The 62,005-nt window shown below is 44.1% G+C and overlaps 6 non-coding genes across 6 annotated transcripts; all 6 read left to right on the forward strand.

The window, feature by feature from the left end:
• Positions 1–22,871: 22,871 nt before the first annotated feature.
• Positions 22,872–22,954, forward strand: LOC119313256. Its single transcript, XR_005151623.1, has one exon. It is a non-coding gene; the product is annotated as a small nucleolar RNA Z195/SNORD33/SNORD32 family (small nucleolar RNA).
• Positions 22,955–23,178: 224 nt separating this feature from the next.
• Positions 23,179–23,264, forward strand: LOC119313258. Its single transcript, XR_005151625.1, has one exon. It is a non-coding gene; the product is annotated as a small nucleolar RNA Z196/R39/R59 family (small nucleolar RNA).
• Positions 23,265–23,354: 90 nt separating this feature from the next.
• LOC119313437 lies at positions 23,355–23,500 on the forward strand. Its single transcript, XR_005151722.1, has one exon. It is a non-coding gene; the product is annotated as a small nucleolar RNA F1/F2/snoR5a (small nucleolar RNA).
• Positions 23,501–23,530: 30 nt separating this feature from the next.
• On the forward strand, positions 23,531–23,617 carry LOC119313508. The gene has a single exon (XR_005151788.1). It is a non-coding gene; the product is annotated as a small nucleolar RNA SNOR75 (small nucleolar RNA).
• Positions 23,618–23,691: 74 nt separating this feature from the next.
• On the forward strand, positions 23,692–23,778 carry LOC119313501. The gene has a single exon (XR_005151781.1). It is a non-coding gene; the product is annotated as a small nucleolar RNA SNOR75 (small nucleolar RNA).
• A 58-nt stretch (positions 23,779–23,836) lies between these two features.
• LOC119313274 lies at positions 23,837–23,901 on the forward strand. The gene has a single exon (XR_005151640.1). It is a non-coding gene; the product is annotated as a small nucleolar RNA Z105 (small nucleolar RNA).
• The last annotated feature ends 38,104 nt before the right edge of the window (positions 23,902–62,005 follow it).

Below are 62,005 nucleotides of genomic sequence, written 5' to 3' on the forward strand. Positions count from 1 at the left end.
ATGGTGTCTTGCATTGCCATGCCATCTGCTTAGATTAGACATGCTTTGTGTGAATGCCTCCTGTTTGCTTTCTATATCAGATATGTGAATTATGCAATGCCATGTTTTTCAGCCAGTTATCATATATGTGAATTATGCACCGCCATGGAGCCAGGCATCATATATGTGAATTATCTCATGCCATTTTTTTTCATTACGTATTCCATTTGTCGACAATCTGTGTATATTGAACTACTCTTCATGTGTATCAGCCATTTGAGCCGGTTATGGAAAAATCTGGAGTGAAAACAAGGTCTTCAGAGCAGGCAATGGTACCTGTTGAAGCATATATCTCGATGGTTACAGGGAGCTCCTCAGAGGAGGATTCAGAGACAGATGACTAGTCCTATATCCCACCTGAGGTGTATGCTCTAAGTTGCAATGTTTATATTTCTCATATGATGCATATGGTGTCTTGCATTGCTTAGTTTAGACATCATATGCACAATATTGAATTTTATATGCTTAGTTTAGAGATCATACATGCGAGTGCCAGCTTCTTAGTATATGAATCAATTATGTCAATTATATCATGCCATCCTGTATACTTAGACAACATGTATGTGAATTATTTCATCCCAACCTATTTTAGAAAGACATCATATAGTTTTGTCATGTCATCATGTTTAGGTACTCATCATATGTTGAATTATGCCATTATATCCTGTTAAGTTGTCCATCATATATCTGAAACTGTGTCATGCTATCTTGTTTAGTTAGGCATCATATATGTGAAATTGTGTCATGTTGTCCTGTTTGGTTAGACAACATATATGTGAATTACCACATCTGTCTATCATACAATGTATGTACATTCAATTTCTTTTCTTGTTTATCAGCCACTTGAATTGGAGGGGGTGATGGCAGTATCTAAGGGAGCAAAAACACGTTCTTCACAAAAGACAGTGCTACTCGTCGATGCAGATAGAACCATGGTTGTACTGGCCCACAAACTAGCCCCACCGCACATAATCGAGACTCTTCCAGATTGCACACTTACACCGTTGGGCAGAGAACCAGCTACAACCCATCTAACCGCAACCCCAGCGGATAGTAACCCACTTATAGTTGACAAAGCACCATGTCCACCATAGAGTAAACCCACACGAGCAGTTTGTAAAGCTACTGCAGCGCCCAAAGCACGAAGACCACCACAGCTAACCCAAACTCCACGTTTAAAGCAGAAGAGCAACTGCTCTCAGGTCAGATTCCGTAGCTATGGTCCATACTCCTTTGCTGTTGCATCACTATATTTACTCATACTAATTACTTTTGAATTTGAAGGATCCAATTGAAACTCCAATGGCGCAACAGGTATGTTTTAAACCTATTTCTTTAACTGGATTGTTGTTCTAACTTCTTGCTCTATGTTGATTTCAGTTTAAGTTGTATAAACAGTTATGTTCTCATGTGATGCACATTACAAGTGCTGCCAATGCTGTGTAGTTTCTCACACTTATATTCTGTCTATGCTGCTATGTCTTAAAAATATATGAGTTGAACTGTGTCTCTATCTTTATTAGGGAACATAAACTAGAATGATATGGACAATACAGTGACCATAGTACATAGATATATGTTTGTTTCATGTTGTTATCCTGTCCACCTTACTACTGAACCGGTTTACCAAAATGAGTTTCATATACTACAAGCTAAACTTGTGATGTGTCTGCTTGTTTCTCTTGTAGTATGCAAACAGAATTTTGGAGAAGAGCACCCCACTATGCAATGGTAGAGAAAGTAATGCAGATAAGGTTCAAGATAGTGAGACAACTCTGTTGGTCTCCAAGAAAGGTGATAAAAACGATCTTGTGGATAGTGAGAAAACCCCACAGTCCTGCGTTGATGTAGTGTTCGAGTTACTGGCCAGTACCGCGGGCACAAGCTCTTCGAACTCGCTGCCTGAATCACTTCGGCTTCTTCAGTCTCAGCTACAAGCTGAAAGGCATCAGTCAGCTGTGCTGCGGCAAGAAGCCAAAGGACTGAGGAAGTCCCTACAGAATTCAGATGCGTACTTTCTTGTGCAATAGCAAGCATTGGAGGATTTAAGCGCCAAACAAGAGAAAGTTAATAAGCTTGCTAAGCATCTTGCCAGCATTATGGGTACCCAGGATATTGATTCTTGAACTCTTCTGAAGTGGTTTTAGTTCTGGACTTGTTTTGCTGCGACGTTTATATGCTGCTTTGTTCCCTATATTTGCACTGGTGGCAAACTTTGATGCCCAGTGGATGTAATATGTGTAATAGCCGTGATAGCCTAGCATAAGTTGCTTGCTTATTTATTTCCTTATTGTCTTGTTTATTTGTTTGCTTGTAGTCAGTGCAGTTCTTTTTCCGCGGTTTGCTAGTGGCTGCAATAACCTATTTTTTAAAACTAGGCCACAATAACCATGGGCTAATATTTACTGTAGTGACACCGGGCCTCCTACGGGTCGTAGAAACAGTGGGCCTTCTGTTGGGGAACGTAGCAGAAATTCAAAATTTTCTACGCGTCACCAAGATCAATCTATGGAGAGACTAGCAACGAGAGAGAGAGGGAGTGCATCTTCATACCCTTGAAGACCGCTAAGCGGAAGCGTTCAAGAGAACGGGGTTGAGGGAGTCGCACTCGTCGTGATCCAAATCACCGAAGATCCTAGTGCCGAACGGACGGCACCTCCGCGTTCAACACACGTGCAGCCCGGTGACGTCACCCATGCCTTGATCCAGCAAGGGGATAGGGAGAGGTTGGGGAAGACTCCGTCCAGCAGCAGCACAACGGCGTGGTGGTGGTGGAGGAGCATGGCACTCCAGCAGGGCTTCGCCAAGCACTGCGAAAGACGAGGAGGGAGAGGGGTAGGGCTGCGCCAGGGAGGGGAAAATCATGTCCTTGGCAGCCCCAAAAACCCCACTATATATAGGGGAAGGGGAGATGGGGCCGGCCCCTCCAGATCCCATCTAGAGGGGAGGGGCGGCGGCCAGTAGGGGGAGACTTGCCCCCCCCCCAAGCAAGGTGGAGGCGCCCCCTCCCCTAGGGTTTTCAACCCTAGGCGCCTTGGGCCCTGGTGGGGGGGCGCACCAGCCCACCTGGGGCTGGTCCCCTCCCACACTTGGCCCACACAGCCCTCTGGGGCCAGTGGCCCCACCTGGTGGACCCCCGGGACCCTCCCGGTGGTCCCGGTACGTTGCCGATAGCACCCGAAACCTTTCTGGTGACCAAAACATGACTTCCCATATATAAATCTTTACCTCCGGACCATTCCGGAACTCCTCATGACGTCCAGGATCTCATCCGGGACTCCTAACAACATTTGGTAACCACATATATCTATTCCCTATAACCCTAGCGTCATCGAACCTTAAGTCGGTAGACCCTACGGGTTTGGGAACCATGCAGACATGACCGAGACAACTCTCCGGACAATAACCAACAGCGGGATCTGGATACCCATGTTGGCTCCTGCATGTTCCACGATGATCTCATCGGATGAACCACGATGTCAAGGATTCAATCAATCCCGTATACAATTCCCTTTGTCTAGCGGTATAGTACTTACCCGAGATTCGATCATCGGTATCCCGATACCTTGTTCAATCTCGTTACTGGCAAGTCTCTTTACTCGTTCCATAACACATCATCCCGTGATCAACTCCTTGATCACATTGTGCACATTATGGTGATGTCCTACCGAGTGGGCCCAGAGATACCTCTCAGTCATACGGAGTGACAAATCCCAGTCTCGATTCATGCCAACTCAACAGACACTTTCAGAGATACCTGTAGTGTACCTTATAGCCACCCAGTTACGTTGTGACGTTTGGTACACCCAAAGCACTCCTATGGTATCCGGGAGTTACACGATCTCATGGTCTAAGGAAATGATACTTAACATTAGAAAAGCTTTAGCAAACGAACTACACGATCTTGTGCTATGCTTAGGATTGGGTCTTGTCCATCACATCATTCTCCTAGTGATGTGATCCCGTTATCAATGACATCCAATGTCCATGGTCAGGAAACCATGACCATCTGTTGATAACGAGCTAGTCAACTAGAGGCTCACTAGGGACATGTTGTGGTCTATGTATTCACACATGTATTGCGGTTTCCGGTCAATACAATTATAGCATGAATAATAGAAAATTATCATGAACAAGGAAATACAATAATAACCATTTTATTATTGCCTCTAGGGGCATATTACCAACAGTCTCCCACTTGCACTAGAGTCAATAATCTAGTTCACATCACTATGTGATTGTAATGAATCGACACCCATGGGGTTTGATCATATCTCACTTGTGAGAGAGGTTATTAGTCAACGGATCTGAACCTTTCAGATCCGTGTGTGCTTTTGCAAATCTCTATGTCGTCTCCTAGATGCAGCTACCACGCTCTATTTGGAGCTATTCCAAATAACTGTTCTACTATACGAATCCGGTTTACTACTCAGAATAATCCGGATTAGTGTCAAAGTTTGCATCGGCGTAACCCTTTACGACGAACTCTTTTACCACCTCCATAATCAAGAAAATTCCTTAGTCCACTAGTTACTAAGGATAAGTTTGACCGCTGTCCTGTGATCCATTCTTGGATCGCTCTTGTACCCCTTGACTGACTCATGGCAAGGCACACTTCCGGTGTGGTACATAGCATAGCATACTATAGAGCCTACGTCTGAAGCATAGGGGACGACCTTCGTCCTTTCTCTCTCTTCTGTCGTGGTCATGTCTTGAGTCTTACTCAATACTCACACCATATAACACAGCCAAGAACTCCTTCTTTGCTGATCTATTTTGAACTCCTTCAAAATCTTATCACGGTATGTATTCATTTGAAAGTACTATTAAGCGTTTTGATCTATCCTTATAGATCTTGATGCTCAATGTTCAAGTAGCTTAATCCAGATTTTCCATTGAAAAACGCTTTTCAAATAACCCTATATGCTTTCCAGAAATTCTACATCATTTCCGATCAACAATATGTCAACAACATATACTCATCAGAAATAATATAGTGCTCCCACTCACTTCTTTGGAAATACAAGTTTCTCATAAACTTTGTATAAACCCAAAATCTTTGATCCAGGGCCGGGCCGGCAAAATCCGGGGCCCTGTGCGAAACCAAAAAATGGGCCCTATCTAACTAAAAAAAGAACTAACGAGCAATTATAATGCATATGATATAATGTCTTACATAACAATTGGTTATATAAAAAATCATACCTATTCAACTCCTGGTTGTATAATATTTATTTGAACATCATTCTTTTAGTATTCCTTGAAGTGAAATCTTTAATGATATTCTTGTAATCAATCTTCTCCCCATGATGACTCAAATCTCCTTTGTTGAAAAAACAAGATACAAAAGATGAATACATTATGCGTCAATGTTTATCAATTAGACGAACCATCTAACTCACCTAGTCTCTTGTCCTGTCCGAATGAACTGCTATACTATGATCTTTAATCAAGGGGGCAAGAACTGATCTCCAACAAAGTAACCGTCCCTGCCAAAAGTTAATTAGGATCCAAAGTTAATCAGGAGGGCGAGCTAGATGCAGCCGGCAGGAGTAGTTAAACAACTTAAACTAGGGCCTGTACCATGCAAGTATTGATGAATTCTCTAACTCTTGTCGATATCAAATCAAGACGGGGAACCCTCCACGACCGATCCTACACATGCTGACACAAGCGAGAGTAGAGGAACATGTTTTGTTGATCTAGCTGTTTTGGCGATGGCGAGAGGAACATCTTCATCAGAGTTCAGACGAAGTTAATGAAACTCGGAAGGCTCGTTGGCTCGCCTGTCGTCGTGTCACCCACCGCCTCCTCTGGATGCGATGCGATCAATTTTGATTTGGTCTAGATGCACCCTCTCGTCTGCCAATTTCCTCTGGATGGGATCGATCCCCTTCTGTTTTTTCTTTTGAGGGGGATCCTGTTCTGTTTCTGATCTTTTTTTTCTTTTTGAAGGAACCGCTGTTTCTGATCGAGGAATCGCATCGAGCAGCATGGAAGCGCCAGGCGCTAGCGGCCCAGTGCCAAGAGCGGCCCAGCACCCAGGAGAAAATATACATAGGCCTATATAAATTTTTTGGGGGCCCTAACAATTATGGGCCCTGTGCGGGCCGCACACTCTGTACACCTATGGGCCCAGCCCTGCTTTGATCATCTCATCAAAGCATATATTCCAACTCCGAGATGCTTACTCCAGTCCCTAGAAGGATCGCTAGAGCTTTGCACACTTGTTAGCATCTTTCAGGATTGACAAAAACCTTCTGGTTGTATCACATACAACCTTTCCTCAAGAATATCATCGAGGAAACAATGTTTTTGACATCCTATCTGCAAGATTTCATAAATCATGTAGTAATTGCTAATATAATTCCAACAGACTCTTAGCATCGCTACGAATGAGAAAGTCTCGTCGCAGTCAACTCCTTGAACTTGTCGGAAAACATCTTGACGACAAGTCGAGCTTTCTTAATGGTGATACTTACCATCATTGTCCGTCTTTCTTTGAAAATCCATCTGTACCCAATAGCCTTACGACCATCAAGTAGTTCTTCCAAAGTCTACACTTTGTTTTCATACATGGATCCTCTCTCGGATTTTATGGCCTCGAGCCATTCATCGGAATCCGGGCCCACCACCGTTTCTCCATAGCTCGTAGGTTCATTGTTGTCTAGCAACATGACCTCCAAGACAGGATTACGTACCACTCTGAAGTAGTATGCATCCTTGTCGACCTACGAGGTTTGGTAGTGACTTGATCTGAAGTTCCATGATCACTATCATAAGCTTCTACTTCAATTGGTGTAGGTGCCACAGGAACAACTTCCTATGCCCTACTACACACTAGTTGAAGTGATGGTTCAACAACCTCATCAAGTCTCCACCATCCTCCCACTCAATTCTTTTGAGAGAAACTTTTCCTCGAGAAAGGACCCGCTTCTAGAAACAATCACTTTTGCTTCCGGGTCTGAATTAGGAGGTATACCCAACTATTTTGGGTGTCCTATGAAGATGCATTTATCCGCTTGGGGATCAAGCTTATCAGCATGAAACTTTTTCACATAAGCATTGTAGCCCCAAACTTTTAAGAAACGACAACTTAGGTTTCTCTAAACCATAGTTCATACGCTGTCATCTTAATGGAATTACGTGGTGCCCTATTTAAAGTGAATGCGGTTGTCTCTAATGCCTAACCCATGAACGATAGTGGTAATTTGATGAGAGACATCATGGTATGCCCCATATCCAATAGGGTGCATCTATGATGTTCGGACACACCATCACACTATGGTGTTCCAGGCGGTGTTAGTTGTGAAACAATTTCCACAATGTCTTAATTGTGTACCAAACTCGCAACTCAGATATTCATTTCTATGATCATATCATAGACATTTTATCCTCTTGTCACGAAGATCTTCAACTTCACTCTGACTTGAACCTTTCAATAATTCAGACTTGTGTTTCATCAAGTAAATATCCTCAGCATCTACTCAAATTATCTGTGAAGTAAGAACACAACGATATCCACTGCGTGCCTCGACACTCATTGGACAACACACATCAAAATGTATTACTTCCAACAAGTTTCTCTCTTGTTCCATCTTACTGAAAACGAGGCTTTTCAGTCATCTTGCCCATGTGGTATGATTTGCATGTCTCAAGTGATTCAAAATCAAGTGAGTCCAAACGATCCATCTGCATGGAGTTTCTTCATGCGTACATACCAATAGACATGGTTCGCATGTCTCAAACTTTTCAAAAAACGAGTGAGTCCAAAGATCCATCAACATGGAGCTTCTTCATGCGTTTTATACCAATATGACTTACATGGCAGTGCCACAAGTAGGTGGTACTATCATTACTATCTTATATCTTTTGGCATGAAAATGTGTATCACTACGATTGAGATTCAATAAACCATTCATTTTAGGTGCAAGACCATTGAAGGTATTATTCAAATAAACAGAGTAACCATTATTCTCCTTAAATGAATAACCGTATTGCGATAGACATAATCCACTCATGTCTATGCTCAACACAAACACCAAATGACAATTATTTAGGTTTAACACCGATCCCGATGGTAGAGGGAGCGTGCGATGTTTTATCACATCAACCTTGGAAATACTTCCAACACATATCGTCACCTCGCCTTTAGCTAGTCTCCGTTTATTCCGTAGCCTTTTATTTCGAGTTACTAACACTTAGCAACCGAACTGGTATCTATTACCATGGTGCTACTAGGAGTACTAGTAGAGTACACATTAATAGAATGTATATCCAATATACTTCTATCGACCTTGCCTGCCTTCTTATCTACCAAGTATCTAGGGTAATTCTGCTCCAGTGACTATTCCCTTTATTACAGAAGCACTTAGTCTCGGGTTTGGGTTCAACCTTTGGGTTTCTTCACTAGAGCAGCAACTGATTTGTCATTTCATGAAGTATCCCTTCTTGCCCTTGCCCTCTTTGAAACTAGTGGTTTCCCTAACCATCAACAATTGATGCTCCTTCTTGATTTCTACTTTCGCAGTGTCAAACATCGCGAATAGCTCAAGGATCATCATATCTATCCCTGATATGTTATAGTTCATCACGAAGCTCTAGTAGCTTGGTGGCAATGACTTTGGAGAAACATCACTATCTCATCTGGAAGATTAACTCCCACTCGATTCAAGTAATTGTAGTACCCAGGCAATCTGAGCACATGCTCAACGATTGAGCTTTTCTCCCTTAGTTTGTAGGCTAAGAAACTTGTCGGAGGTCTCATACCTCTTAACGTGGGCACGAGCCTGAAATCCCAATTTCAGCCACTGGAACATCTCATATGTTCCGCGACATTTCAAAAACGTCTTCCGCGCCACAATGCTAAACCGTTTAACATTACTGAACTATCATGTAGTCATCAAAATGTGTGTGTCAGATGTTCGCAACATCCACAGACGACGTTCGAGGTTAAGCACACCGAGCGGTGCATTAAGGACATAAGGCTTCTACGCAGTAATGAGGACAATCCTCAGATTACGGACCCACTCCGCATAATTGCTACTATCAACTTTCAACTAAATTTTCTCTAGGAACATAAGTAAAATAGTAGAACTAAAGCGCGAGCTACGACATAATTTGCAAAAACCTTTTTGACTATGTTCAAGATAATTAAGTTCATCTAATGAACTCCCACTCAGATAGATATCCCTCTAGTCATCTTAAGTGATACATGATCTGAGTCAACTAGGCCGTGTCTGATCATCACATGAGACGGACTAGTCATCATCAGTGAACATCTTCATGTTGATCGTATCTACTATACGACTCATGTTCGACCTTTCGGTCTCTCGTGTTCCGAGGCCATGTCTGTACATGCTAGGCTCGTCAAGTCAACCTAAGTGTTTTGCATGTGTAAATCTGTCTTACACCCGTTGTATGTGAATGTTAGAATCTATCACACCCGATCATCACGTGGTGCTTCGAAACAACGAACTTTCGCAATGGTGCACAGTTAGGGGGAACACTTTCTTGAAATTATTATTAGGGATCATCTTATTTACTACCGTCGTTCTAAGCAAATAAGATGCATAAACATGATAAACATCACATGCAATTATATAGTAGTGACATGATATGGCCAATATCATATAGCTCCATTGATCTCCATCTTCGGGGCTCCATGATCATCATCGTCACCGGCATGACACCATGATCTCCATCATCATGATCTCCATCATCGTGTCTCCATGAAGTTGTCTCGCCAACTTATTACTTCTACTACTATGGCTAACGGTTTAGCAATGAAGTAAAGTAATTATATGGCGTTATTCAGTGACACGCAGGTCATACAATAAATAAAGACAACTCCTATGGCTCCTGCCGGTTGTCATACTCATCGACATGCAAGTCGTGATTCCTATTACAAGAATATGATCAATCTCATACATCACATATATTTCATTCATCACATCCTTCTTGGCCATATCACATCACATAGCATACCCTGCAAAAACAAGTTAGACGTCCTCTATTGTTGTTTGCATGTTTTACGTGGCTGCTATGGGTTTCTAGCAAGAACTTTTCTTACCTACGCAAAAGCCACAACATGATATGCCAATTGATATTTACCCTTCATAAGGACCCTTTTCATCGAATCCAATCCGACTAATGTGGGAGAGACTGGCACCCGCTAGCCACCTTATGCAACAAGTGCATGTCAGTCGGTGGAACCTGTCTCATGTAAGTGTACGTGTAAGGTCGGTCCAGGCTGCTTCATCCCACAATACCGTCGAAACAAGATAGGACTAGTAACGGTAAGCATATTGAACGAAATCAACGCCCACAACAACTTGTGTTCTACTCGTGCATAGAATCTACGCAATAGACCTAGCTCATGATGCCACTGTTGGGGAACGTAGCAAAAATTCAAAATTTTCTACGCATCACCAAGATCAATCTATGGAGAGATTAGCAACGAGAGAGAGAGGGAGTGCATCTTCATACCCTTGAAGATCGCTAAGCGGAAGCGTTCAAGAGAACGGGGTTGAGGGCGTCGCACTCATCGTGATCCGAATCACCAAAGATCCTAGTGCCGAACGGACGGCACCTCCGCGTTCAACACACGTGCAGCCCGATGAAGTCTCCCACGCCTTGATCCAGCAAGGGGATAGGGAGAGGTTGGGGAAGACTCCGTCCATGTTTCATCAAGTAAATATCCTCAGCATCTACTCAAATTATCTGTGAAGTAAGAACACAACGATATCCACTGCGTGCCTCGACACTCATTGGACAACACACATCAAAATGTATTACTTCCAACAAGTTTCTCTCTTGTTCCATCTTACTGAAAACGAGGCTTTTCAGTCATCTTGCCCATGTGGTATGATTTGCATGTCTCAAGTGATTCAAAATCAAGTGAGTCCAAACGATCCATCTGCATGGAGTTTCTTCATGCGTACATACCAATAGACATGGTTCGCATGTCTCAAACTTTTCAAAAAACGAGTGAGTCCAAAGATCCATCAACATGGAGCTTCTTCATGCGTTTTATACCAATATGACTTACATGGCAGTGCCACAAGTAGGTGGTACTATCATTACTATCTTATATCTTTTGGCATGAAAATGTGTATCACTACGATTGAGATTCAATAAACCATTCATTTTAGGTGCAAGACCATTGAAGGTATTATTCAAATAAACAGAGTAACCATTATTCTCCTTAAATGAATAACCGTATTGCGATAGACATAATCCACTCATGTCTATGCTCAACACAAACACCAAATGACAATTATTTAGGTTTAACACCGATCCCGATGGTAGAGGGAGCGTGCGATGTTTTATCACATCAACCTTGGAAATACTTCCAACACATATCGTCACCTCGCCTTTAGCTAGTCTCCGTTTATTCCGTAGCCTTTTATTTCGAGTTACTAACACTTAGCAACCGAACTGGTATCTATTACCATGGTGCTACTAGGAGTACTAGTAGAGTACACATTAATAGAATGTATATCCAATATACTTCTATCGACCTTGCCTGCCTTCTTATCTACCAAGTATCTAGGGTAATTCTGCTCCAGTGACTATTCCCTTTATTACAGAAGCACTTAGTCTCGGGTTTGGGTTCAACCTTTGGGTTTCTTCACTAGAGCAGCAACTGATTTGTCATTTCATGAAGTATCCCTTCTTGCCCTTGCCCTCTTTGAAACTAGTGGTTTCCCTAACCATCAACAATTGATGCTCCTTCTTGATTTCTACTTTCGCAGTGTCAAACATCGCGAATAGCTCAAGGATCATCATATCTATCCCTGATATGTTATAGTTCATCACGAAGCTCTAGTAGCTTGGTGGCAATGACTTTGGAGAAACATCACTATCTCATCTGGAAGATTAACTCCCACTCGATTCAAGTAATTGTAGTACCCAGGCAATCTGAGCACATGCTCAACGATTGAGCTTTTCTCCCTTAGTTTGTAGGCTAAGAAACTTGTCGGAGGTCTCATACCTCTTAACGTGGGCACGAGCCTGAAATCCCAATTTCAGCCACTGGAACATCTCATATGTTCCGCGACATTTCAAAAACGTCTTCCGCGCCACAATGCTAAACCGTTTAACATTACTGAACTATCATGTAGTCATCAAAATGTGTGTGTCAGATGTTCGCAACATCCACAGACGACGTTCGAGGTTAAGCACACCGAGCGGTGCATTAAGGACATAAGGCTTCTACGCAGTAATGAGGACAATCCTCAGATTACGGACCCACTCCGCATAATTGCTACTATCAACTTTCAACTAAATTTTCTCTAGGAACATAAGTAAAATAGTAGAACTAAAGCGCGAGCTACGACATAATTTGCAAAAACCTTTTTGACTATGTTCAAGATAATTAAGTTCATCTAATGAACTCCCACTCAGATAGATATCCCTCTAGTCATCTTAAGTGATACATGATCTGAGTCAACTAGGCCGTGTCTGATCATCACATGAGACGGACTAGTCATCATCAGTGAACATCTTCATGTTGATCGTATCTACTATACGACTCATGTTCGACCTTTCGGTCTCTCGTGTTCCGAGGCCATGTCTGTACATGCTAGGCTCGTCAAGTCAACCTAAGTGTTTTGCATGTGTAAATCTGTCTTACACCCGTTGTATGTGAATGTTAGAATCTATCACACCCGATCATCACGTGGTGCTTCGAAACAACGAACTTTCGCAATGGTGCACAGTTAGGGGGAACACTTTCTTGAAATTATTATTAGGGATCATCTTATTTACTACCGTCGTTCTAAGCAAATAAGATGCATAAACATGATAAACATCACATGCAATTATATAGTAGTGACATGATATGGCCAATATCATATAGCTCCATTGATCTCCATCTTCGGGGCTCCATGATCATCATCGTCACCGGCATGACACCATGATCTCCATCATCATGATCTCCATCATCGTGTCTCCATGAAGTTGTCTCGCCAACTTATTACTTCTACTACTATGGCTAACGGTTTAGCAATGAAGTAAAGTAATTATATGGCGTTATTCAGTGACACGCAGGTCATACAATAAATAAAGACAACTCCTATGGCTCCTGCCGGTTGTCATACTCATCGACATGCAAGTCGTGATTCCTATTACAAGAATATGATCAATCTCATACATCACATATATTTCATTCATCACATCCTTCTTGGCCATATCACATCACATAGCATACCCTGCAAAAACAAGTTAGACGTCCTCTATTGTTGTTTGCATGTTTTACGTGGCTGCTATGGGTTTCTAGCAAGAACTTTTCTTACCTACGCAAAAGCCACAACATGATATGCCAATTGATATTTACCCTTCATAAGGACCCTTTTCATCGAATCCAATCCGACTAATGTGGGAGAGACTGGCACCCGCTAGCCACCTTATGCAACAAGTGCATGTCAGTCGGTGGAACCTGTCTCATGTAAGTGTACGTGTAAGGTCGGTCCAGGCTGCTTCATCCCACAATACCGTCGAAACAAGATAGGACTAGTAACGGTAAGCATATTGAACGAAATCAACGCCCACAACAACTTGTGTTCTACTCGTGCATAGAATCTACGCAATAGACCTAGCTCATGATGCCACTGTTGGGGAACGTAGCAAAAATTCAAAATTTTCTACGCATCACCAAGATCAATCTATGGAGAGATTAGCAACGAGAGAGAGAGGGAGTGCATCTTCATACCCTTGAAGATCGCTAAGCGGAAGCGTTCAAGAGAACGGGGTTGAGGGCGTCGCACTCATCGTGATCCGAATCACCGAAGATCCTAGTGCCGAACGGACGGCACCTCCGCGTTCAACACACGTGCAGCCCGATGAAGTCTCCCACGCCTTGATCCAGCAAGGGGATAGGGAGAGGTTGGGGAAGACTCCGTCCAGCAGCAGCACAATGGCGTGGTGGTGGAGGAGGAGCGTGGCACTCCAGCAGGGATTCGCCAAGCACTGCGAGAGACGAGGAGGGAGAGGGGTAGGGCTACGCCAGGGAGAGGAAAACTCATGTCCTTGGCAGCCCCAAAAACCCCACTATATATAGGGGAAGGGGAGAGGAGGCCGGCCCCCTCCAGATCCCATCTAGTGGGGAGGGGCGGCGGCCAGGAGGGGGAGACTTGCCCCCCAAGCAAGGTGGAGGCGCCCTCTCCCCTAGGGTTTTCAACCCTAGGCGCCTTGGGCCCTGGTGGGGGGGCGCACTGAAGGAAATATGACCTAGAGGCAATAATAAAGTTATTATTTATTTCCTTATATCATGATAAATGTTTATTATTCATGCTAGAATTGTATTAATCGGAAACATAATACATGTGTGAATACATAGACAAACATAGTGTCACTAGTATGCCTCTACTTGACTAGCTCGTTTATCAAAGATGGTTATGTTTCCTAACCATGGACAAAAGAGTTGTCATTTGATTAACGGGATCACATCATTAGGAGAATGATGTGATTGACTTGACCCATTCCGTTAGCCTAGCACCTGATCGTTTAGTATGTTGATGTTGCTTTCTTCATGACTTATACATGTTCCTGTAACCATGAGATTATGCAACTCCCGTTTACCGGAGGAACACTTTGGGTGCTACCAAATGTCACAACGTAACTGGGTGATTATAAAGGAGTACTACGGGTGTCTCCAAAGGTACATGTTGGGTTGGCATATTTCGAGATTAGTTTTTGTCACTCCGATTATCGGAGAGGTATCTGTGGGCCCTCTCGATAATGCACATCACTATAAGCCTTGCAAGCAATGTAACTAATGAGTTAGTTATAGAATGATGCATTACGTAACAAGTAAAGAGACTTGCCAGTAACGAGATTGAACTAGGTATTGGATACCGACGATCGAATCTCAGGCAAGTAACATACCGATGACAAAGGGAACAACGTATGTTGTTATGCGGTTTGACCGATAAAGATCTTCGTAGAATATGTAGGAACCAATATGGACATCCAGGTTCCGCTATTGGTTATTGACCGAGAATAGTTCTAGGTCATGTCTACATAGTTCTCGAACCCATAGGGTCCGCACGCTCAACGTTACGATGACAGTTATATTATGAGTTTATGAGTTTTAATGTACCGAAGGAGTTCGGAGTCCCGGATGAGATCGGGGACATGACGAGGAGTCTCGAAATGGTCGAGACGTAAAGATTGATATATTGGACGACTATATTCGGAGTTCGGAAAGGTTCTGAGTGATTCGGGTATTTTTCGGAGTACCGGGGAGTTACGGGAATACGGGGAAGAGTATTGGGCCTTAATGGGCCTTAGTGGGAAGGAGCCAGGAGGTGGCGCGCGCCCCTCCCAAGCCCAGTCCGAATTGGACAAAGGGTTTGGGGCGCGGCCCCCCTCTCCCTTCCTTCTCCACTCCCCTCCTTTCCCCCCCTTCTCCTAGTTGGACTAGGAAAGAAGGAGTCCTACTCCCGGTGGGAGTAGGACTCCCCTTGGCGCGCCCTCCTTAGCCGGCCACCCCCTCCCCCTTGGCTCCTTTATATACGGGGGCAGGGGGGGCATCCCATGACACACAAGTTGATCTACGGATTGTTCCTTAGCCGTGTGCGGTGCCCCCCTCCACCATATTCCACCTCGGTCATATCGTCGCGGAGTTTACGCGAAGCCCTGCGCCGGTAGAACATCATCATTGTCACCACGCCGTCGTGCTGACAGAACTCATCCCCGACGCTTTGCTGGATTGGAGCACAAGGAACGTCATCGAGTTGAACGTGTGCTGAACACGGAGGTGCCGTACGTTCGGTGCTTGGATCGGTCGGATCGTGAAGACGTACGACTACATCAATCGCGTTGTCATAACGCTTCCGCTTACGGTCTACGAGGGTACGTGGACAACACTCTCCCCTCTCGTTGCTATGCCATCACCATGATCTTGCGTGTGCGTAGGATTTTTTTTTTGAAATTACTACGTTCCCCAACACGCACCAGCCCACCTGGGGCTGGTCCCCTCCCACACTTGGCCCATGCAGCCCTTTGGGGCCAGTGGCCCCACCTGGCGGACCCCCGGGACCCTCCCGGTGGTCCCGGTACGTTACTGATAGCACCCGAAACCTTTCCGGTGACCAAAACAGGACTTCCCATATATAAATCTTTACCTCCGGACCATTCCGGAACTCCTCGTGACGTTCAGGATCTCATCCGGGACTCCGAACAACATTCGGTAACCACATATATCTATTCCCTATAATCCTAGCGTCATCGAACCTTAAGTGTGTAGACCCTACGGGTTCGGGAACCATGCAGACATGACCGAGACAACTCTCCGGCCAATAACCAACAACGGGATCTGGATACCCATGTTGGCTCCCACATGTTCCACGATGATCTCATCGGATGAACCATAATGTCAAGGATTCAATCAATCCCGTATACAATTCCCTTTGTCTAGCGGTATAGTACTTGCCCGAGATTCGATCGTCGGTATCCCGATACCTTGTTCAATCTCGTTACTGGCAAGTCTCTTTACTCGTTCCATAACACATCATCCCGTGATCAACTCCTTGATCACATTGTGCACATTATGATGATGTCCTACCGAGTGGGCCTAGAGATACCTCTCCGTCATACGGAGTGACAAATCCCAGTCTCGATTCATGCCAACCCAACATACACTTTCAGAGATACCTGTAGTGTACATTTATAGCCACCCAGTTACGTTGTGACGTTTGGTACACCCAAAGCACTCCTACGGTATCCGGGAGTTACATAATCTCATGGTCTAAGGAAATGATACTTAACATTAGAAAAGCTTTAGCAAACGAACTACACGATCTTGTGCTATGCTTAGGATTGGGTCTTGTCCATCACATCATTCTCCTAATGATGTGATCTCGTTATCAATGGCATCCAATGTCCATGGTCAGGAAACCATGACCATCTGTTGATCAACGAGCTAGTCAACTAGAGGCTCACTAGGGACATGTTGTGGTCTATGTATTCACACGTGTATTGCGGTTTTCGGTCAATACAATTATAGCATGAATAATAGACAATTATCATGAACAAGGAAATACAATAATAACCATTTTATTATTGCCTCTAGGGCATATTTCCAACACCTTCTACGGGCCGTAGAAATAGTAGGCCTTCTACGGTCCGTAGAAACAATGGGCCTTCTACGGGTCATAGAAACAATGGGCCTTCTACGGGTCGTATCATCAATGGGCCTTATACGGGCCGTATGATCGATTGGCCAAATATGGGCCAATAACAGGCCGCATTATGGGTGTAAACGGGCTAGAGTTGGAATCGTCCGTTCATGGGCCGACCATAACGGGCCATCGTTAATAGGCTGTATTTGATGATGCTATGAAAACGGCCCAACGTATTAATGGACCACAAACGGGCCGACTGTAACCATGGGCTGAATTTGGCCCACAAGTAGAAAATGACAGTAACGGCCCGTAAGTAAACGAATGCTGGAAATGAGCCCAAGAATAAATGGGCTCTGAGAAGGCCGAAAGATAACATGGGCTGGAAACGGCCCAACGGAATAACGGGTCGTTAATGGGTATAAAGTGATACACTGTTCATTACGGGCCAGTTTCACCACGGGCCGTTAATGGGTGTAAAGTGATACACTGTTCATTACGGGCCAGTTTCACCATGGGCCGTTAATAGGCCAAGAGTTACATAGGGCCTCATATGGGCCGAAAGACGTCATGGGCCATACATGGGCCAGAAGTGAAAACGGTCTGGAATCATATTGGATGGCCTAGATGACGCTGCTGGGCCTAATTCAGATAGGGCATAACGGGCCTTGGGTTAGCGGGCTGTAAATGGGCTATATGCCAACAGACCGTTAACAGGCTTTCCATGGGCCGGCCCGCCACCTTTTGACCAAGTCAAACGGGTCGGCCTTTTCACAGGAATGGGCCTCTGTTGGGCCGTGCCACGTGTCGATGTATCATAGGCGCCTTCTGTCCAATGAGTGGATGACATCTGTCCCAACGATGAGCCGACACGTGTTTCCTCCAGCCAATGATGATTTTACACGTGGAAAATCCCCATTGGTCGGGTCTGTTAACGGGTTATCGGATCCAAAACCCGACCGATAGCTTAACGGTGTTCCGTTACGGTGGATGCCACGTGTCGATCACCCTTGAAGAAAGCATTTCTATGATGCGCGATTTATCGTCATGGAAGTGGACACTTCCGTGATGATAATTTTGGTAATGTCATGGAACACTCCTACGACAGCACAGGTATGACTATCTTGATTCTGTCATAATTTTCTCATGGATGTACATGCATGACAAAAAACGCGACCTAATGTGACAAACACGTATCATCACGGAAGTGTATTTTTTTGTAGTGACGCTCCCTTACCAGTAGCGCTTCCTGCTAAAAAGCGCTGCAAATATTAGCAGCAAAGCTCTGCACTAAAGCACGCTACTGCTAGCCATGTATAGCAGTAGCGTGGGATGACAGGCGCTACTGCTACACGTTAGCTGTAGCGCCTTATCAGTAGTGCGTCGTCCCGCGCTACTAATAGGCAAAATAGCCGCGCTACTGCTAGGGTTTTCCCTAGTAGTGGGCAATTCTGTTTCTTAAGTCAAATTTCTCCATGATGTATTGCCTAATCTTGTCTAGAGGTCAACTATGTGAAGACTCTTGTATTTCCTGATTCTTGAGTTGAATGATTCAACAAGGTTGTTGTTCACATAGTCAACCTCGCACATCTCATTGAAATCAGCTCTTGCCCAAATATTCCTTCACTTTGGGTTTGCTTTTGAGCAGGTTTAGATGATAATTATGATTCTTGATACTGTAGGTTAGTGAACAAGGCCATAAGTTATCATCAAAGAACTTCCCCTTAAATTTCTTACTGAAATTCTGAGCCAAGTGTCTCATACACTCTCTATGTTCCACTCCAGGGTACACATCATCAACAGCAGTTTCCAACCCCTTGCAAGCATCAGTATGTATCACTAAACCTTCTGGATGACCTAGCATTTTCTTCAGGTTTGTGAAAAACCATGTCCAACTCTCAGTACTCTCCACTTCTAGAACACCATAAGCAACTGGAAACAACTAGTTGTGTCCATCCAGTGAACAAGCTGCTACAAGCTGCCCTCTAAACCTACCATTCAATGTTGTAGCATCTACAACTAGGTATGGCCCGCACCCCTACAGAAAACCTTTCCGACAAGCTTTGAAGCAAACACACACCCTTCTAAAACACTCCTTGTAATACTTCTTGCCTTTAATCTGAACTCAACTGTGTGCCTGTCAATTTCAACAAGACTGTCTGTTGATGCCCTCTCCACTTCCTCTTTGAAAGAATAAATAAGTTGGAAACTTTCACTGTTATTGCCATATATTTTGTCAAGTGCCATCTCGTTACCATTGTAGCACCTGTCATATGGCACCTCCACACCATACTTCTCTAACAACTTCGTTTGAATTTCCTTAGGACCAATAGATGGATTTTGTCTAATCCAATGCATAGAAGCATCTGCAATCCACCTTCCTTTTGCAGCTCTCAATCTCTAAGATCTGTTGACACTATGACAAGTATGTTGGTGTTGGTTCACTTTAATCTGAAACAAGACAACACAACAAACAATAAGACAAATTGTAAGTACATATATCAGCAATCATAAGAACATTTGATTGCAGAAAATATAACAAACATTTAAGATATCACAACATTTAATACCTGAAACATTGTGCTCCTCCTTATTAAAGAGGCATGTAGCCTCCATTTGCACCTATCATAAGAACATTTGACAGTAAACCTAGTTGGATCACTTTTTAGCATAGAGAACTCAGTTTCAGCTTTGATTGAGTAGGTTGCAACTGCATTTCTGCAATCAACTGCAGAAGGGAAGACCACACCTTCCTCAATAGATGGATTTTCCCTGTCATACATCATGACAGGTCTGTCCTTGTCTGCATCTTCAAAAGCTCCCATTTCATGATCCTCTTGCATCTCATCAGCATCTGTGTCAGAAAACTCTGCAAGGATATAGTCCTTGTCTGCTTTTTCTTTTTCATTATTGTATTGAACATATCCAGGATAAAGTATCTGATCCTCCAGACCTGGTGCATCAGGCAATGCCTCCTCCACAACTGGATCACCTGTTTTGTTTGGTTGTTCTTGACTTTCATTAACACCTGGAGTTCCAGAAGCAGTAAAGGTGTCACTTGTTGCCCTACTTCTACTGCTAGCCCTAGTTCTAGCCCTTGTCCCTCCAGCAGTAGGATTAAAACTAGAGGGCCTAGATGCAGAGGGCCTAGAAGTAGATGGGTTTTGAAACCTTTGTGCTCTAGTTCTCTGTATCACTGTGATTTCGAAGTTGCATGACATAATTTGTGCATTTCTTGCAAACATCAAACCTAACTCTGAATCACACTGTACAGGGACCCAACAAAGGGTGTTACTATCCCAATATCTCATCTCAACAGCATCAAACAATCCCCATGGATACTTAGCACAAATGGCAGCCCTGAAATCCTGGTACGAAGTAGTGTTGTCCACAAACAATGGAAAAGTGAAGCCACAATCTTTTCCTTTAGTACCCGTAGAAACTAGAACAGTGGTCTCCATTCTAGTAGAAAGATGGAATGCGGTTGCTGGATTCATCCTACGATAAAAAATATGCCATCTCCTGTTAAAAAACGAACAAAACCGAGCCTAAATCATAGTTGAATCAATCCTACGGTAATAAACACGAGCAGATCTAAGTCTGATACTTACCCTGCAGGAATTTCCCGTGCAGATCTGTTACCCTTGTCATCATGGGCGCCGCCACCGTCGCCTTGTACGCGCTCCCGTGCAGATCCGCTGCCCTCTCGCCGTGGGCGCCACCACCTTCGCCTTGTACGCGCTCCCCTGCAAATCCGCTGCCCTTGTCGCCATTGGCTCCACCAGCACCGCCGCCTTCTCCACGCTCAAGTGAAGATGTGGTGTCCCTGCGGCGACGGCCGCGGCCGCCGACGCTTTCTCCGGTCTCCCCCATCGCCTGGCAATGAATTTGGCGGTCCGGGTTTCGCCGCCGCCGAGCGAGCTAGGGTTGGTGAGAGAGAATGAGAGACAGTGGGGAACGAGAGAGTGTGAGCTGGTTAGGTCGACCGGGGGCAAGGCTTGTCCAAAATCTAGCGCCGCTTACGGTCAAACAACGCTGACTGGACGGAGCCGTGCCGGAAGGGCAAAAGCACAAGCCAAGCTAGCTGAGTTGGGCAAGACCGCGTGTTATACAAAACTAGGGGTATTCCTGTCGAGGGTGACACAACTAAGGACACATATACAATTATCCCTATTAGATATTGTGGCGTGGAGTATTTTTTGGCGTTACTTAAGTAAGTAATAACAGAAAAACAAGTGCATATGAAGGTGTCTTGGATAATTAATTATGGAGGGATCAGATGGGTGTTCATATGTTGACTAATAACATCTCTAAATCTATCATGAAAGCGGTGACACACAAATATAAGAATAAGCGCACTTCGGCCCAGAGCACAGCATCTTATATATATGTAGTACATCCATAAATCCATTAGATTGTCACACACCAAACCTAGTGGCTCATATTCCATCCAAGGACTCGTAAGCACCATAAGCAATATTTTTAAACATAACATTACAACATATAATTTGAAAGCCATATTACTCTACCCGCAAAAAGTAAATATATTACTCTCACATCCCGTGTTACAGTGATAAAAGGTTAATAAAGAATTTTTTTTATAATAGTGAGGCAAACCCGTCAAATGTTTCTTTTCCTACTGTCACATGGGAAAACTTAAAAAACAAGGAACTATTCCATGTAATACACACCACTTTCATCGTTATTGTTTCACGTAGACATGCCAATAATTAGATTAATGAAACATGAGCAATATATATCTATCAATATCCATCCACCCATGATAATACGGATACAGATTAATCATTCATCACATGGTAAAAGATCCACCGCATGAATTACATATGGACGAACACAATCATGTAGGGTAGCTTGTGAGATCTTGGTACTACTACCCGTTCGTTCGTTTGGATGGAGTCAGATGAGCTCCTGCATGGATTCATGCGGTCTCCTTGAGGCGTGAGATTAGGGTTTCTTATCGTGCGTGCGTGATGACACTTCATATTGATTCAAGGGTTCAAAGGCGTCGGTCCTTAAGGGCAAGTGCACGAAGACTTTAGAAGGTTATCGACAAGGTTAGCCCGACTTTGGCAGGCAGCGATGAGAACGGCGCCTCGATAATTCGTTCTGGTAGCGGTAGTGATCTTCATTGTTCGAGGGACATTTGTGTAGTTTGGATTATGTTTGAGGCTTAGAAATTTAATAATATACCTTTTTCAGAAGACAAAAAAATGTTGGTCACTTGGCCATACAGCTAGGAGAATGAACCAGTAGATTCTTTTGTTAAAGAACAAAATGTTCATAGTTTTTTTTTCGAGTTCTGCAAAATGCACCAGTAAAGATTCTTTCTTAGGACACCAGTAGGTTTTTTGAGGGGTAAGACACCAGTAGATTTTTTTGAGGGGTAACCAAGTAGGCTGGTCATGGGGTAAGAAGACACCAGTAGATATTTAATCTTTGCAATGCACAACGCACTTCGGCCCATAGCACGGCATCTTAGCCCGGCCCAGTGTTGTACCCGTTCGGCGAGTCCTCCGTGCAAACCGAGCGAACCCTAGCCGCCGCCGCCTATAAATGGAATCCTCCTGCACCTGCGATTGACACCCAAGCCAAGCCGCCTCTCTCCTGCAGCAGTCGATTCTTCTCCCCATTTCCTGTCCGTCTCTTTGTTGCTTTTTTCTTCCTCTTGGATGCATTTCTCCCGGGTTGAAATGAGGAAAATCAATCCATAACCAAATTTCTGCATCTACAGATGATGAGAAACAACATGCACTACCATCTGATCTCACCTGGGATTCTTCTCCCCATTTTCCTTCGCTCTTTTTTGCTGCTCTATCTTTCTGTTTCGATGCAGTTCTCCGGGGGATTGAAATGAGGATAAACCAATCCATAACCAAATCTCTGCATCTACAGATGATGAGAAACAACATGCACTACCATCTGATCTCACCCCCTCCGCCTCCTCTGTTTTTTTGATTTCCTTTTGGTTCTTTTCTCATGTTTTTCGATTGGTTGCAATCGGTGATGTAATCGTTTAAGTATGCTGAGTTCCTCTGTGATTATCTCAACAACAATCACCATCTTTCGACTGAGATTGCACTGATTTTTTCCCTCAGATCTAGTTTTGGAAAACGCCCCATCTTTCGTTGATTGCTTATAGGATATGTGATTTGATTTGTACGGTGGGACGAATGCCATGAGGTATCTGATGCTTGGTCTATTTCAATGGCCTTGTTTCTCGTTAGATTGGCAGAGAGCGAGAAGGAAACGGGTTTTTGCGACACTGGCTGCTCCCATACCAGGAGCTTCCTGTTACTATACCCCCGTTTACATTCACTCATTTTTGTAAATTGTTTGTCGTTTGTTCTCGGTGATGATCAACACTGATTAGATGTCCGATACAATCCATTCCTTAAACCATGGGGACAATACGAGGCATTTGTCTGAGAGAACATCCCTTGTTCATCGCTTTTTCTGTGAAGCTGACGTGTTTTTGCATCTTCCCCTGTTTTCCGTAGCTCTTGGTTCTCTGTGATGATGAAAACAGATGACGAGTCTGATGTAATCCATTCTATTAAACCGTGTGGACAATCGAGGCATTTGTCTGAGGGAACATTTGCTTAGTCAAATTCTTTGCTTGCGTTAAAGTTATTTTGGTAGGATTTGTGTTGCTGGCATGGAGGAATACAATTGTTGTCGGATCTATTTGATGATAAAATCCTCCTACTCATTCTGAATGTCAAGTCGCAGCAAATATCGTTTTCTTTTATCAAACCATGCAAATATGGTTTTCTAATGAAACTCTTATCTTACACCTGTGGTTCTCTCTTTGTTGCACATGTGCTGAAGGTTTTGTGCCAACACATACGAAAGACATGGCGTGATCATAATTTTTGACTACTGAAGTAAAATGTTTAGTAAAATTTGCAGATATTATGTAACCTAAATGAACCAACGAAAGTGAAACCAAAACGCAGTTCTTGGTACCTTCCGCCCTGAAGTTGCAAGGAATGCAACGAAGACTCCACAGAGCAAAACACTAGTGGCCAGATTGTTGTAAAAAACAACAAGACAGGCTTCTCCATGAATCAAGTTCTGAACATTTTGTTAATTTTTTTTGTTAACACCGAATTGGACTGTGAGGACCCGCGTTTATGCACATTGATGCTGGAGAAGGACCTTCTACCAGGCCTGACAATCTTCATCAAACATGATGGAATTTAGTTCAGCAAGCACAATTACAACAATTGTATCAGCTCAATTCTTCCATAAATGGCATGTCCAAATTTAATGAGATGGTCGAATATTACAACAATTGTTCAATATTTGCTTGCGTTCAAATATCTCTAATACTACAACAATTGTTCAAATTTAATAAGAACTGTAGGGCCTTGGGGTCCGAATGTGGCTGCAAATGAAGGGCGAGAGCCATTCGAAGCGTGGAGCCAAAGCCATCTGACACGGAGAGAGATACCCGTGCGATGCAAGTGATAGCGCCATGGCCAACAGGATGTGTACGGGCATGGCTGTCAGGACTTGCCTGACCAGAGCAAGGCGTTTGCCGCGCGGGAGGAGTGCGACCTTCCAGGTTGCGAACTTGCACAACAGCTTGTCGAGGAGTGGTTGGAGGTGGGAGGGAGGCTGGCACCTTGCGCAGGGAAAGGGGAGGCCAAGGAAGAGCCAGTGATGTCGGAAGCCTCGCGAGTGCACTGGATCGGTGCTGCAAGGCACTTGGCAAAGTTCGTGTGAAGGCCTGAAGCAGCCCCAAAGAAATCAAGTAAGCCGTTGATAATGGCGAGTTCCTGGGGGTCGGAGTAAAGAGAGAGACGCTGGACGTACCCTGATGCGCTGTGAGCCGCCTAATGATGCCCTTAGCGACCGTGCACTGAAGGAGCGAGTTTAGTGCATCAATGACGAGAGTGAAGAGCATGGGCGGAACCGTGTCTCCCTGTCGAAGGCCCTGGTGGTGAGGAATGGGAGGGCCCGGAGTGCCATTGGTCATCATGCGCGTGAAGGTAGTGAAGATGAGAATAGAAACCCACTCGTGCCATCTCGGCCCGAAGCCAAGGTGCTCCAGGATCTGAAGTAGGAAAGGCCAAGAAATTGAATCGAAGGCGCGAGCTATGTCCAGCTTGAGGAGGACTCGAGGGAGACGGAGTTGGACATGTCCAGCTATGTCCAGCCTGGTCGTTTGCTGGATGAGGATGAAGTTGTCATGCACAATCTTGCCCGTGATGAATGCACTTTGGTTGGAGGAGACCATCTCGGCGAGTCGGGGGGCAGCCTTGATGAGAGAACCTTGGCGAAGAGTTTTGTGATGATGTGAATGAGACTGATAGGACAGTAATCGAACAGGTTGGCCGTATTCGGTTTCTTGGGAATCTAGGTGATAAGGGCCTTGTTGAGCTGCTGGAAAGCACACTCGTTGAGCACATAGAGCTTGTTAAAGACGGCACATATGTCATACTTGATGATATCCCAGCAAGAGCGCAGGAATTCCGCCGGTGATTTGTCGGATGGGAGTTGTTTGATCGCATCCCAAATCTCCTCGAAAGTGAATGGGGCCTCAAGCATCGAGGTCGTTTGTGAGGCTTCGACATATGAACTGCATGTTGCCATGGGTAATGGCCACATTGGCCCTGCTTGTTTAACTGCGTCACAAAACTATGGAGTTTGTGGATGATGTGCTTGTAGTCCGCAAAATGCTTTAGCTAAAAGGGAAATCTCCCGTTGCCCAATGGCCAAGTAGTTGCATCGCACCACGCATGTGTCCTGGCAACCGACGCATCTCTCTAGAACCGGTGCCTCCTCTGGATCGTCGTGTCTCTCCAGGGATATATAAGCATCCTGTAACCATCGTCAACGAGAATCGATCATTTTGATTTCGAACACGTCATCACGCACGTAGAACAGCCAGCGAGAGTAAGAGAAACAACAGAGAAAGGAGAAGAGAGGGAGCGCTTGCTGCCAGTGAGATGCCTAGCCTCGTTTCCTTCTTCCTTCGCACGATTCGCGAGGATGTTCGTCGATACCGTCGTCGCTACCATGGAGTGGGTGGACTCCGGTGTTTTCGTTGCAGGATGCAAGCCATCCGTTGGTTCAGCCGCAGCGCCGCTGGACGTGGCGCTCTTGGCCGCCACTGCGCCATTGGACGTGGCACTCCTGGCTGCCATCGCGCCGCTGGACGCGCCCCCCGCGGTGCTCCCCTCGCCCATGGACGCGCCCACGACGGTGCTTCCTGCGCCCGTGGCCAGGCGCCCATGGGGTCCGACCCCTGGCTAGTGGCTGGCCCGAGCGCCTCCATGGTGAATGGGGCTGCAGCTGTGCCTGCACCGTCCCCTGGGTGTCCGCATCCACCACCTCCTTTGTCGGTCGTGTGGCTTGCGTCGTCGACGCCAACGCCCGCCGTCGAGACCGCCGGCTCGCCCGGATACATACCTGTGCTGATGCGCGCCATCGTGAACGAGGAGGAGGCGCTCACCTTCGTCTCTGCGCCGACCGGCGCCTCCGGAGTCGTCTGCCTTGGAGCCGGCATGGAGGGCGTCAACGCCAACACCCCGATTTAGCAGGAGACAGCAGCGGGCTCGAGCAGCCGCGCGACGCGGCGCTTCGGGCGTCTCTTCGGGCGCACCGTTGCCGCCATTGACTGCCGTCCCAATCGTCGCCATGGTTCATGTGCTTCGGCGAGCCTCGGCCTCGCTTGCTCGCGCCAGAGGGTGCTCGCCCAGACCCCGTCGTCATCGCGTCTTCTTCGGACGAGAAAGACTCGTCGGTGTTGCGCCGGTGACCTCCGGCGCCACGAGGGGCTGCGACGGCCACTCCAGTCGCCGGCGCCGTGCAGAGAAGGGGATTGAGCGAGTGGTGCGGCTTCAGGTTGTAAGTGCATCTAGTGCCCCATAGTGATTTTGGTATATTGAAGACTTATAGGTTAAGGGTCTAATGTGTTTATGAGTGTACACAGGTCTATAAGTCTATGAGGAGTTTGATATTTACAGAGAAAGTCGACCCCTAAAAATGAATATCTTCGACTGAAGATTTTGGTATTTCTAAAGACTTCCATGGAGACTTTGAAAGTGAAGAAATTAATGTGTCCGTAAAGACTCGATATTCATGCAAGGAATATGAAGCTTGAAGACTTTCGTTTTCATAGTTTTGTTTTTCTCTTTTTTGAGTCATAGGAAACATCGTACTGTTAAAGGGGGTCGAGGAAATACTAAAGAAAAATTTCCATGTGATGCTCAACTCAAAATCCTACACCTACCAATCCCTTCGAGTGAAGCCATTGGAAATCTCATACAGTTCAGTCAATTTCTTCAGAGACAGAGACGAAGTTCTTCTGGTCGCTGAGGAATTTGATCTGACTGAGGAGTTAGGAATTTGTTCCTGCGTGGAACCCAAACCCAAACATCCACAAACCCAAAGTGATTGAGCATCACTGAAGAGATTGATCCTACGTGGATCTGATGCTTGTTACCTTTGAAGACTGTGCTTCTTCCAGATGGTTAGGCGTCATGGTCTAGAGCATCCAAGAGGAATTGTGGATCGCCGAGTGACTGAAGTCTGTGAAGGTTTGGAAGTCGCCTGAAGACTTGCCATGAGTGATTGGACGAGGTCTGTGTGACCTTAGTTCAAGGAGAATACGGTGAGGACTTGGTGTCTTGAGCTGCGTGCTCAGTGACTGGGTGTCCGGGACTGTGTGTCCTCGAGTTTAAATACTCAGCCGCTCCAACCGGATGTACAACTGAGACAGCAGTTGGAACTGGTCTACCAAATCATTGTCTTCACCAACCTTACTGGTTCTATTTCCTCAACTCTTTCATTTCCTCATTACTGTGTTGAGTGTTTGTTTATATCCGTGTTTGAAGACTTTGACTGAAGACTTTCTCAATTTCCTCAGTTAAATTTTTCAGTCTGTTTGTCTTCATCTTGTGTTATCCTGTGTTTACGCTTTCTGTACTCTGTGTTTGTCTTCATTTCATCATGATGACCATGTGTGTATTCTGTCATGCTTACTTCTGAGTACTTATTCCGCTGCAAGTAGTTCTTCGCTAAGGAATTTCGTCACCGCCAAATTCCTCAGTGAAGAATTCATAAAAATCGCCTATTCACCCCCCTCTAGTTGATATAACGCACTTTCAATTGGTATCAGAGCAAGGTACTCCCTTGTTCTGTGTGATTTTGGTTTAACCTCCTGCAGTTTTAGTTATGTCGACCGCATGTATGAAGAAAGTGACATGCCCTATCTTTGACGGTCATGATTATCCCAAGTGGAAGGCCATGATGAGGAAGCACCTCATGGCAATGAACAGCGAGCTGTGGACCGTCACTGAGATTGGTCTTAGTGATCTATGCAAGATGGCGGATGCTGATGATATTCGCAAGTACACTTGACTTGACATCTTGGCGAAGGATATCATCTGTTCCTGCCTATCCAGAGATGAATTCAGGCGCATTATGCATCTTTGCAATGCAAAGCTTATCTGGGACCGAATCTCTGAAGTCTATGAAGGTCATCGAACTCGTCATGATCCCTGGTTTGAGGATTTCAAGGAATCACTCAACACGATGACTTTCGAACCGGAATCATCGTCTTATGCATCATGTCTCATGGCAAAGGGTGACAAGGTAACTGAATGTTCCTCGTCCGAGTCTAGTGACGATGAATCTGATGATGATGGATCTGATGATGATATTGAACTTATTTATACCAAACTTGTTTGCATTGCCACTAAACAACAAATGGCCTTGGAAAAGGTTCAAAACATGCTAAATAAAAGCTATGATATGTTGGGTGAAGAAATGGATCAGTCAAAAGCCTTGGCTGAAAGTCTTTAGGGACTCCATTCCAAGTTTGACGACCTTCAAGGTCATCATAACGCTCTCTTATCAGATCAGGAGAAGCTTTCTCTTGAACTTCTTCAAAGAAAGCAAGATCTTGAGAAGCTAAGAGTGAGTTATGAAGATCTTCAGAAGGAGCGCGACTCATTAGTTGCTCAACAAATCAGCGCTACTCAGGAAGAATTTGACCCTCCATGCTTAAAGTGCATTGAACGCGAATCTGCTAATTCTTCACCTGAATGTTCAAATGCTTCAAATGTTACAAATTTTTCACCTGCCTCTGCTATCACTAATTCCTCATCTGAGGACATTGCTAGTATCACTGACGATGCAGGGCTGAAGGAATTGTATATGACAGGCATGTACAAAAGTCTCAAAGGGCATCAGACTCTTTGTGATGTGCTTAAAAAGCAGATCCTCAACAGAAACCCTAGGAAAGAGGGTATTGCCTTTGAGAGGAAACTCAATGCTGATGGAACATATTGGAAGCCTGAGCAGTACCCCAAAACCTCATGGGTTGCTGCAAAGGGACCTCCAGTTGATCCACATAACTTATTTGGCTTTACATGTGAATCTCCTCATTCTTCTGATGAGTCGTTTGACTCCAATTATAAACTGTTCAAAAATCAGAATGGTGAAGTATTTGCTAGATATGTTGGCACTAACTGCAGGAATGGTTCCCCTATGAAGAAAATCTGGGTTCCCAAAAGTTATGTTGAAAGTCTTCAGGTGAATGTCCTCATGACACCACAAGTGAAGAATAGGAACCCCAGATCAAACTCTTCATATGGACCAAATTCTTCATATGGATCCAAGTCCTCATACAGACCAAATTCCTCACATGGATCAAATTCCTCAAAAGGATCAAAATCCTCATATGAACATCATCGTGCTAACAACTCTGTTTCGCAGGGTAGAGCTAAGGGCTACGAATATGTGCATTATTCTTCAAATCATTATGTTCACAAGTCCTCGAAGAATTTCTCTGCTTATTCATATGCTTACCCTAACCCCTCTTATGTGAAATGAAGTGGACTGGCGTCCATGCCACCTTTCTCATATGGTGCTCACAGAGTGATGAATTCTTTGCCACCCCTCCAGATGTGGGTGGTGAAGAAAAAGAACTAATCTCTTATGCAGGGTCAGGTCTCCAGTCGTGCTCAAAACGACTGAAAAATTTGCTGGAGACCTGAACATTGCCTGAAAGGACGCAGGCGAATCATGATGAAATGAACTTTCATTTCACCCGTCCTCATACTGATTATCTGATCAAATTACTTGATGAAATTGAACTGATGATACTGATGTCATATTCTTCACTGATGAAGTATATGAGTTTGTAAGCTGCACTAATTCATCTGCAGGATGATCAACCCAAAGCAAATGAGTGGGTCCTCGATAGTGGATGTACAAATCACATGACTGGTGACAAGAATCTATTGATGGATGCTCCCTTAACTCCGTCACATCTGAAGCATATCATCTTCGCTGACAAAGGCAAAAGTCAGGTATTGGGTCTAGGTAAGGTTGCGATCTTTAAGGATCGACACATGGACAAAGTCATGCTTGTCGAGTCCTTAGGATACAACCTCATGTCTGTCTCAATGCTTTGTGATCTTGATATGGTTGTTGTCTTTGGCAAGTATCGTTGTGTTGTGATCATGGAAGCTGACAATTCCAAAGTCTTCGAAGGCTTTAGGAGAGGAGACTTGTACATTGTTGATTTCTCTACAAGACCACAACTTGCCGTGTGCTTACTTGCAAAAGCTTCAGAAGGCTGGCTATGGCATCGACGACTTGGTCACGCAGGCATGAGGAATTTGCACACTTTTGCGAAGAAGAAGCATGTCATTGGCATTGAGAATGTCAAATTCCTCAAGGATCACTTGTGTGGTGCATGTGAAGCTGGGAAGATGACTAAGGCCAAGCATCCAGCGAAGACTATCATGACCACCACTCAACCATTTGAATTGCTTCACATGGATCTCTTCAGTCCTAATCATTATTCTGCTATGACTAATGATGCATCTCTATATGGCTTTGTTATTGTTGATGATTACTCTCGTTACACATGGGTACAAATTGTTACTTACAAACATGAAGTGCAGGAAGTCTTCAAACGATTTTCCTCGAGGGCTTCAACCAACTTCGGTGTGAAGATCAAGCACATCAGGAGTGACAATGGAACCGAGTTCAAGAATTCCGGTCTTAATGACTATCTTGATGAACTTGGTATTACTCATGAGTTATCTGCTCCTTATACTCCTCAACAAAATGGCGTCGTGGAGCGCAAGAACAGAACTCTTATTGAGATGGCTCGCACTATGCTTGATGAATACAAAACGCCTCATCGTTTTTGGATTGATGCAATTGATACCGCGTGCCACATCATCAACAGAGTATATCTTCACAAATTCTTCAAGAAGACTGCCATGAACTCCTCACTGACAAGAAACCCAATGTGAGTTATTTCAAAGTCTTCGGTGCTAAATGTTGGATTAGAGATCCTCGTCACAATGCTAAATTTGCACCGAAAGCACATGAAGGTTTTATGCTTGGTTATGGAAAGGACTCGCACACCTACAGAGTCTTCAACATCACTCTTCACAAGATTGTTGAAACTGTAGATGTGCGATTCGATGAAACTAATGGCTCGCAAAGAGAGCACCTACCTTCTGTGATAGATGAACCAGCACCTGAGGATTCTATCAAGTTCAAGGCTACTGAGGATGTCATTCCTACCGAAGAATCTACTGAGGAATTCATTCTAGAACGCGAAGATCATCGAGCTGATGTACCTGAGGAAAATGCTGATCAAATTCCTCAACGACAACCAGCTCATCCTCGCGTTGCAAAAGAAGTGCAAGTTGAAAAGATCATCGATGACATTGAAGGACCAGGTCCTCTCACACTCTCAAAAGCTTCACATTTATCTAACTTTTGTGGGCACTATGCTTTTGTCTCTATCACAGAGCCCACTAAGGTAGATGAAGCATTTCTGGAGCCCGAGTGGATTCAGGCCATGCAAGAAGAATTACATCAGTTCGAGCTTAATAATGTCTGGGAACTGGTCAAACGTCCAGATCCTCGCAAGCATAATATCATCGGCACAAAGTGGATCTACCGCAACAAGCAAGATGAAAACGGCCTTGTGGTGAAGAATAAGGCACGACTTGTAGCTCAAGGCTACACACAGGTTGAAGGAATTGATTTCGATGAAACTTTTGCACCTGTTGCTAGACTTGAGGCTATTCGCATATTACTTGCTTATGCTAACCATCATGATATTATCTTACAACAAATGGATGTGAAAAGTGCATTCCTCAATGGTAAGCTTGAGGAAGAAGTATATGTTGCTCAACCCCCAGGTTTTGAAGATCCAAAGAATCCTGACAAAGTCTTCAGACTCAACAAGGCCCTCTATGGCCTCAAGCAGGCCCCTCGGGCGTGGTATGATACTTTGAAGAAATTCTTCGTGAAGAATGGCTTCACACCCGGTTCACTCGACCCTACTCTCTTTACTAAATCTTATGATGGTGAACTGTTTGTGTGCCAAATATACGTTGATGATATTATCTTTGGCTGTACTGACCAACGTTATAATGATGAATTTGCCTATATGATGAGTGAAGAATATCAAATGTATATGATGGGAGAGTTGAAATTCTTTTTAGGTCTTCAAATTCGTCAACAGCACAATGACATATTCATATCTCAGGAGAAATACCTCAAGGAAGTTCTGAGGAAATTGGGCATGCAAGATTGCAAAGGAGTCAAAATTCCTATGCCCACAAATGACCATCTATGCACTGATGAAAATGGTATTGACTTCGATCACAAGGTATACCGCTCCATGATTGGTTCTTTATTGTACTTATGTGCATCTAGGCCAGATATAATGCTTAGTGTTTGCATGTGTGCCCGATTTCAAGCAACACCGAAGGAATCACACCATAAGGCTGTGAAACATATTCTTCGATATTTAGCTCACACACCAACACTAGGATTATGGTACCCCAAGGGCTCTACTTTTGATCTCATTGGATATTCTGACTCTGACTATGCTGGTGCTCGTGTGGACCGCAAGTCAACATCTGGCACTTGTCATTTCCTCGGACGATCTTTGGTCTGTTGGTCCTCGAAGAAACAGAACTGCGTATCACTGTCTACTTCTGAAGCTGAGTACATTGCTGCTGGTTCTTGCTGTGCTCAATTACTGTGGATGAAGCAAACTCTCAAGGACTACGGCATCAACATGAAGAATGTGCCTCTCTACTGTGACAATGAGAGTGCCATCAAGATTGCTCACAACCCAGTTCAGCACTCGAAGACAAAGCACATTCAGATTCGTCATCATTTTCTTCGTGATCATGTGTTGAAAGGCGACATTTCTATTGAGCATGTGAAGACTGAAGAACAGCTAGCCGATATGTTCACAAAGCCCTTGGATGGGAAGAGATTTAGCAAGTTGCGGTGTGAGCTAAATATCTTAGAGTCTTCGAATGTTCTTTGAAAAGGACACACATCCTAACACTTATGCAAAATTGATGACTTAGATGTGCAACACATGAAGAAACGTTTTTCTTCAATCAATGAAGAATAACACTCTAAGTGTGAAGAAATTAATGAAGAATTTGATTCTCAGAACCCTACGACAATTGTACGCGGTGTCTGAAATCATCATTCTTATACGGTGGGTCACGCCACCACAAAAGTTGAAAATCTTCAATTTGAGTTTTTCCTCAGTTTTGAAATTCCTCAGTTTTTCAAATTCTTCAACTTTGCAAAATCTTCACTGTTTTCGTCGGTTTTCTTCATTGGCTATATATATATATGGGTTTATGTCCTCTACAGCATTCACTTATGGCTATTTCTTCAAGTTGCATTTTCTGCTAAGTGAATGTGATCGGACCCTCCCCCCTCTATGCTATACTCAACCCAATCTATTCACAAATTCTTCATGTGCGTTCTATTTGAAACTCGTTCAAAATCTTCACTGTGTCCTGTCAGCTGAAGAAATTGCGAACGGAACTTTAAAACTAATCTTATCCAAATTTTCGGTTTTGCCGCTCAAACCGTCCCGTATCCCACGATAGACTTATCTATTCACCCGCGATCTAACACGATCTCCACCTTCAGTACGTGGGTGACACATGTCAAGCGAATGAGAAGGGCCAGGGGCACGTTCGTCCTAAATCTTCGGGCAAACATTTTTTCACTGTAACTATAAATACCCCCTCACCCTTCCTCACTTCCTTTACTCCGCTTGACCTCTCTCTCTCTCTCTCTCTCGAGCTTCTCAAACCCTAGCGCCGCCACTACTCCATTGTCGCTGGTGAGGAAGAGCTTCACTGCCTCGACCTCTTCACCGTCGTACTCGCGCTGGCTACAGAAATCTTCACTCCTCCGCCGCCGTAGCTGTCTTCCTCCGCCAAGTTAGGACGTGGAAGATTTGAACTGACGACCTTCAAATCTACACTTCTCAGTTCGTCGTGTTTGTCATCAAGGGTAATTAAAATTTACTTTTACTGCCCTCTTTGATTCAAAATTTCTCTAGAAAATCTTCAAAGGTGTTTTATTCTTCAAATCCTCACACACAAAACACCTCACTAGTCATCTGTTCTTGATTCGTTTCTCTAAGCATCATTTATCTTCAAGATTCCTCAATTGTGTGGATCCTCAATCTATACAACTCTGGAACCTAAGACAAAGAATGCTTAGTGAAATTCTTCAAGACTCATCTGGTCAAATTCCTCAAACTTGTTCATTTTGAAAATCTTTTGAGAACGCATATGACCTCTTCAAATTCCTCGCAACTATACTCTGTTCAGAGGTACTCATGTCCGCTGCTAAATCACTAGGTTCTCATCAACTTAACTCATTTGCAGCGTTCCTCGAAGAAAAGTTGCATACTTCTTCAGAGAATTCGATTGTTCAAATTCCTGATCTGAAGAATATGGCAGACGGTAAGAAACCACAGAAAGGAGGAAAGAAGCCTGAGGTCATGACTGCATTTGAAATTCCTGAGGACATCTATGTTGACTATTGCACACTTGATGAAGCCAAGTTTGGAAAAGAGAACAAAAATTAGCGCAAGGTGCGCATACAAAGGATTTTCCTGAAGAATGGGCCAAACGCCAAGCCAAGTTGGCAAGACAAGCCAAAGAAGCAGTGACGAAATTTAATGAAGACTCTGCTGCTGTTGCTGCCACAAAGGCCTCTGACAAGCCTAGAAAATCAATGGCAAAGAAGCCTGATCACAAGCCAAGTGCTTCATCAACTATGCCCTCACGGCCAAGTTCCTCAGCAATGCCCTCTCGGCCAGAATATTCAAAGCCCTCACGGCCAATGCCTCACACTGCTCCTGCTCCTCCAAAGTCCTCAGTTGCTCCGGCAAAGTCCTCAACACCTGTACATATGGCCACATGCCAAAGGACTGCAGGCATCTCCATTGCCTCTGGTGTTTCAGCGAGTTCCTCAGCTGCACCAAATTCTTCATCAGGCCCCACTCCGCTGAAGACCAAGGCCACTGCTGGACGAGGTCCTCGGCCTAGTCCGAAGAAGAAACAAGTTGCCTTCCAAGTGCCATCTGACGATGAAGCTGATGATGATGAACTTGCAGAAATCATCAGAGATAGGCAAGAAAGGGACGCTAGAGCCAAAGGGACAACAATGCCACTGCTTTTGGATCCAAAGGCGATCCTCGACTACATTGATCTCTGGACAAGGACCCAAACACTCCTATGCCTGATTTTCATTTGACTCCTGGCCAAAGTCACATGCTGACCCATTTCATCTCTGAAGAGAAATGGAAATTTGAGAAGGCCAGACAAATCAAGAAGGCTCAGTTCAGGAAAGAGAAGTTCCTGAAGAACAACATTGTCAAAATGACACTTGATGAACTCCTCACGATCCAGTCTGAAATCAAAGCCCTCAGCGATGATTTCAATGCTTATTATGCTGATTGGCAAGGAGCCAAAGTCAGGTTCGTTAAACTGACTGAGAAGTTCACCAATGTTGCAGCACCATCGCAACAAGAAATTCCTCAAGCTGAAGCCTCTGCTCAGCAAACTAAAGAACATGCCAGCACCGCTGATGATTTTCAGACTGCTGAAGAAAATGCTAGTTCCAGGGCTGATGACTCCATTCCAGCATCTGAAGAAACTGCCAGGGCATCCACTAGTGGTGTGCCTGAAGAAAATGAAGAAGTCAGGGCAACTGCATCAGTTGCGCCTGAGGAAATACAGTCAGATTCCTCAGCTCCTCACGCGCCTACTGTTGGAAATATGCCCTAGAGGCAATAATAAATTAGTTATTATTATATTTCCTTGTTCATGATAATCGTTTATTATCCATGCTATAATTGTATTGATAGGAAACTCAGATACATGTGTGGGTACATAGACAACACCATGTCCCTAGTAAGCCTCTAGTTGACTAGCTCGTTGATCAATAGATGGTTACGGTTTCCTGACCATGGACATTGGATGTCATTGATAACGGGATCACATCATTAGGAGAATGATGTGATGGACAAGACCCAATCCTAAGCCTAGCACAAAGATCATGTAGTTCGTATGCTAAAGCTTTTCTAATGTCAAGTATCTTTTCCTTAGACCATGAGATTGTGCAACTCCCGGATACCGTAGGAATGCTTTGGGTGTACCAAACGTCACAACGTAACTGGGTGGCTATAAAGGTGCACTACAGGTATCTCTGAAAGTGTCTGTTGGGTTGGCACGAATCGAGACTGGGATTTGTCACTCCGTGTAAACGGAGAGGTATCTCTGGGCCCACTCGGTAGGACATCATCATAATGTGCACAATGTGACCAAGGGGTTGATCATGGGATGATGTGTTACGGAACGAGTAAAGAGACTTGCCGGTAACGAGATTGAACAAGGTATCGGCATACCGACGATTGAATCTCGGGCAAGTACAATACCGCTAGACAAAGGGAATTGTATACGGGATCGATTGAGTCCTTGACATCATGGTTCATCCGATGAGATCATCGTGGAACATGTGGGAGCCAACATGGGTATCCATATCCCGCTGCTGGTTATTGACCGGAGAACGTCTCGGTCATGTCTACATGTCTCCCGAACCCGTAGGGTCTACACACTTAAGGTTCGATGACGCTAGAGTTATAAAGGAAGTTTGTATGTGGTTACCGAATGTTGTTCGGAGTCTCGGATGAGATCCCGGACGCCACGAGGAGTTCCGGAATGGTCCGGAGGTAAAGAATTATATATGGGAAGTCCTGTTTTGGTCACCGGAAAAGTTTCGCACTTTATCGGTATTGTACCGGGAGTGCCGAAAGGGGTCCGGGGGTCCACCGGGGGTCCACCTGCCACAGGGGGGCCACATGGGCTGTAGGGGGTGCGCCTTGGCCTATATGGGCCAAGGGCACCAGCCCCAAGAGGCCCATGCGCCAAGAAGACTTGGGGAGGGGAGAGTCCTAAAAGGGGAAGGCACCTCCGAGGTGCCTTGGTGAGGATGGACTCCTCCCCCCCTCTTGGCCGCACCCCTTCCTTGGAGGAAGGGGCAAGGCTGCGCCTCCCCCCTCTCCCTTGCCCATATATATAGTGGAGGGGAGGGAGGGCAGCCATACCTGAAGCCCTGGCGCCTCCCTCCCTCCCGTGACACCTCCTCCTCTCCCGCAGGTGCTTGGCGAAGCCCTGCAGGATTGCCACGCTCCTCCACCACCACCACGCTGTTGTGCTGCTGCTGGATGGAGTCTTCCTCAGCCTCTCCCTCTCTCCTTCCTGGATCAAGGCGTGGGAGACATCACCGGGCTGTACGTGTGTTAAATGCGGAGGTGCCGTCCGTTCGGCACTAGGATCTCCGGTGATTTGGATCACGACGAGTACGACTCCTTCAACCCCGTTCTCTTGAACGCTTCCGCTTAGAGATCTACAAGGGTATGTAGATGCACTCTCCTTCCACTCGTTGCTGGTTTCTCCATAGATAGATCTTGGTGACACGTAGGAAAATTTTGAATTTCTGCTACGTTCCCCAACAGTGGCATCATGAGCTAGGTCTATTGCGTAGATTCTTTGCACGAGTAGAACACAAAGTAGTTGTGGGCGTTGATTTTGTTCAATATGCTTACCGTTACTAGTCCAATCTTGTTTCGACGGTATTGTGGGATGAAGCGGCCCGGACCGACCTTACACGTACTCTTACGTGAGACAGGTTCCACCGACTGACATGCACTTGGTGCATAAGGTGGCTAGCGGGTGCCAGTCTCTCCCACTTTAGTCGGAACGGATTCGATGAAAAGGGTCCTTATGAAGGGTAAATAGCAATTGGCATATCACGTTGTGGTTTTGCGTAGGTAAGAAACGTTCTTGCTAGAAACCCATAGCAGCCACGTAAAACATGCAAACAACAATTAGAGGACGTCTAACTTGTTTTTGTAGGGTATGCTTTGTGATGTGATATGGCCAAGAAGAATGTGATGAATGATATGTGATGTATGAGATTGATCATGTTCTTGTAATAGGATTCACGACTTGCATGTCGATGAGTATGACAACCGGCAGGAGCCATAGGAGTTGTCTTAAATTTATTGTATGACCTGCGTGTCATTAAACAACGCCATGTAATTACTTTACTTTATTGCTAACCGGTAGCCATAGTAGTAGAAGTAATAAGTTGGCGAGACAACTTCATGGAGACACGATGATGGAGATCATGATGATGGAGATCATGGTGTCATGCTGGTGACGATGATGATCATGGAGCCCCGAAGATGGAGATCAATGGAGCTATATGATATTGGCCATATCATGTCACTACTATATAATTGCATGTGATGTTTATTATGTTTATGCATCTTGTTTACTTAGAACGACGGTAGTAAATAAGATGATCCCTTACAACAATTTCAAGAAGTGTTCTCCCCTAACCGTGCACCGTTGCTACAGTTCGTCATTTCGAAGCACCACGTGATGATCGGGTGTGATAGATCCTTACGTTCACATACAACGGGTGTAAGACAGTTTTACACATGCAAAACACTTAGGGTTAACTTGACGAGCCTAGCATGTACAGACATGGCCTCGGAACACGGAGACCGAAAGGTCGAGCATGAGTCGTATAGTAGATACGATCAACATGAAGATGTTCACCGATGATGACTAGCCCGTCTCACGTGATGATCGGACACGGCCTAGTTGACTCGGATCATGTAATCACTTAGATGACCAGAGGGATGTCTATCTGAGTGGGAGTTCATAAGATGAACTTAATTATCCTGAACATAGTCAAAAGATTTTTGCAAATTATGTCGTAAGCTCGCGCTTTAGTTCCACTATTTAGATATGTTCCTAGAGAAAATATAGTTGAAAGTTGAAAGTAGCGATTATGCGGACAGTAGAAAGCTTATGTCCTTAATGCACCGCTCAGTGTGCTGAACCCCAAACGTCGTTTGTGGATGTTGCGAACATCGGACATACATGTTTTGATAACTACGTGATAGTTCAGTTCAACGGTTTAGAGATTAGGCACCAAAGACGTTTTTCGAAACATCGCGGAACATATGAGATGTTTCGAGGGATGAAATTGGGATTTCAGGCTCGTGCCCACGTCAAGAGGTATAAGACCTCCGACGATTTTCTTAACCTGCAAACTAAGGGAGAAAAGCTCAATCGTTGAGCTTGTGCTCAGATTGTCTGAGTGCAACAATCACTTGAATCAAGTGGGAGTTGATCTTCCAGATGAGATAGTGATGTTTCTCCAAAGTCATTACCACCAAGCTGCTAGAGCTTTGTGATGAACTATAACAAATCAGGGATAGATATGATGATTCTTGAGATATTCGTGATGTTTGACACCGCGAAAGTAGAAATCAAGAAGGAGCATCAATTGTTGATGGTTGGTGAAACCACTAGTTTCAAGAAGGGCAAGGGCAAGAAGGGATACTTCATGAAACGGCAAATCAGCTGCTGCACCAGTGAAGAAACCCAAGGTTGAACCCAAACCCGAGACTAAGTGCTTCTGTAATAAGGGGAACAATCACTGGAGCTGAATTACCCTAGATACTTGGTAGATGAGAAGGCTGGCAAGGTCGATAGAAGTATATTGGATATACATTATGTTAATGTGTACTTTACTAGTACTCCTAGTAGCGCCAGGGTATTAGATACCAGTTCGGTTGCTAAGTGTTAGTAACTCGAAATAAAAGCTACGAGATAAAAGGAGACTAGCTAAAGGTGAGCTGACGATACGTGTTGGAAGTGTTTCCAAGTTTGATGTGATCAAACATCGCACGCTCCCTCTACCATCAAGATTAGTATTAAACCTGAATAATTGTCATTTGGTGTTTGCGTTGAGCATAGACATGATTGGATTATGTCTGTTGCAATACGGTTATTCATTTAAGGAGAATAATGGTTACTCTATTTTATTTGAATAATACCTTCAATGGTCTTGCACCTAAAGGAATGGTTTATTGAATCTCGATCGTAGTGATACACATTTTCATGGCAAAAGATATAAGATAGTAATGATAGTACCACTTACTTGTGGCACTGCCATGTAAGTCATATTGGTATAAAATGCATGAAGAAGCTCCATGTTGATGGATCTTTGGACTCACTCGTTTTTGAGAAGTTTGAGACATGCGAGCCATGTCTATTGGTGTATATGCATGAAGAAACTCCATGCAGATGGATTGTTTGGACTCACTTGATTTTGAATCACTTGAGATATGCAAATCATACCACATGGGCAAGATGACTGAAAAGCCTCGTTTTCAGTAAGATGGAACAAGATAGCAACTTATTGGAAGTAATACAATTTGATGTGTGCAGTCCAATAAGTGCTGAGGCATGCAGCAAATATCGTTATGTTCTTACTTCACAGATGATTCGAGTAGATGTTGAGTATATTTACTTGATAAAACACAAGTCTGAATTATTGAATGGTTCAAGTAATTTCAGAGTGAAGTAGAAGATCATTGTGACAAGAGGATAAAATGTCTATGATATGATCATAGAGATGAATATCTGAGTTACGAGCTTTGGCACGCAATTAAGACATTGTGGAAATTGTTTCACAATTAATACCGCCTGGAACACCATAGTGTGATGATGTGTCCGAACATCATAATTGCACCCTATTGGATATGGTGCGTACCATGATGTCTCTTATCGAATTACCACTATCATTCATGGGTTAGGCATTAGAGACAACCACACTCACTTTAATAGGGCACCACGTAATTCCGTTGAGACGACACCGTTTGGAGAAACCTAAGTTGTCGTTTCTTAAAAGTTTGGGGCTGCAACGCTTATGTGAAAAAGTTCCAGGTTGATAAGCTTGAACCCAAAGCGGATAAAATGCATCTTCATAGGACACCCAAAAACAGTTGGGTATACCTCCTAATTCAGATCCTAAAGCAATAGGGATTGTTTCTTGAATCGGGTCCTTTCTCGAGGAAAGGTTTCTCTCGAAAGAATTGAGTGGGAGGATGGTGGAGACTTGATGAGGTTATTGAACCGCCACTTCAACTAGTGTGTGGCAGGGCACACGAAGTTGTTCCCGTGGCACCTACACCAATTGAAGTGGAAGCTTATGATAGTGATCATGAAGCTTCGGATCAAGTCACTACCGAACCTCGTAGGACGACAAGGACGCGTACTACTTCGGAGTGGTACGGTGATCCTGTCTTGAAGGTCATGTTGCTAGACAACAATGAACCTACGAGCTATGGAGAAGCGATGGTGGGCCCAAATTCCGACAAATGGTTAGAAGCCATGAAATCCGAGATAGGATCCATGTATCAGAACAAAGCATGGACTTTGGTGGACTTGCCCGATGATCGGCAAGCCATTGAGATAAATGGATCTTTAAGAAGAAGACAGACGTGGACGGTAATGTCACCATCTATGAAGCTCGACTTGTGGCGAAGAGTTTTTCACAAGTTCAAGGAGTTGACTACGATGAGATTTTCTCATCCGTAGCGATGCTTAAGTCCGTCGGATTCATGTTAGAATTAGCTGCATTTATGAAATCTGGCAGATGGATGTCAAGACAAGTTTCCTTACCAGTTTTCGTAAGGAAAGGTTGTATGTGATACAATCAGAAAAGTTTTGTCGATCCTAAGGATGCTAAAAGGTATGCTGGCTCCAGTGATCCTTCTAAGGACTGGAGTAAGCATCTCGGAGTTGGAATGTACGCTTTGATAAGATGATCAAAGATTTTGGGTCTATACAAAGTTTATGAGAAACTTGTATTTCCAAAGAAGTGAGTGGGAGCACTATACAATTTCTGATGAGTATATGTTGTTGACATATTGTTGATTAGAAATGATGTAGAATTTCTGGAAAGCATATAGGGTTTTTTGAAAGGTGTTTTTCAATAGAAAACCTGGATTAAGCTACTTAAACATTGAGCATCAAGACCTATGAGGATAGATCAAAATGCTTAATAATACTTTCAAATGAGCATATACCTTGACATGATCTTGAAGGTGTTCAATATGGATCATTCAAAGAAGGAGTTCTTGCCTGAGATGTAAGGTATGAAGTTAAGACTTAAAGCTCGACCACGGTAGAAGAGAGAGAAAGGACGAAGGTCGTCCCCTATGCTTCAGACATAGGCTCTACAGTATGCTATGCTAAGTACCGCACCTGATGTGTGCCTTGCCACATGTCTGGCAAGAGGGTACAAAGGTGATCAAGGAGTGGATCACCAGATAGCGGTCAAAATTATCCTTAGAGGAATAAGGATATGTTTCTCGATTATGGAGGTGATAAAGAGTTCGGCGTAAAGGGTTACGTCGATGCAAGCTTTAACACCTATCTGAGTGACTCTGAGTAGAAAACCGGATACGTATAGTGGAGCAACCATTTGGAATAACTCCAAGTGGAGTGTGGAAGCAGCATTTACAATATGACATAGAGAATTGCGAAGTACATACGGATCTAAATATTGCAGACCCGTTGACTAAAACCTCTCTCACAAGCAAAACATGATCAAACCCCAGAACTCATTGAGTCTTAATCACATGATGATGTGAACTAGTTTAATGACACTAGTAAACTCTTTGGATGTTGGTCACATGGCGATGTGACCTGTCAGTGTTAATCACATGGCGATGTGAACTAGATTATTGACTCTAGTGCAAGTGGGAGACTGTTGGAAATATGCCCTAGAGGCAATAATAAATTAGTTATTATTATATTTCCTTGTTCATGATAATCGTTTATTATCCATGCTATAATTGTATTGATAGGAAACTCAGATACATGTGTGGGTACATAGACAACACCATGTCCCTAGTAAGCCTCTAGTTGACTAGCTCGTTGATCAATAGATGGTTACGGTTTCCTGACCATGGACATTGGATGTCATTGATAACGGGATCACATCATTAGGAGAATGATGTGATAGACAAGACCCAATCCTAAGCCTAGCACAAAGATCGTGTAGTTCGTATGCTAAAGCTTTTCTAATGTCAAGTATCTTTTCCTTAGACCATGAGATTGTGCAACTCCCGGATACCGTAGGAATGCTTTGGGTGTACCAAACGTCACAACGTAACTGGGTGGCTATAAAGGTGCACTACAGGTATCTCTGAAAGTGTCTGTTGGGTTGGCACGAGTCGAGACTGGTATTTGTCACTCCGTGTAAACGGAGAGGTATCTCTGGGCCCACTCGGTAGGACATCATCATAATGTGCACAATGTGACCAAGGGGTTGATCACGGGATGATGTGTTATGGAACGAGTAAAGAGACTTGCCGGTAACGAGATTGAACAAGGTATCGGCATACCGACGATCGAATCTCGGGCAAGTACAATACCGCTAGACAAAGGGAATTGTATACGGGATCGATTGAGTCCTTGACATCGTGGTTCATCCGATGAGATCATCATGGAACATGTGGGAGCCAACATGGGTATCCAGATCCCGCTGCTGGTTATTGACCGGAGAACGTCTCGGTCATGTCTACATGTCTCCCGAACCCGTAGGGTCTACACACTTAAGGTTCGACGACGCTAGGGTTATAAAGGAAGTTTGTATGTGGTTACCGAATGTTGTTCGGAGTCCCGGATGAGATCCCGGACGTCACGAGGAGTTCCGGAATGGTCCGGAGGTAAAGAATTATATATGGGAAGTCCTGTTTTGGTCGCCGGAAAAGTTTCGCACTTTATCGGTATTGTACCGGGAGTGCCGAAAGGGGTCTGGGGGTCCACCGGGGGGTCCACCTGCCCCGGGGGGCCACATGGGCTGTAGGGGGTGCGCCTTGGCCTATATGGGCCAAGGGCACCAGCCCCAAGAGGCCCATGCGCCAAGAAGACTTGGGGAGGGGAGAGTCCTAAAAGGGGAAGGCACCTCCGAGGTGCCTTGGGGAGGATGGACTCCTCCCCCCCTCTTGGCCGCACCCCTTCCTTGGAGGAAGGGGCAAGGCTGCGCCTCCCCCCTCTCCCTTTCCCCTATATATAGTGGAGGGGAGGGAGGGCAGCCATACCTGAAGCCCTGGCGCCTCCCTCCCTCCCGTGACACCTCCTCCTCTCCCGCAGGTGCTTGGCGAAGCCCTGCAGGATTGCCACGCTCCTCCACCACCACCACGCCATTGTGCTGCTGCTGGATGGAGTCTTCCTCAACCTCTCCCTCTCTCCTTGCTGGATCAAGGCGTGGGAGACGTCACCGGGCTGTACGTGTGTTGAACGCGGAGGTGCCGTCCGTTCGGCACTAGGATCTCCGGTGATTTGGATCACGACGAGTACGACTCCTTCAACCCCGTTCTCTTGAACACTTCCGCTTAGCGATCTACAAGGGTATGTAGATGCACTCTCCTTCCCCTCGTTGCTGGTTTCTCCATAGATAGATCTTGGTGACACGTAGGAAAATTTTGAATTTCTGCTACGTTCCCCAACACCTACCCCAACTCCTACCCTACCATCTGCATCAGATGTGAGGAAGACCAAGGCTGCAGAAAAGGCTGCAGTGAAGAAAAGGAAAACATCATCTGCTTCAGATTCTTCAGCTCTGAAGAAAATGAAGCCTATGACCAACTCACTTGAGAATCCCATTGATGATGTTCCGATTTCCACCATGCCATCTAAGGACCTTGTTCCTTATGGTGAAGAATATGTGATCCCTAGCGGATCAGATGAAGAAAATCATTCTGCTGCTTCTTTAGAACAGATTGATGAAGAAATTGAAGTGGATGCGATCCCTTCAACACATGTTGCTTCCTCACCAATGCCTCAGTTCACAGCTGAAGAGGCCGACGTTGAAGAAATTGAAAATGAAGACGTGGATATTGGATGCACCACGCCTGTGATGAATGATGACTTTTGGGAGAGTGAGCATCCCAATTCTCCACACTTCACCCCACTACAGAAGATACCTCAGTCCCCCGCACCAAAAGTTCAACTGGGCTCTGAAGAAACTCATCCCACCTCGTCTGTGCATGAAGAAATTCCAGCCACTAGTGCTGAAGAAACTGCGGCTGCTGATACATTGAACATGCAGGCTGCCACTGAAGAGGAACCAGAAATTCCTCAGCCTGAAGAACCGGAGATTGTGATTCCTGAGGTTGTGATGCAACTCACTGACACTCCTGTGCCCAAGCCAAAGGATCCATTCTCAAAGAAGCAAAAGTTCAAGGCTGCTGATTTCTTCAACGAGCATGTGTTCTTCACTGCCTATAATCCCTATGATTCTGCTCGCATAAGGAAGAGGCGTTTCTGGACTGCTAGTCAAGCAAATTTCTATTCCTCTGTACTATTCGACAAAGACAAAGTCTTCGATCATGTACACATTCCTCACATGGATATGGAATCTTTGCCGTGCTTCGAGCCAGTCCTCAGTGTTCTTCACGAAGCTGGATTACTGAATTTCTGCACTGACATCTGTGATTGGAATGAAGAACTTATTCTTCAATTCTATGCGACGCTGCACATCACAGGAAATTCTAAAGATGTGAACTCATGGGTGCTGGACTGGATGTCAGAAAATACTCACTACAAGGCACCAACAACTGAATTGCTTCGTGTCCTCCCACTCAGTCCTCCCCTTGATGGTGCACGTTGCATCTACAATGAACCTGAGCTTACAAATCATTACATGCAAGTGCTGATGAAGCCTTTGAAGCCAGGGCAAGCTCCTCGAACCAAATTCCTCATCAAGGAATTACTGTATGTGCCACGGACTGTCTATCGCATTCTGACGAAGACAATGAGTCCTATCAAAGGCCACGACTCAAATGATGAAGAAGTCATTGGCATCATGAAGAATATGCTTTTCAATATCGTTCATGGCGTTCCCGTCAACTTCCATGATTTCTTCATGAGGACTCTGGCAATATTGCTATGTCACCATTTGAGCTGAAGCCTTATGCGCCATGGATTATGAAATTCATCAGGACAAGGTCTTCACTCAACTACAAGGCTGATACTCTAAACCATGGCAGTTTCTTGCCTCCAATTGAAGTCCTCAAACGGACATTTTCCTCAGCTAATGACAAAGGGAAGGCAACTGCTGTGATAGATGAAGGCATTCGTCCATTGTATGGTCAATTTCGCAAGGCTGCATCCTACTCCACCAATGATGACTCTGCCACACATGACTCTACCGCCAACACCTCTGCCAAGCAAATTCCTCAAGCCACAGCACCCAGGGTTATGACTGATCGTGAGTTACTCCTCAGTCTTCATCAGAAAGTTGATCGCAATCATAAATGGGTCAAGCGTCAGTTTGGTTCCATTCTTTACAACATGACCTCAACCCACAATGCTGTGAAGAAAAACCAATACTACCTCCATGAAACCTTCAACTGTACCTGGGCTGTTCTATCTCATATCTACATCGCCGAAGATCTGAAGAACATGGGTCTCAAGGAAGAATTTGACTGGTCCGCACCTCCACCGAAGAAATTTAAGAAGGTCAAGGTTCCTTCCTTGGTGGCCAGCTCCTATTCTTCATCGCGCGACACTGATGAAAATGAAGACTTGGATGACACTGCGGCATGCCCTACTACGACAACTGACCCTGGCAACGCTGGCGCTCCTCCATCAACTTGATATTCTTCAGGGGTGTTAGTCCTCAGTTTCGATCCTTTTGGTCATTCGATGACAAAGGGGGAGAAATCCGAGTTAATCTTCAAGCGGGTCTATTATATGGGCATTTTTTTGCTAAGTTACAACTCTCGTTCTTCTAAAACTTTTATTGGATCGAGTTGTAATCTTAAACCCGATGGTACTCTGATACTTTTGATGCACTATGCTCTGATTCTGCATGCTTGTTCCTCGTTAATATTATTTCACGCATGCTGAATCTCCTCAGGCACCATATTTCATCTTGCATTTCAAATTCTTCATATTATATGTCAAATGCATGTATAAAGTACAAGATATAGGGGGAGATCTTCGTGATTCAACTCTTCAAGTGTGCATTGCTTCAAAAGCAAATTCCTCTCTATGCACATCTTTAGGGGGAGTTCTTCTATATCTTGCAATCAAATTCCTCAATATCAGTACTTACACTTCATATGTTTATCCCCGTTGAAAACTTAACCTATATTGTCATCAATCACCAAAAAGGGGGAGATTGTAAGTGCATCTAGTGCCCCTTAGTGATTTTGGTGTATTGAAGACTTATCGGTTAAGGGTCTAATGTGTTTATGAGTGTACACAGGTCTATAAGTCTATGAGGAGTTTGATATTTACAGAGAAAGTCGACCCCTAAAAATGAATATCTTCGACTGAAGATTTTGGTATTTCTGAAGACTTTGAAAGTGAACAAGTTGACTCGATATTCATGCAAGGAATATGAAGCTTGAAGACTTTCGTTTTCATAGTTTTGTTTTTCTCTTTCTTGAGTCATAGGAAACACCGTACTGTTAAAGGGGGTCGAGGAAATACTAAGGAAAAACTTCCATGTGATGCTCAACTCAAAATCCTACACCTACCAGTCCTTTCGAGTGAAGCCATTGGAAATCTCATACAGTTCAGTCAATTTCTTCAGAGACAGAGACGAAGTTCTTCTGGTCGCTGAGGAATTTGTTCTGACTGAGGAGTTAGGAATTCGCCAGTGCGGATTGCCTACACAGTGAGGAACAAGATAGCCCTGAGGAATTTGAGAGTCAAATTTCCGACCGTTGCTGTGCTACGCGCCAACTCTTCCAAAATATCTTATCCACATAACGGTCATATCATTGAAGGGCATTTATGTCTTATCATGTCGGTCTGCTCCCTAGGCTATAAATAGCCGCCCCTACAACCACTAGCTGGTTGGCTGCTCCAAGAGAAACTGCCACTTGTCATTTGAGAGCAACCCATCCTCCGAGGACTTTGAGCGAAAATCATCGAGTGAGGAAAATCCAAACCCAAACACCCACAAACCCAAAGTGATTGAGCATCACTAAAGAGATTGATCCTGCGTGGATCCAACTCTTGTTACCTTTGAAGACTGTGCTTCTTCTAGACGGTTAGGCGTCATGGTCTAGAGCATCCAAGAGGAATTGTGGATCGCCGAGTGACCGAAGTCTGTGAAGGTTTGGAAGTCGCCTGAAGACTTACCACGAGTGATTGGACGAGGTCTGTGTGACCTTAGTTCAAGGAGAATACGGTGAGGACTTGGTGTCCTGAGTTGCGTGCTCAGTGACTGGGTGTCTGGGACTGTGTGTCCTCGAGTTTAAATACTCAGCCGCTCCAACCAGATGTACAACTGAGACAGCAGTTGGAACTGGTCTACCAAATCATTGTCTTCACCAACCTCACTGGTTCTATTTCCTCAACTCTTTCATTTACTCATTACTGTGTTGAGTGTCTGTTCATATTTGTGTTTGAAGACTTTGACTGAAGACTTTCTCAATTTCCTCAGTTCAATTTCTTCAGTCTGTTTGTCTTCATCTTGTGTTATCCTGTGTTTATGCTTTCTGTACTCTGTGTTTGTCTTCATTTCATCATGATGACCATGTGTGTATTCTGTCATGCTTACTTCTGAGTACTTATTCTGCTGCAAGTAGTTCTTCGCTAAGGAATTTCCTCACCGGCAAATTCCTCAGTGAAGAATTCATAAAAATTGCCTATTCACCCCCCCTCTAGTCGATATAACGCACTTTCACAGGTCTCAGACCCTTATCCGTAACCGCCGCTTCCTCCCTCTCTTATGCGGTGGGGCTGCGGGTGGTGATCTTCAATGTGTTATGTTTACACAATTGAGGTTGAGAATTTTACAAGTTTTACACTTGAGCATCAAATTTTTGCGTTCTTATTACAAAACCATGATGGTTTTAATTTACCACCCATAAATTAATTATCTCTGGTTCCTCTTGTAGGCAAAGATGACTGCCAAAGAGTTTGAGGAGCTTGCCCTCAATGGCCACAATTACCCTACATGGGCTATGGACATCAAGATCAGTCTTGCGCCCCGTGGGATAGCGCGTGCAATACAACCCCCGGAGACTCCTCTCCTGGATGGGGCCACGCCACTGACAGAACAACAGAACTATGCTGCATTATTCATCATTAGGCACCATATTCATCCAGATCTCAAGTCTGAGTATTTATAGGAGGAATCTCCTAGTACCCTATTTGTGGCCCTCAAAACGAAGTATGAACAGCAGAACGCAGTAGTCCTGCCAGAAGCACTCCATGATTGGACTCATCTCCGTCTTCAGGATTTCAAGTCCATTGGTGAGTACAATCATGTTGTTCATAAGATATGTTCCAAACTGTGCTTTTGTGAGAAGGAACCTACTGAGGGGGAGAAGATAGAGAAAACTTTGTCTACTATGCTCCGTTCAGATAGGATCCTCCAACAGCAATACTGTGCTCGTAACTACACTGTCTATTTCGAGCTCATTCACATGTTACATCAGGCTGAAAAGCATGATGAGCTACTCGCTAAGAATGGCTCTCAGCGCCCAGTTGGGGCACAACCTTTACCTGAAGTCCATCTGAATGTTGCAAATAGACAACAGTTTAATGGTACCTTTCGGGGTAAACATTCCAATTTCGAGCATAAGCGAAAGCGCAATGGGAACAGGAGATCTAGATACCCAAGAAACGGAGAAGGCACTTCAAAGCACAGAGTTAATAAGTCTAAGCTTTGCAACAAGTTTGGATGCTACACGCATTCTACTGAAAAGTGCACAATGCCCAAGCATCTAGTTATGCTGTACCAGCAATCTCAGGGACGCAAAGCACCTCAAGGGAAAAGGTTTGAAGCCAACTTCAACCTTCATCCAGATAGCACAAAAGGAGCTGGTGGTTTGCACGATGTTCCTCCTGGACCGAGCAACGCCGTGGTTCCTTATATGCTTGCGGATATTGCTAAAATGGAGAACACGTTGATTGAGTACACCGCAAACAACGTGTTTGGCGACTTCGACTAGTCCCTCAATCTCCTTAGTGATCTACTTAATTATGTCCATTTGTGATGATTGTAATAAGAACATAAGTTTGTTGTCGTCTTTATATTGTATTGTATCAGCACATTTGATATAATAAAGATTGTATTCTATGTATTAACATGAGGTTTCCTTATTGAGAATTCTTTTGTTTTATATAGTTTTCTATGGGGACAATCCGATGGAAGAGGAATTATGCCTTGTGGATAGTGGTACCACAAACTCCATACCGAGGGAGATGAAATATTTCCAAACTCTGAAAAAGATGAATGGAGACATTCTAACTATCGCTGGACGCAATACAGTGATTGTTGGTAATGGACGTGCCATATTCACCCTCCCAAGCGGTACACAAGTGACGATTGAGGATGCTTTATTGTATCCCGACTCATCATGTTCCCTGATCAGTTATCGAGATATCCGTAAGAATGGTTTTCACATTGAGACCCATGAAGACAACAAAGAGGAGTATCTACTCTTTACTAAAGATCATGGATATGGCAAAAAGGTACATGAGAAAATTCCTTCTCTATCGTCTGGTTTGTACTATACGTACATCAAACCCATGGAACATGTTGCATACAAAGTAATTTTTCAGAATGTTAACGCATTCCAAACCTGGCATGATCGCATAGGCCATCCGGAAATAGGGATGATGAGAAAAATTACTAGCAATTCCATTGGTCATAATTTGCTTGAGTCAAAATTTCCTCAATCTTCTGATTTTGTGTGCACATCTTGTGCCACGGGAAAGCTGATTTTGAGGCCATTGCACCTCGAAATACAAGCTGAACCACTTCAGTCCCGTGAACGTATTCATGGAGACATTTGTGGTCCCATTCAGCCATTATCTAGACCTTTCCGGTATTTCATGGTTCTGATTGATGCATCTACTCGATGGTCACATGTGTGTCTTCTATCCACACGAAACCATGCATTTGCCAAGATAATGAGGCAAGTCATTAAGTTGCAAGCCCATTATTCAGAAAGTCGAATCAAGTCATTTCGAATGGACAATGCTGCAGAATTCTCCTCACAGCTTTCAATGATCATTGCATGGCTTTGGGGATTGAAGTTCAGCACTCTGTTCCATATGTCCATACACAAAATGGTTTGGCTGAAGCATTGATTAAGAGGATCAAACTCATTGCACGACCTTTATTGTTGAATTGCAACTTGCCAACCTCTTGCTGGGGTCACGCTGTTTTACACGCTGCTGACTTGATACAATTGAGGCCAACTGCATATCACAGTTCTTCCCCTCTGGAATTGGTACGTGGAAATCCTCCTAGCATTACCCATCTGCGTAAGTTCGGATGTGCTGCATACATCCCGATCTCACCACCACAGCGGACATCTATGGGCCCACACAGGAAGTTGGGGATCTATGTGGGGTACAAATCGCCGTCGATTATCAAGTACGTGGAACCCCTGACCGGGGATCTGTTCACAACCCGTCACGCTGATTGCATATTTAATGAGGAACATTTTTCGGCATTAGGGGGAGATTTCAAGTACCAGAAAGAATGCCCGAAAATCGATTGGAATGCTCATGCCATTTCATCCTCTAATCCACGTACTCATGAGACCGAACTTCAAGTTCGGAAGATCATTAATTTGCAACATCTTGCAAATAATCTGCCAGATTCATTTACTGATCTGAAAGGTGTTACAAAATCCTTAAATCCGTCCAGAAACGTGCCAGAAAGAGTGGAGGTACCAATAAAAACCACTCAACTCCCTATTCCCGAAAAGAGGGGGAGTAGTACGGACTCAGATCTGGAGCATGCTTCTAGAAAGCAGCAAAGGAAAGCGAGGAGAAAAACCTTTGAGTCAGTAAATGCATGTCAACTCAACATTGACAAACACCTGATGGGTAGTATACACCCAATGGAAGGGCAACCTCCACAACCCAGTTCCAGTGTGCACAAACTGACTGGGACATCAGAACACCCAGACTCGATCGTATTAGGAAATCACAAAGAGTCACTTGGGTGCAGGAAATTTCCATTAACTATGTTGATTCTGGAGAATCATTTGACCGTAAGACTACGACTGTCGACATATGTTTTGCTGAAAAGATTGCAGATACCCTTCTCACTGGTCATGATCCAAGGTCTATCGTTGAGTGCCAAAAGCGCTCCGACTGGCCTAAATGGAAGGATGCAATCCAAGCAGAAATTGCCTTGCTTAACAAAAGAAAGGTATTCACTGAAGCAATACCGACACCTCCCAGTGTTTTCCTTGTGGGATTCAAATGACTTTTCTCCAAAAACATAATGAGAACAATGAGGTTTTGATATATAAAGCAAGGCTCGTAGCACAAGGTTTCACGCAGAAACCCGACATTGATTTCACCGAGACATATTCTCCAGTAATGAGTGCAACCACTTTTCGATATCTTATATCCTTGGCAGTGCAAAATCGTCTATCTATGCAGTTGATGGACGTCGTGACCGCATATCTTTACGGGTTGTAGGACCTTCATAAGAGGTGCCTAGAGGGGGGGGGGGTGATTAGACACTAAGAGCCAAAGTTGCAGTTTTTAAGTTTCTTTGAAGTTTGAGTGGAGTTTAGGCACAAGTTTAACATTCACAACATATAGCAAGCAAGCATGCAAAGAGTATATGAGCAGCGGAAAATAAAGCATGCAACTTGCAAGAATGTAAAGGGAAGGGTTTGGAGGATTCAAACGCAATTGGAGACACGGATGTTTTTGGCGTGGTTCCGATAGGTGGTGCTATCGTACATCCACGTTGATGGAGACTTCAACCCACGAAGGGTAATGGTTGCGCGAGTCCACGGAGGACTCCACCCACGAAGGGTCCATGAAGAAGCAACCTTGTCTATCCCACCATGGCCGTCGCCCACGAAGGACTTGCCTCACTAGCGGTAGATCTTCACGAAGTAGGCGATCTCCTTGCCCTTACAAACTCCTTAGTTCAACTCTACAATCTTGTCGGAGGCTCCCAAGTGACACCTAGACAATCTAGGAGACACCACTCTCCAAGAAGTAACAAAAGGTGCATTGATGATGAACTCCTTGCTCTTGTGCTTCAAATGATAGTCTCCCCAACACTCAACTCTCTCTCATAGGATTTGGATCTGGTGGAAAGAGGGTTTGAGTGGAAAGCAACTTGGGGAAGGCTAGAGATCAAGATTCATATGGTAGGAATGTAATATCTTGGCCTCAACACATGAGTAGGTAGTTCTCTCTCAGAAATAGGATGCTGGAAGTGTAGGTTCAGTCTGATGGCTCTCTCCACGAATGAAGAAGAGGTGGAGGGGTATATATAGCCTCCACACAAAATCTAACCGTTACACACAATCTACCAAACTCGGTGGGACCGAATTGTTAAACTCGGTCAGACCGATTTAGCAAATAATGTGACCGTTAGGGTTTTCGGTGGGACCGAAATGCAACTCGGTGAGACTGATTCGGTTAGGGTTAGGGCATAACGTAATCTCGGTAAGACCGATTACACAAACTCGGTGAGACCGATTTTGGTAATTAGCTTTCCAGAGAGTTGGTCAGGCAAACTCGGTTGGACCGATTATCAAACTCGGTGGGACCGATTTTGATAATAAGTCAACCAGAAAGTTTGCATTGTAATCTCGGTAGTACCGATTGTTCAAACTCGGTGAGACCGATTTTGATAATGGACATACACAGAGAGATTACAATCCCATCTCGGCGAGACCGAGATCCCTATCGGTTACACCGATTTGCCTAGGGTTTGTGGCAGTGGCTAAGACATCAAAACTCAGTGGCACCGAATAGGAAGAATCAGTGGGGCCGAGTTCGACTTTAGGTTTTAGGACATATGTGTGGAAGTGGGAAAGTAGTTGAAGGTTTTGGAGCATATCACTAAGCACTTTGAAGCAAGAGGCTCATTAAGCAACACCTCATCCCTCCTTGATAGTATTGGCTTTTCCTATAGACTCAATGTGATCTTGGACCACTAAAATGTAAAATGAAGAGTCTTGAGCTTGAAGCTTGAGCTAATCCTTTGTCCTTAGCATCTTGAAGGAGTTCCCACATCCTTTAGTCCATGCCACTCCATTGTTGAACTTGTCTGAAATGTACTAGGTAAAAGTGTTAGTCCAACAAGAGATATGTTGACATTAATTACCAAAACCACCTAGGGAGCACTTGTGCTTTCAATCTCCCCCTTTTTCGTAATTGATGGCAACATACATCAAAGCTTTAGATAAAGATATAAAGAATAGCAAGTAAAGCTTTGAAAAGACATGTAACAAGCATAGGCTCCCCCTAGATGTATGCAATCATGTGAATATGGAACATAGAAGCATGTGAGGGCATAAACATAATAGAGCAGGCGATGTGTTACATGTATCTTGGCCATATGCATCAGAGCAAAGGATGTTGAAGAGAATACCTTCATGCTCATGAGTCCTTCTTGCAAACAATATGTACATCAACATTAATTCCTCATACACATGATTGTCATGCATATACTTACCTTGTAGTCTTGAGTTGGCTTAGGATTGAATGAACCTGCGTAAACAAGGTTAGATAACATAGATGCATCTACTAGCCATAACAAACAAAAGAAACCACAAGAATACCAAGACTGGGATGACATGTAGAGAGTGAGTACTGAGTACCACATTGAATTAGACATGTCCCCAAGAGTAAAGATATGCAATGAATTTAAATGATCTCTTTCCCTTAGATGTCTTGCTCCCCCTGAATCTAACATGGGATACTGGGAGAAGATAGGGAACAGAAAATCAGAGCCGAAGGAAAACAAAGCTGAAAGATATGAATGATGATCAGAGCTAAAGTTCAGAGCTAATGTATGCTAATGCAAAATGAGCACAATAGATCATATGAACATGTCTCTCCCCTCAAGAAGACATGTGGACATCTCTCCTCTTGAACACCAAGCATCTGGGATCCTTGAGAAATACTTTCTACTTAAGTATCCTCTCCCCCTGGAGATCTCTCTCTTCTTTTGAGGGTCTCTCCCCCTAGAAGGTCTCTCTCTCCCTTAAGAAGGAAGGTGATAAGTTTTGATGCTCTCTCTCTCTATCTCCAAATGATAAGCTTTGATGTTCTCTCTCTCCCCCTTTGACATCAATTTCCAAGAAGGATCTTCTGGAATCTGTCAAATGGGTTTGTTCCTTGAGACACAGAACAAAGCAATGATAAAAATGTGATGCTTGTAGAGGACAAGATTCATTGAGTGGAGCTGGATCAGAAGAAACACAGAATATGTGGCAAAGAGTTTTTCCTATTATGAAATTGGTGGCACCGAGTGGTATGCTTCAGTCGTACCGAAAAGATTCGGTTGGACCAAAAATAACAAATCGGTGTAACCGAGTTCATCGCAGAGAAAACAATTGTCACCTCAGCTCACTAGACTAGTAAGATCTCACAAATATTTGCAAGGAATTATCTGAAGGATGTGCAAGGAATTTGATGCAGAAATTGCAGAGCAAACAAAAAGAAATCTAGATGAAGTTTTTTTTAAAGAAAGAGGGAAACAGATATGCATGAGACAAATGCAAAAACACAGAAAAGAACACAAGAGAACTTCATCTAGAGATGGTCGGCGACTAAGTCACCTATGTTAGAGTATATTGACTTAGGAGTCAAGTGAGATCACTTGATCATAGGTCATACTCATCGTTTAAGCTCAAAATGGGGTTGCCATTTTTCGTTTAAGCATCTTGATGTATTCACATCTTGTCGAGTTGCTTTAGCTCATGTCTTGGAGTAAAGCTTCTCTAAGATGGAATAACATACCTTGGTTGGTGGTGATGTCCATGTAGTTGAACTTGTGTGGCTTGCTCAAGGTTGATGTAGCTCATCAAGAATTTGGAGCACCACTTGGAATTTTGAGTCCATCTACCTACATGGGTTAGTTCTTGCAAGGAAGAGCACTTGTGTATCCAAAAATGACAATCATGAAGCTCAACATAGAATTTGTCAAAGGATATGTTTGAATGGTTTTGTGCTTCCTTGTCTTCAACCACCTTGTGTAGAGACTTGGTGATGTAGAGATTGCTCAAGATATGAGTAGCTTTCAACCTCATGGAATTTGATTCCACCAAGTACCTACGTGGGTTAGATGACATGCAAGATACAAATATATCCAAGACATAAGATTTTCATCATAAGAGAAATATCAAGGATTAGTCATAAGCTCATGTCTTGCATGTACCCAATGGAGTTTCTACTCCAAGTTTGAAGCATCAATGATGTTCAATTCTCCTCTTAGCCTGCAAAAGACTTTCTCATAAAGAGGTTTAGTGAATATATCCGCTAATTGCTTTTCGGTGTGAACATGCTTAAGATCAATGTCACCCTTAGCAACATGATCTCGAATGAAATGATGACGAACTTCTATATGCTTAGTTCGAGAATGTTGCACATGATTATGACCAATTTCGATAGCACTTTCATTGTCACAAAGCAATGGAACATGTCTCACATATATCCCATAATCTTTAAGAGTTTGGGTCATCCAAAGTAATTGAGCACAACATGAACCAGCGGCAATATATTCAACTTCGGCGGTGGATAAGGATACCGAGTTTTGTTTCTTGGAGGACCAAGACACAAGATATCTACCAAGAAATTGACAAGTACCCGAAGTGGACTTTCTATCAACCTTGTCTCCGGCATAGTCCGAGTCGGAATAGCCAACAAGATCGAAAGAGGCCCTCTTAGGATACCAAATGCCAAAATTTGGTGTATGGATTAAGTATCTCACTATCCTTTTCACGGCCTTAAGATGACATTCTTTAGGAGCAGCTTGATATCATGCACACATGCACACACTTAGCATAATATCGGACGTGAAGCACATAGATATAACAATGAACCAATCATAGAGCGATAAACCTTTTGATCAACCGGTTCACCATCTTTGGTCAAGTCAAGATGTCCACTAGTAGGCATGGGTGTAGTCATACCTTTGCATTCTTGCATATTGAACTTCTTGAATAAGTCCTTGGTGTACTTTGTTTGAGAGACAAAAGTACCTTCCTTAGTTTGCTTGATTTGCAAACCAAGAAAGAATTTGAGTTCACTCATCATAAACATCTCAAACTTCTCCGACATTAGCTCCCCAACCTTTTCACTAAAATGAGGATTACACTACAGGAATCAGCTACTTTGCCATCAGCCACGGCGGACGGCAAAGGCACGTATGGCGGACGGCAAAGGTCTTTGCCGTCCGCCGCTGACGGCAAAAGTGGACGGCAACGTACGGGACGGCAAAGAGCTACATTGCCGTCCGCTTCGGGCGACTGACGGCAAAGGGTCCTTTGCCATCAGCTGTCGGCGGCAAAGAATACTGACGGCAATAATTGCGCTGTTACTCCGTTAGGTGGTTAACGGCAAGCCTTTGCCGTCGACCGCTGACGGCAAACATCGGAAGGCCTTTGCCGTCCGCCGCTGTAGGCAAAGTTTTTTTTCTCTTTGCCGTCAGCCACTGTTGGCAAACTGACCAAATAGGTCAGCCTCCCAGGAAACATAGTTGCCTGCCACGTGGCCTCTTTGCCGTCCGCTGCTGATGGCAAAGAGACCTTTGCCGTCGGTGGCTGACAGCAAAGAGCCTGCATATTGGCTCTTTTTTTCTGTTTTTTTAAATCCAACAATTTTCACAGCAAATATATATGACATATATAGATATATTTCACAGAGCTATTTAACAGCACATAAGTTTCATCGTACATACATAGATAGTTCCATCCACTCATACATAGCAAGTTCCATCAAGATAGCAAAGTTGCACATACATATTACACTGCAAAGTTTCATTAAGATAGCAAGTTCCATCGTAGCAAGCTAGAAGAATACTAGAAGAGAATGAAATTAAAAACAAGCACTCCATCATAGCAAGCTAGCTCCCGAGAAGTGAATGAAATCTGCAAAATGGCAAATAAGAAAGTTAGGAAAAGGTGACTAGAAGAAGAAGACTAGAAGAAGAAGCACACCATCGTTTGTGAGGTAACTTAGGTGAATGGATCGTTTATCAGCTAACTTAGGTAAAATGCATCATTTTAGAGCTAATGTAGGTAAAATGGATCGTTTATGAGCTAACTAAGCTAATTATGCCGTTTTTACATAAGTAAGGTAAGTACATGTCATTATTGAGCAAACCTAGTTAACTAAGCATATTATAACTAACTTAGGTCATTTTGGAGGAAACAAAGCTAAGTATAGATCGTTTTAGAGCTAACTTAGGTAAAATGGCTGGTTTTGGAGGTCAGTAAGCTTATTAAGTCATTTTGCAGGAAAAGAAGCTACGTCTAGGTCATTAAGGTAAGCATATTGGATGAAATAAAGCTAAGTCTAGGTCTTTATGCATTTGTTAAGCAAAAAACTAGAGAAACTTACCTTGATCATGGAGGTGTGGGAGCGGGCTGGCTCAGGCCAGTAGCTGGAGAAGGATCGTGTGATGCTTGTGTGGAGTAACGCTGCACCAAAGATCATTTCCAATGTTTCGTTAGCATGATGACACTCAAATGTTAAGACTAGCAAGTAACGTCCATTCAAATTAAACTCACCGTGGTCTCAGGAGCAATCTCTGGATCAATGGCTATGGAGCCACGGGACCTCCCGCCACTAGATATCATCACCTGCTCTGGATTGTAGGGGATCTGGCTCGGGTTAAACTCCTCCCCTATCCTCTCCTTCCCCTTGACTTGCTTGTAAGAGGCAGTGTGGGCCATGGCATACAGGTCGTACCCCTCTGGCACCTTATCCGTCTTATTGTAGCATGCCTGAAAGAGAGAAACAAAGTAAATTAGTAATTAAAGGGCTCAAGCTAGCATGATGAATGAATTGCATTAATAATGAAGCAAACCACATTACCTAATTCCGCCCGAACTGATATAAGCTGGAGCTACCTTGATGGTGTGCCACACCTTCAATTTGGGCACGTTTGTCCTTGGCCTCAGTCGGCTCCCCTTCCATCTTTCAACACCTGCCATGACAAAGAGTAAACGAAATTAGTACAACATAAAAAAAATACCGACATGAATAATAATATGTATATCACTTAAGTGTATCATCATCAAGTACAACATAAAAATTGAATACCTGACACTACTAATAATCTCGATCAGTATCATCAATAAATGCATAATCATCATCATCACTATAATCAATGACGGGCTCATAGGGTTCAGTGGCATCAACATGTGGAAGGCCACCTTTACATAATCGGTCAAGCATTGAGAGGTCGTCCGCAGAAGTAACCTCTTCTTGTTCCGGCTCTTCTTGTTCCTCCTCTAGGGTGATGTGGGATTCACTGTCGCTGTCTACTTCAATGTTTTGGGGTGAAGTATACCGGTTCTTGAAACGCTTTTTGGAAAGACGTGTCTCTTGGAAGAATTCTCCTTCATATGTGTCTGGGTTAATGTGAGGTTCATAATCCTCTTCCTTTGGGGGAGATAGTCTAGCATGTGGCGGCACTTCATAAACGACATCCCAACCTTTCAGATTTGGATTAGTTTGGCAGGCCCAGGGTAGATAGAATACTTGGGTCGCCTGTTGAGCCATAATATAGACATCAGGAACATCTAAATGGGTGCTTTGGTTGATTTCAACTAGCCCTATATGTTCATGAGTCCTTCTAGTCTCCTTCGGCTGAAACCAATAACATTTGAAGACTACCACATTCGGTGGGTTTTCACCATAGAATAGAAGTTCATAAATTGCTTCAACTCTCCCATAATACTCGGTACCTCCTTCGCCGATAGCAGATACACAACAATTTGTAGACTTTCGGTCGGCCATAGATAGCTCTTTGCCATAGGTACGAAAACGATACCCGTTGATGTCGTATTTGTCAAATGAACGGACCTTATAGTCAAAACCATTAGCGACTTGTCTCAATTCGGCGTCCATAGACTCTGAATTAGCCTACAAGTTTAATATGAAAGGATTGTTGCATTACGCACAAATTAGCAAATGAAATGAAATTGTCTAATAGAATTTACCGTTTGTTTGAACCAAGAGATGAAACCGGGATAGCCGCCTCCTTGCTTTGTGAGAAGCTCATACTCTTCGACGGAATCCTTTTGGATCACCGCTCCATACGAGAATAGGGCGACGTATCGACTGTATGAAATATCCAGGAATAAGAGCAGTTCAAAGGAAATAGAAGTTGCGAAACAATGTACCAAGAACTTACTCGATGTACGGCCGCACTTCTATCAGGTTGTTGAAGATATACAACGAAATGGTCCGCCATTCTTCGTTATCCAAAGATACTGGATTTGAAACACTGGCTAGTGCGAGATTGCCTTTGAATAGGCTAAGGTTGGATCCACCCTTTTTAGGCTCGTCAGCATTGTAACGAGGCTTCAGATTATGCAAATGACGATTTTTGGTTTCGTAGTGTGCTGTCGCGAAGTTTGCCGCCTCCTCAGTGATGAATGCCTCAGCCATAGACGCTTCAATTCTACGTTTATTTTTACATTTTTCTTGAAGCGTCTTCTGCATCCTCTCAGTTGGGTAGCACCAACGATTTTGCACGCCCCCCCCCCCCCAATCTTGCCTCGGTCGGGAGATGCAAAATCAAATGCTGCATTGGATTAAAGAAGCCCGGTGGAAAGATCTTCTCTAACTTGCAGATCAATTCTGGCGCCAACTCTTCCATTTCTTCTAGCACACCAGGCGATAGTTCTTTCACACAAAGAACACGGAAGAAATAGCTGAGTTCTGCCAGTATTAGCCATTCATCCTCGGGGATGAAGCCACGCAACATCAACGGCATTACCCGCTCAATCCATATGTGCCAATCATGACTCTTGAGACCAAATATCTTCAATTTATCAAGACTCGCTCCCCTCTTTAGATTCGCTGCATACCCATCGGGGAACATCAACTGCATTTTCACCCACAAGATAATTTCCCTCATAGCTGGCCTTCCAAGATTGGACCATGCCTTTGGCTTCGTCCAGTTCTGCTTTCCTTTCGGTTCTTTCATGTTTTGTAACGGCCTATCACATAGCGCCTCTAGATCGACTCTAGCCTTAGTATTATCCTTTGACTTCCCATCTATGCCGAACAATGTACCAAAAAGTGCCTCGGCGATATTCTTCTCAGTGTGCATCACGTCGATGTTGTGTGGGCAAAGGAGGTCTTTGAAGTAAGGCAGATCCCATAAGCATGTTTTGTGAGTCCAGGCGTGCTCAGAATTATACCCCTTGAAGTACCCTGGACACTCTGGATCTGGCTCGAGAGCGTTTAACTGATCCAGGGTCTGTTGGTCTGTCAACGCAGGTGGTACAGAGTTTTTTACAACTCTACCTCTGATGAAGTTCTTCTTGTCTTTCCTGAACTTATGGCGAGGATCCTGGAACTGTCTATGCATGTCGAAGCAAGAAAACATGCGACTGGCCTGAAGCCAACGAAACTCAAGAGCTCAATTGCATGTGGGGCATGGGAACCTTCCATGCACACACCAGCCAACGAATAGCGCATACGCCGGCAAGTCATGCATCGAGTACATGTACCAGACACGCATTATGAAGTTTCGTTTGCTATAGGCGTCGTATGTCTTGAACCCATTATCCCAGGCTTCTTGCAATTCATCCTTAAGCGGCTGCATGTACACATTCATATTTTTCCCCGGATAGT

The sequence above is a fragment of the Triticum dicoccoides genome, chromosome 5B (assembly GCF_002162155.2).
Source record: "Triticum dicoccoides isolate Atlit2015 ecotype Zavitan chromosome 5B, WEW_v2.0, whole genome shotgun sequence".
Taxonomy (NCBI): Eukaryota; Viridiplantae; Streptophyta; class Magnoliopsida; order Poales; family Poaceae; genus Triticum; species Triticum dicoccoides.